The sequence below is a fragment of the Pongo abelii genome, chromosome 15 (genome assembly GCF_028885655.2).
Source record: "Pongo abelii isolate AG06213 chromosome 15, NHGRI_mPonAbe1-v2.0_pri, whole genome shotgun sequence".
In the NCBI taxonomy this organism is placed as follows: Eukaryota; Metazoa; Chordata; class Mammalia; order Primates; family Hominidae; genus Pongo; species Pongo abelii.
This window is the reverse complement of record NC_072000.2, coordinates 31,559,990-31,632,078: the sequence shown is the minus strand read 5'-3', so window position 1 is coordinate 31,632,078 and position 72,089 is coordinate 31,559,990.

Here is a 72,089-nt window from a genome sequence, read left to right as displayed (position 1 = left end):
TTTCAAAGAACATCTTTATTTCTGCCTTCATTTTGTTATGTACCCAGTAGTCATTCAGGAGCAGGTTGTTCAGTTTCCATGTAGTTGAGTGGTTTTGAGTGAGATTCTTAATCCTGAGTTCTAGTTTGATTGCACTGTGATCTGAGAGATAGTTTGTTATAATTTCTGTTCTTTTACATTTGCTGAGGAGAGCTTTGCTTCCAAGTATGTGGTCAATTTTGGAATAGGTGTGGTGTGGTGCTGAAAAAAATGTATATTCTGTTGATTTGGGGTGGAGAGTTCTGTAGATGTCTATTAGGTCCGCTTGGTGCATAGCTGAGTTCAATTCCTGGGTATCCTTGTTGACTTTCTGTCTCATTGATCTGTCTAATGTTGACAGTGGGGTGTTAAAGTCTCCCATTATTAATGTGTGGGAGTCTAAGTCTCTTTGTACGTCACTGAGGTCTTGCTTTATGAATCTGGGTGCTCCTGTATTGGGTGCATATATATTTAGGATAGTTAGCTCTTCTTGTTGAATTAATCCCTTTACCATTATGTAATGGCCTTCTTTGTCTCTTTTGATCTTTGTTGGTTTAAAGTCTGTTTTATCAGAGACTAGGATTGCAACCCCTGTCTCTTTTTGTTTTCCATTTGCTTGGTAGATCTTCCTCCATCCTTTTATTTTGAGCCTATGTGTGTCTCTGCACGTGAGATGGGTTTCCTGAATACAGCACACTGATGGGTCTTGAGTCTTTATCCAATTTGCCAGTCTGTGTCTTTTAATTGGAGCATTTAGTCCATTTACATTTAAAGTTAATATTGTTATGTGTGAATTTGATCCTGTCATTATGATGTTAGCTGGTTATTTTGCTCGTTAGTTGATGCAGTCTCTTCCTAGTCTCGATGGTCTTTACATTTTGGCATGATTTTGCAGTGGCTGGTACCGGTTGTGCCTTTCCATGTTTAGCGCTTCCTTCAGGAGCTCTTTTAGGGCAGGCCTGGTGGTGACAAAATCTCTCAGCGTTTGCTTGTCTGTAAAGTATTTTATTTCTCCTTCACTTATGAAGCTTAGTTTGGCTGGCTATGAAATTCTGGGTTGAAAATTCTTTTCTTTAAGAATGTTGAATATTGGCCCCCACTCTCTTCTGGCTTGTAGGGTTTCTGCCGAGAGATCCACTGTTAGTCTGATGGGCTTCCCTTTGATGGTAACCCGACCTTTCTCTCTGGCTGCCCTTAACATTTTTTCCTTCATTTCAACTTTGGTGAATCTGACAATTATGTGTCTTGGAGTTGCTCTTCTCGGGGAGTATCTTTGTGGTGTTCTCTGTATTTCCTGAATCTGAATGTTGGCCTGCCTTACTAGATTGGGGAAGTTCTCCTGGATAATATCCTGCAGAGTGTTTTCAACTTGTTTCCAGTCTCCCCGTCACTTTCAGGTACACCAATCAGATGTAGATTTGGTCTTTTCACACAGTCCCACATTTCTTGGAGGCTTTGCTTGTTTCTTTTTATTCTTTTTTCTCTAAACTTCCCTTCTCGCTTCATTTCATTCATTTCATCTTCCAGGGCTGATACCCTTTCTTCCATTTGATCGCATTGGCTCCTGAGGCTTCTGCATTCTTCATGTAGTTCTCGAGCCTTGGTTTTCAGCTCCATCAGCTCCTTTAAGCACTTCTCTGTATTGGTTATTCTAGTTATACATTCTTCTAAATTTTTTTCAAAGTTTTCAACTTCTTGGCCTTTGGTTTGAACATCCTCCCGTAGCTCGGAGTAATTTGATCGTCTGAAGCCTTCTTCTCTCAGCTCGTCAAAGTCATTCTCCATCCAGCTTTGTTCCGTTGCTGGTGAGGAACTGCATTCCTTTGGAGGAGGAGAGGTACTCTGCTTTTTAGAGTTTCCAGTTTTTCTGCTCTGTTTTTTCCCCATCTTTGTGGTTTTATCTACTTTTGGTCTTTGATGATGGTGATGTACAGATGGGTTTTTGGTGTGGATGTCCTTTCTGTTAGTTTTCCTTCTAACAGACAGGACCCTCAGCTGCAGGTCTGTTGGAGTACCTGGTCGGCCGTGTGAGGTGTCAGTCTGCCCCTGCTGGGGGGTGCCTCCCAGTTAGGCTGCTCAGGGGTCAGGGGTCAGGGACCCACTTGAGGAGGCAGTCTGCCCGTTCTCAGATCTCCAGCTGCGTGCTGTGAGAACCACTGCTCTCCTCAAAGCTGTCAGACAGGGACATTTAAGTCTGCAGAGGTTACTGCTGTATTTTTGTTTGTCTGCGCCCTGCCCCCAGAGGTGGAGCCTACAGAGGCAGGCAGGCCTCCTTGAGCTGTGGTGGGCTCCACCCAGTTCAAGCTTCCCGGCTGCTTTGTTTACCTAAGCGAGCCTGAGCAATGGCGGGCGCCCCTCCCCCAGCCTCGCTGCCGACTTGCTGTTTGATCTCAGACTGCTGTGCTAGCAATCAGCGAGACTCCGTGAGCATAGGACCCTCTGAGCCAGGTGCGGGCTATACTCTCCTGGGGCACCGTTTCCTAAGCCCATCTGAAAAGTACAGTATTCGGGTGGGAATGGCCCGATTTTCCAGGTGCCGTCTGTCACCCCTGGAAAGGGAACTCCCTGACCCCTTGTGCTTCCCGAGTGAGGCAATGCCTCGCCCCAGCTTCGGCTGGCGCACGGTGCACTCACCCACTGACCTGCGCCCACTGTCTGGCACTCCCTAGTGATATGAACACGGTACCTCAGATGGAAATGCAGAAATCACCCGTCTTCTGTGTCGCTCGTGCTGGGAGCTGTAGACTGGAGCTGTTCCTATTCGGCCATCTTGGCTCCTCCGTCAGCCATTCTTAAAGGATCACAGAAAACAGCAGTGTTCGGCAATTGTGAGTAGAAAATTGTTGCCTTTTTTTTCCCAAAATTAATAAAAATAATCGATTTTTAAACTCTTAGATAATGAGCTAGCTGTCCATCATTATAGAATATTGTAACATAATTTGAAAAAAGAATTACACGATTTAGCATAAAAGGAAGCAGCAGAACAAGCACAAAAGTAGGCACTAGGCAGAGAATTCCTGCCTTCAAGAACAGTCTACTCCAAATATTTTATGTTATGGATCAAATTTAACTCTCCTTACCTAAGTTTTCTCATTTTTAAAATAGCAAAATAATAGAACATGAATTATAGATTTGTAGAAATGATTAAGCAAAATAATTAAGATGGATTACGTAGAACAATGTAGAAAGTTTGTGTAACAAAACATTCAGTAAATGTAAGCCATGAGTACAAGCACTGCTACTATCACCACTGCTACCACTATTACCTCTGCTACCACCACTACCACTACTAGTACTACTACAATTTTGAAAAATATTGAATATTTAGCACTCTCCTAGGTTTTTATAGTACTATCCACAGCAAGCAAACTTTTATTCTTTGGCTAGTGGTTCCAATAAGAGAAATGAAAATTATGCTATCCTAAACACACATTTTGTGTAGATTTTGGCAAGTCATGTGACAAATTTTCCCAAGTTATCCTTTTGAAGAAGAATTGTATATGTAGCTTGGATGATAGCATGGCTATTCTGATTTCTAGTATACTGAACGTGCTCATAGGCCAAAGCATGATGACTAATGGATCGATGTCCATTTTGAGACATTGTGTTATATACAGCAAATGCAAGCTTTTTTAATAGGAAGAGTTTCCTTCATAGCATGCATAAGATTCAGTCAGCTGTGTGCTCATAAAAAAAGAATGAATGAAGGAAAGAAAGAATAGAATCAAAGAGAGAAAAAAGCTCCTGATATGTAGAATATTTGGCAATTATTGTTGTAAATACTTTCCCATGGCCACTTTCTTTTTTTTCTTTCCTATAACTTCTATTCAGAAATAATTTTAAGCTTACAGAAAAGTTACAAAAAAAAAAGCAGTACAAAAAACATACAAATACCGTTTACCCAATTTCACACATTTAATCTACCAAACTACCAACATGACCTCATGTTGTGAAGAGATTAGCTCTCGTGAACCAATATGAGATAATAATAGCACACCAGTAGATTCAGCCTTCCACAATAAAATTTATAATGTTTTATTACTAGCATTTATGGGAAACTTACTTTATGCCAGGCACCTTGTACTATCTCATCTAATGCTCCTAACAACAAAAGGAAGTATAAGCTATTCACATCCTCATTTTACTAACAGGGAAACTTTTGATGTCCAGATTGGGTAACTTGCCACAGGTTACAGCTAGTCAAAGGAAGAGTCAACAGCTTTTACATTCAGGCCCAGGCTTTTGAGACTACCCCTGCAGTTTCTCCATGCTTATCACAATTTGGAGTAGTCAGAACTAATGAGATACTAATACGGTGTACTATATGATGAAGTGGTCTTTACAGGCACAATTGTAACCCTTCAAAAGATAAATGTTAAGAGTTAGAAGGCTGAGGCAAACACAGATTCCAAATAAAAATCATACAAATGGGATAGGAGGAAGATATCAGAATCTTTAAGAAACTTAAACCAATTAACAAGCAAAAGCAAACAACCCATAAAAAGGTAGGCAAAGGACATGAACAGACACTTTTCAAAAGAAGATATACATGAAACCAACAAGCATATGAAAAAATGCTGAACAGCACTGGTCATTAAAGAAATGCAAATCAAAACCACAATGAGATATCATCTAAAAAGTAAAAAAATAACAGATTTGCAGGTAAGGCTGCAGATAAAAGGAACACTTATGCACTGCTAGTGGGAATGTAAATTAGTTCAGTCACTGTGGAATGCAGTCTGGTGATTTCTCAAAGAACTCAAGCAGAATTAGCATTCGACCAGCAATGCCATTACTGGATATATACTCAAAGGAATATAAATCATTCTACCATAAAGAAAGATGCATGCATATGTTCATCGCAGTAGTATTTACAATAGCAAAGACGTACAATTAACCTAAATGCCATCAGTGGAGGATTGGGTAAAGAAAACGTGGTTCGCATACCCCATGAAATAGTACACAGCCATAAAAAGAACAAGATTATGTTCTTTGCAGCAACGTGGATGGAGCTGGAGCTCATTATCCTAAACGAAATAATGCAAGAAAAGAAAAACAAATACCACATGTTTTTATTTATAAGAGGGAGCTGAATATTGAATACATATGGAAACAAAGAAGAGAACAATAGACACCAGGGCCTACTTGAGGGTGGAGAGCGAGAGGAGGGTGACAAGCAAAAAACTACCCATTGGATACTATGCTGATTACCTGGGTGGCAAAGTAATCTGTATAGCAAACCCTGGTGACATGAAGTTTACCTGTACAATAAACCTGCGCATGTACCCCTGAATTTAACATAAAAGTTAAAAAAAAAAGCCTTATTATGCTGGGGTAGAACATCAAGAAACACAGAATAGCACTAATTACCTACCCCAATGATGTACTTTTGCATATTTATCAAATATTTATTTCTAAAGAGGCAAAATCAATGCTATTGTGTGAAGAAGAAATTAAGATGAGTTAAGAGATTGACATGGTTTGTCTCTGTGTTCCAACTGAAATCTCATCTCAAATTGTAATCCCAGTGGGTCCAAGGAGGGACATGTAATCCCCTCATGTTGAGGGAGGGAGGTGATTGGATCATGGGCACAGTTTCCCTCATGCTGTTCTCGAGATAGTGAGTGAGTTCTCATGAAATCTGATAGTTTTTTAAGTGTTTGACAGTTCCTTCTTCACATCTTTCTCTCTCACCTGCCTCCATGTAAGATGGTGCCTGCTACCCCCTTTGCCAGGATTGTAAGTTTCCTGAGGCCTTCCCAGCCATGCGGAACTGTGAGTCAAGTAAACCTCTTTCCTTTATAAAGTACCCAGATTCAGGTATGTGTCTATGGCAGTGTAAAAACAGACTAATACAGAGATGCAGGAAAAGATTTCCCAAACTGTAAAATAATGTCATTTCTCACACTTAAATATTTACAAGTGACTACAAATTGCATTTTTATTAGGCACACACTTCAAAATGGTGACTTAAACTGTTGACAGCAACAATCACATAATAGCTGTCATTATGACGGTATGGAAATCAGTTTGAATTTTTTGTAAAATATGACATTCATATGCCATATTTTGCAATGATGCTATTAAACCTCTGTTAAACACTTGTAAGTTTGCACTGTACTTTTATTCACACTATCTCTTTTAACACTGTTCTATGAGAGGGGGATTTGAGCCATCTCCAGACAGGAAGCAGATACTGAGAGGGGTCACTGGACTTTCCCAACTACACACACAATGTCAGTGGTAGAGCCAGAGTGAGTGGTAGACCCTATTTAGGCCACCTACCTTCCAGGGAAGGCTCTCAGAAAGCATCTTTGGGTGGGAGGATGAAAAAGACTAGAGATCATATGGATGTTAACTCAAGGCTTAATTCCAACACCTGACAGGTGATTTTGCAAGCTTTGCTACAAGTGTTGTAAAGCTTTTTAAAAGTTCTTTGCTGTAGAGTTTCTGTGAGGCTAAAATGAGCTAATGTTTATGAAATTACTTTGTTAGTATTAAAACTATATCGAAATATTAAGAGTTGTGATGCTTTTGCTAAAGGGAAAGTGTTCTGATATTTGGAATGGCCTTATGGATATGTTTTCAATGGGGAAGAAATTGCCTATGAAACTGTCCCAATCATGAATGCAAAGCCTGCTGGCAAATGTGGCAGAGCCTGGAAAAGACACATTCAGATACTGTCTCTTTATCTCGCCAATGTCTCTGTGGCTAGAGGAGTGTAGTAGCTGCTGCTATTACTATCACTGCCATAAATATTACTTCTAAGTTATTGATGGGAAAACCAAGAAGATAATGTGAGTGTGAGTGTGTGTGTGTGGTGTGTTTGATATATGTTTTTGTGTTTGTATAAGTTTTTGTTTGATGACGGGCACATAGGAAACACTCATTAAACCATTTTATTATTGCTGCTACTATTTTTTATGCTACTTTAGTCAAAGAAAGTAAATTTTAGCATCTATTATTCCAAGATAATCTCTGGGTCTGAATAGATTCTTTTGATATCAAGGGGTCATATGAAAGATAAGTCTTTGATTTAATTTGGCAATGAGATTCGTTGAGTAGGTAGAATTAACCAAGAGTAATGTGATAATGAGACAGTAACAGTATTTTTAAATGTTGAATGTGATTTTTGATGCTGGAAAATTTAGTTCATGATGAAAACTAGAGGTTTGCAAAGGAGCAATGATTATAATAATTAATATTAGTTGAGGCCTTACTTTGTGTGCCAGGCATTATTGATGTTCTTTGTGCATATTATCTCATGGGAATCTAAAAAAACCCAAAAAGTTCACATCATATGCATTAATGGATGACAAAACCAGGCATATAGCTGGCAAGTGGTTGAGTCTGGCTATGAGTCCAGGTAACTTTCATTCCAAGTTGACGTGCTTGAAACACCATACTGTTTTCCCTCTCAAAATACTATTGAAGTGTAAACTGAATTAATATGACTGTATTGTACAAGGAAGGAAAATTAATGGGTCCTCTTTTACACTTTGCTTATCAAAACGCTCACTAGATGCTAGAGCAGACAATAAAAATTAAAAATAAATATTGCCTTAGAATGGGACAACCAGGATGATGAGGCTGCTTAAGTCCATGTTATCTGAGAGCATTTGAGATAATACTTGTGCAATCCATCAATACGAATGATTCATCTTCAAATTTTAAAAAATCTGTTACATATATACTATGGAATACTATGCAGCCATAAAAAGGAATGAGATCATGTCCTTTGCAGCAAGATGGATGGAGCTGAAGGCCATGATTCTAGGTGAACTAATGCAGCAACAGAAAACTACATATTGCATGTTTGCACTTAGAATTTGGAGCTAAACATTGAGTACACATGGACACAAAGAAGGAACAATAGACACCAGGGCCTATACAAGGATGGAGGGTGAGAGGGGGTAGAGGACTGAAAAACTACCTATCAGGTACTATGTTTATTAACTAGGTAATGAAATAATCTGTACACCAAATCATTGTGACATGCTATTTACCTATATAACAAACCTGCACATGTACCACTGAACCTAAAATAGAAGTTAAGAAGAAAATAAAAAAAAGAACTTTCAAGATGGCAACAGCAGGACATTTAAAGAATTGATGCAACAAATTAAATTTATTTATTTATTTATTTATTTATTTATTATTATTATACTTTAGGTTTTATGGTACATGTGTGCAATGTGCAAGTTAGTTACATATGTATACATGTGCCATGCTGGTGCACTGCACCCACCAACTCGTCATCTAGCATTAGGTATATCTCCCAATGCTATCCCTCCCCCCTCCCTCCACCCCACGTGGCGATTCCTCGGGGATCTAGAACTAGAAATTCCATTTGACCCAGCCATCCCATTACTGGGTATATACCCAAAGGACTATAAATTATGCTGCTATAAAGACACATGCACACGTATTTTTATTGCGGCATTATTCACAATAGCAAAGACTTGGAACCAACCCAAATGTCCAACAATGATAGACTGGATTAAGAAAATGTGGCACATATACACTATGGAATACTATGCAGCCATAAAAAATGATGAGTTCATGTCCTTTGTAGGGACATGGATGAAATTGGAAATCATCATTCTCAGTAAACTATCGCAAGAACAAATTAAATTTTTATTCAACTCAATATGATTAGACAATTTAATATAATCATAGCATAGCATTTTGACAAAGGAGATATTTGCTATTCATTATACTTAGAATGCCTTGGGGCCATTATGGTATATTTTGTTAGCCATATTTTAATAATTTAAAAAGTGCAACAAAAATAGGTAATCAGGAAGGGTGGTGGTCAGAATACTTGTGCAATGTAGAGCACAGCTGAAGAAACTGAGGATTTCCATTATGGATGGATGTATCTGTGTCTATATCTATCTATCTGTCTATCTATCTATCTACCTATCTATTAGTATGGGAAAGGTGTTTTAGGCTTAACTTAATAAGGAGTTGAATATATACATTTGTCCAAAAAACAAAAGGAATTTTCTTGGGGATAACTAAATTAACCATCCCTTCCTGGTTTCAAATAAAAGCTGAAATCAACACACTGAATTATTTATTGTTGCAATGGATAGTGGGTTGGAATATGTGATATCTATGATGCTCCCAGTGATTAGTAGAATTGGTATATTTTGAATGGGTTATTAGTAAATGTATAAATGACTCTGAAATGGATAAATGTGGTGGCTGTATATTTAATGAACCAAGGAAATATGACCCACTCATGCTTAGAAGGGTCAGATGTGACCATTCAGGCAGAAATTGGTGGCATCTGTTGCCAGTTTGGAATCTCACAAGTGCTGAATATTATCATTTATGTGGCACATTAAATGAATGTGCAATGCTTACTGGTCAAAGTGATAACTGTTCTATATCAAATTTCTCCCTCTGTTAAGCCATAAGATACAGTCAATGCTCAGTTGATCATTAGGATTCTCTTCATGTGACACTAAAATTTTACTTTCATAGACTGAGACCAGCACTGTATAGTTGATTTATTAATTATTTTATATATATAAAGGATGAACAAGCCTTATGTGTAATAATAATTTGTGGCAGAAAAATCTGTGTTTCAATCTGATTAAAAGCAGGTAATTTTAAAGTTTTACTTCTCAGAAACAGAAAAATATGCAAAGGTTCTCTAGTTATTACTTGAACAACAATCTTGTTTGTTGTACTTTATCATGCTTCTGCAGCACACAAAAATCTATAATGGTAGCATTCAGTAACACCAAGGAATGATTACGAAAATTTGGATTCAAACAGATTATAAGCAGAATAATTGCTGTGGAGTATGAGGTAGGCATAACTTGGGATCTTACACTGTTTTCTAAAATGTTGAGTAGAGGAATAATTATATTTTAAAATAATATTGAAAATAGCTCTTTACTAAGAATGGTGATTCTCTTTCAAGTGGCAGAATTATTGAGTTTTGCCACATTCTCTTCTCAGAAATAGTCATCAAAGAAGACGAAAAAACAAACAAACAAACAAAACAGATAAAAACCCACCTTTGAGGAAACCACATCTGTTGTCTCAAATCAAAATATTTATAAGCTGCCAAATACAGAGAAAATCAAATGAGTGTGGGAAGATGCCAAGAAAGTATGATTGCAGCTGATTTCAGCTACAGATGGCAGAGCACAATCCCCCAAAGTAAGCAATACATCCTGAGGGTCAAAACAATCACAGTGTGCATGGCTGGAGGTGGTTGCTTCCCTGAACCCTGTTGAGCACGACTGAGTAATAGGGAAGGTGGTGCTGAGTGAGTAAACACAAGGCTACATTTTTCTAGGATGCAGCACATCAGTAAGGCCGTACTGAGTTGATAGGCTGAACTGTAAACAGCCCTACAAATCTGATTATTTAGGTGGCAAAAAAAAAAAAGGATTAAAATGACTCCTTTCCTACACACACACACACACACACACACACACACACACACACACACACAATTTTTTCTTCTTTTTCATAGGGAAAGTAGTGTAGTGGTGTGCAGTGTGAACTAGTATGAATTTTTGGCAGCTGTATTAATAAAAATTCTCTTCATTCAAAGATATAAGATAAACTGAGCAAAGATTTAGGAAAAAGGAAAAACAGACACAGGACACTAATCAGAAGAAAACACTACCACTGAGCAAATAGAAAGCATATACAAGCATGTCACCATAAACAAGGTGATCAATGAAACCACCAAAAAATTTAAAACATGGAGGGAAGAATTAATGAAGATATGGGCTTAGGAAACATACAAAAACATAACGTGAGCTAGCTGAATCAGGAAGGACGTAGAAAAGAAAACAGAAATAAAGCCACATTGGAAGCAACACAATGGACATAGATCATCTGAAACCACAGTTAAAATAGGAAAGAACAATCCGAAAAAAGAAAATTAAGTAAAACAAACTATTAAAACAATAACTGAGAGAATATTATAAAATAAATGGAAAACATTTCTGAAAAACAAATAAGAACTATTGAAAAACAATCTTTCCTGAAGAAGGGAATGAAAAAATAAACAGTAACACACAAATTCAAAATATTTCTCAAGAAAAACTTCTAGTTATTAAAGAAAATGGAATCTACTGATTGAAAGCTGACAGAGTATTTTACTCTGAGACAAAATACTCTAAATACTCTTAGACCAATTCTGGACTTCACCAGACTTGGCAAAAAAATGTCCAAGTCATCTATTTAAGCATAACATTAGGTTGGCAGCATTCATAATTTGAGATTGTAAAACTATCATTATAAAGTCCTCAGGCTTTGAAATTGTGCCTCGAAAAATTTATATCCAGCTAACCTCTTATCCAGAAATAAAGTCAAAATTATTGAAAGACAAACATTAGAAAACAAAAATATAGATCAAAATGATAGTAAAAGATTAGCAGCAATCATTGATACTACTTTAATTATAAAACTAAAGTAAATATAAGAATTATGATTACAGATCATAGTGTAAGTGTTCTAAATTATGCTAAAGCAGAGATACTATAATAAATAAAAAGTCTGGTGTTAAAACAACTGGATATGTTTGGAGGAAAAAGTAAACCCTGACCATTGCTTCATATTACACACACATAGTAGATTTGTATGACACTTGCTTATAATTAGAAATATCTGTGAAAAAAAAACACAAGTAGACCCAAATAAATGGAAAAATTCAACATACAAAAAAAGCATTGCACTTTTTAAGGAAAATATGGACTATTTAATCAATAGTATAAGAAAATAGGCCAACAGACAGATTATAGATTACATAGAGATAGATGATAGATAGACGATAGATAGATGATAGATAGATAGATAGATAGATAGATAGATAAAGGTGTGTACTCCTTTAATCAAACCAGTTCCCAAACAGCAAAGCTTTTCACCTAAGTAATGATATAAAACTCTAGCACATAAAAACTGAGAATTAAAAGAAAATTGTATTTGGGACTAGCTGGGATATCTGGGATGCAAAACCCAAAACAGGCTCAAGACATTGGTGAATTTATTTAAATAAAATAAAAAGAAATATTCGGTTAAAAAGAAAACAACATAATTCAAGTGAAAATAGAAAAAGCCTTTCAAAATAATATACAGAGGTTTACTAATAGACAATAAAAGGAAAATTAAGAAGCAATCAAAGGATATTAATGCATAAAATTAGTGCAGAAAAAGGTAAATGAAAATGACAAAATTTATAAAGCATCATTTGTGATAAGAGATATGCATATTAAAATCTGATGAGCTCTTATATTTCATTTATTATACTGGCAGGTATCATACGATTTATGTAATATTATTTATTGGTAAAGATGTAGGTTAAGAAACATTCTAGCACATTGTTGCCCTATGCATAAGCAGGCACGACATATAACACATGTAAAACATCTTGGTCATATTCATCAAAATTACAATTGCACATTCTTTCTAACAAAGAAATTTCCATTTCAGGTTTTTTTTTAATTACAAATTTACTAGCCTGAAAAATATTTATTTTTAAGAAAATTTTAAATTGTGGTAAAATATACATAGTAGAAAATTTACCATCTTAGTTATTTTTAAGTCTATAGTTTAGTGGTATTAGGCACATTTGCTTGTTGGGCAACCATCAACCATCACCATCATCCATCTCCAAGAAAACATCCAGCTGTTTTCTTGCATAGCTAAAACTCTGTATCCATTGTAGAATGACTCTTCATTCCCCTTTCACCAAGTACCTGGCAGACACCTTTCTACTTTCTCAGTGAATTTGACTACTCTAAGTACATCATATAAGTGGAATAATACAGTATTTGTCTTTTCGTGAATATCTTATTTCACTTAATAGAATGTTTTAAAAGTTCATCCATGTTGTAACACACAGCAAACCTTTCTATTTAAGTCTGAATAATATGGCACTGTATGTATGTATTACATTTGTTTACCCATTCATCTGTCGAATGACATTTGGGGTGCTTCCACCTTTTGTCCATAGTGAATAATGCTACCGTGAATATGGATGTAAAAATATCTCCTCAAGATATATTCTTTTGGGTACATACTGAGAAGTGAAATTGCTGGACCATAATTACTTTGTTGAGGAACTGCTTTTGTGGTTTCCATAGTGACAGTGCCATTTTACAATCCTAACAACAGTTCATGTGTTCCAACATTTTTACAACCTCTTCAACACTTGTTATTTTCTGTTGTTTTTTGTTTTGTTTCATATTGCTTTGTTGTTTGATAATAATCATGCTAATGGATGTGAGGTGGTTGTCCCACTGTGGTTTGGGTTTGCATTTATCTGATGATTAGTGATATTGAAAATCTTTCCATGTGCTTATTGACCATTTGTATATCTTTGGAGCAATGTATGGTTAAGCTGTTTTGTTGATTGTTTATCAAGTTTTTGTTGTTATTGTTGAGTTGTAAGAGTTCTTTATATATTCTGGATATGAAGCCTTTATCAGATATGTGATTTGTAAATATTTTCTTCCATTTCTTGGATTGCCTTTCACTTTGTTGATTGTGTCTCCAGATGCACAAAGGTTTTTAATTTTCATACAGTCCTATTTATTCATTTTTTTTTCTTTTGGTGGCTATGCTTTTTGTATCCTTTCCAAAAAATAATCCCCAAATCCAATGTCATAATCTTTTTCTAACTTGTGTTCTAAGAATTTTATAATTTTAGCTCACATTTAGTTCTTTGATCCATTTGGAGTTAATTTCTGTGTATGGTAAAATGTACAGCTTCTTATTCTGCTTCACCAATAACATTTTTTGAAAAGACTCTTTCTCCATTGAACTTTTGTCGAAAATCATTTGATCGTATATGTGAAAATTTATTTCTGAGATCTCTATTCTAGTCCATTGGTCTATCCCTTTCTCCTTATACTAGTATCATACTGTTTTTATTACTGTAGCTTTGTTGTAAGTTCTGAAATCATGAAGTGTGAGACCTTCAACTATGTCCTTTTCTTTTAAATTATGCTTTAAGTTCTGGGATACATGTGCAGAATGTACAGGTTTGTTACATAGGTATACACATGCCATGGTGGTTTGCTGCACCCATCATCTACATTAGGTATTTCTCCTAATGCGATTCCTCCCCTAACCCCCCACACCCCAACAGGCCCCAGTGTGTGAGTGTTCCCCTCCCTGTGTTCATGTGTTCTCATTGTTCAACTCCCACTTGTGAGTGAGAACATGTGGTGTCTGGTTTTCTGTTCCTGTGTTAGTTTGCTGAGAATGATAGTTTCCAGCTTCATGCATGTCCCTGCAAAGAACATGAACTCATCCTTTTTTATGGCTGCTTAGTATTCCAGGGTGTATATGTGCCACATTTTCTTTATCCAGTCTGTCACAGATAGGCCTTTGGGTTGGTTTCAAGTCTCTGCTCTTGTGAATAGTGCTGCAATAAACATACGTGTGCATGTGTCTTTATAGTAGAATGATTTATAATCCTTTGGGTATATACCCAGTAATAGGATTGCTGTGTCAAATGGTACTTCTTGTTCTAGATCCTTGAGGAATCACCACACTGTCTTCCACAATGGTTGAATTAATTTACACTGCCACCAACAGTGTACAAGCATTCCTATTTCTCCACATCCTCTCCAGCAACTGTTGTTTCTGACTATTTAATGATTGCCATTCTAACTGGCGTGAGATGGTATCTCATTGTGGTTTTGATTTGCATTTCTCTAATGATCAGCAATGATGAGCTTTTTTGCATATGTGTCTCGGCCACATAAATGTCTTCTTTTGAGAAGTGCCTGTTCATATGCTTTGCCCACTTTTTGATGGGGTTATTTTTTTTCTTGTAAATTTGTTTAAGTTCCTTGTGGGTTCTGGATATTAGCCCTTTGTCAGATGGATAGGTTGCAAAAATTTTCTCCCATTCTATAGGTTGCCTGTTCACTCTGATGATAGTTTAGTTTTCTATGCGGAATCTCTTTAGTTTAACTAGATCCCATTTATCAATTTTGGCTTTTGTTGCCATTGCTTTTGGTGTTCTAGTCATGAAAAGCCAAATCATGAGTGAATTCCCATTCACAATTGCTACAAAGAGAATAAAATACTTAGGAATACAACTTAAAAGGGATGTGAAGGACCTCTTCAAGGAGAACTACTAACAACTGCTCAAGGAAATAAAAGAGGACACAAACAAATGGAAAAACATTCCATGCTCATGGATAGGAAGAATCAATATTGTGAAAATGACCATACTGCCCAAAGTAATTTATAGATTCAATGCTATCCTCATCAAACTACCATTGACTTTCTTCACAGAATTGGAAAAAAACTACTTTAAATTTCATATAGAACCAAAAAGAGCCCATATAGCCAAGGCAATTCTAAGGAAAAAGAACACAGCTGGAGGCATCGCTCTACCTGACTTCAAACTGTACTACAAGTCTATAGTAACCAAAACAGCATGGTACTGGTACCAAAACAGATATATAGACCAATGGAACAGAACAGAGGCCTCAGAAATAACGCCACACATCTACAACCATCTGATCTTTGACAAACCTGACAAAAACAAGCAATGGGGAAAGGATTCCCTATTTAATAAGTGGTGCTGGGAAAACTTCGTTCTTTTTTAAGATAATTTTAGCTACTTGAGATTCCTTGAGGTTCTTGCAAATTTCAGGATGAATTTTTCTATTTCTGCAAAAAACATTGGTATATTGAAAAAGTTTGCATTGGATAATATCAACAATTTAACAATATTAAAGCTTCCAATCCATGTACATGATTCCATTTATTCGTCTTCTTTAATTCCTTTCAGTAATGTTTTCTGGTTTTCATGGTACAAATATTTGACTCTTTGGTTAAGTGTATTCTTAGGTATTATATTCTTTTTAACACGATTTAAATGGATTTGTGTTTTCTAATTTTATCTTCAAAATTGCCCACAGTTAATGTACAGAAACATGATTTATTTCTATTGATTTCTTATCTTACAGTTTTGCTGAATTCATTCTAACTTTTTGGTGGAATCTTTAGAGTTTTCTACATATAAGAAGATCATGTCTTCTTGTAACAGAGATAATTTTACTTCTTCCTTTCCTATTTGTATGTTTGTTTTTTTTTTTAATTTCACCTAGTTGTTCTGTCTAGGACTTCCAGTACTATGTTGAATAGAAGTGTCAAAAGTGGGCTGTCCCTGATCTTAGAGAAAAAGTTTTCAATCTCTGAAATAATACTTTTTTAAGTAGTATAGTCTTTGGTGAAATATAATCATCTGAGTCTATGATAATAAACAAACTGAATTAGGATAGTAGTTAGCATACAGATGAAGAAGTCATTAGCCCCATGGGACCAAGGTCTCTCAAAACTTAAGGATTGCAGTTAAGCAAATTTCAGATAGCTGTTATATAAGCATCTGGCATCGTGCCTTAGAATACATTTTCTAAATGCCTATCTTCATAGTTTATTTGGCATTATACGAGTTACGTACAAATTAGAAATAGTTCTCAGTGTAAAAGACACACTTCAGTAAAACATAGTAAAGTAGTAAACGTAGCATCCCAGCCTCACAGTGTACACATATTGCACTTGCTGAGCCATCCTTGGGCACGATGAAATTCATCTTAGTTCCTGAGGACAGATTTATACTTTAGAGGAAAGCATTTTTCAACTTTGTTAAAATCTCTGTGAATCTGGATAGATAATACACCAACTGGAGGGTAACCATAATGTAATACTATGGAAACCCACACCTAATCACTGTTGTCAACATGATTTCTTAGTTTCATATTTTCACAAACTTTAGTTTGTGTGTGTACAAACTAAACACACACCTCATAATACCTGTGCATGTACACATAATACCTCAGCATCACCATCAGTGACATAACTTTCAGGATAAATCAAGCAATTTAGAATGGTAATTATTTTTTAAAATGTTCTTTGAGGAATGAGGAATAAATTTAAATATGATGTAATTAAATGTTTAGATTTGAATGAAAAGGAGGTTCTTTGAGTTAGCAAATAATGTTAAATAATAATCTGTCTTAGCATATTATAAGTGCCAGCTGACCTTATTAACACACTTGAAAACAGTACTTTATTATTCTCAGAAGGATGCCTGTCTTGCAATAATGTTTCACCAGGTGAAGACTATTTCAAAGTATTAGAATTTTGCTCTGTTGGAATACTTTATGAGAGGCCCCTTGTTCACATCATGTGGTTATCTGAAGAAAAAAAAATATCATGTTTCTTCTTATTTATTTATAGAGTCTTTGCGCAAAATAATTCATTTTAGATACTATTTTCTCAGCTGACTTAGACAATTAAGTATCTTGCTTAAAGATTTATCAAATTTACCTATGGAGTCAGTTTACCCTAAAGAGAAAGTAACAGAAAAGCTCTTGTTGAAATATCTGAAATCTTACCATGAAAGATAATGCTACTATTTGTTTAAGCTGAATTCAACACATATTTGTTAAGCACCAACAATATTTTAGCCACTGGACACACTGACACAGAAATAATAACACTAATTAGGTAATAAATGCTCTCAGAATCAATAGTAGAGAAATTATATAATGCACACACACACAAAAGTGTTTCTGTGAACAAATTAACATTGTGAGAGAGGAGCAAAAGTGCCCTTTTACCAAAACACCATGAAACAGACCAACCGCTTAGGAATTTACATGAGGTAAAATTGAACTATCAGAGAAGACATTGGGCTTTGCGGTCAATACTGTATCCACCTGCTGGTTACAACAGGGGCAAGCACGTAGATAAAATATTTGTCGATGGTAAATCATTTACAAAGGTGGTCTCATAATCATGGTTATTATTATGATACTCATATTAATGAATGCATGTCATACTTTTCTGAAACACAGCAAGGAAATAAAAGCCAACCTTTCTCAATTTCTTGAACGCAGCGCCTAGATCACTCGGCCATCTTGACTGCTTAAATTTTCTCAATTTCTTAATGACCCATGGGATATTATTTTTTAAATAAAAGACAGTAATAATCTGGAATTTTATTTTCCTATGTGCAAAATGTAGGGCAATGATATTTATTCAATTACAAAGAAAGAAACATCATGAGTGATGTTACATCAGCCTTCTGTCAACACTCTCACCTCTAAAATAATTTTTTAATTTCCTTTTTTTCTATTTTGATTTCTCAAGATAAGTTCCTCAGTATTGTGGATTCTGTAACAAGGCAGGTTAAAAAGGGTCTTGATGAAAAATTATAAAATAATGTAAACTGTTACTCATGGCACACAACAGTTGTAAGAAACAATCTATTAAGTGCAAAAACTGTGCTGATCAAGGAAAAATCAGCTATGAGAATAAGGCCTAGTACAGGCTTGCAGATTGAAGAGACATGACGTATCAAAATGCCATTGATGTATCCTATTGTGAGAAAGAACTTGGTCTGACAAATTGATGAAAATGTACACATGATCATACATAACTAGTCCAGTATTAAGCACTGAGTCTATACCTCTATTTTACGTTAATATGCTAAATATTTGAGATGTGTATTTTTTTGTCTTGTCCACATTCTCAGATCTCTATGAGGCTATTCTTTTACAACATATGTTGTTCTTTATTTGCATGCTTTTACCATTCCTTATGAAGTCAAAATATTTTTTCACTTTTTCTCCTCCTTCTTTGAAGTATTGATTTTATGCCTTTTTTTCCTTCGTAGGCTATGATCACAGCCATATCACATGCAGTCCATGCTAAACTAGTGTTCACAACTACTAAAAATAAATGCAAAAATATAAGGATATGAAACGGATATACTCATTTCACCCTGAAAATTTCTATTGTCTATAGCAACTTACTGAAATTTGTAGAGAAAATAACAACAAACAACAAATAAATTGAGAAATCAATTAAATAGATGTTTATGTTCTTCATCTTCACAAATATTATTGCCATGGTGTAGAACAAGATGGTAAGTGTTATTTTTATTTTAAAAATTAGGTTAAACACATTTAAAAAGCCACAAAGATTGACTTTTATAGCCCGGAGAGCAAAACCTCTGAAGTTGCCATTTACATAGGATTTTGCCCTGTAAGTTTTCATCCTGATCTTACTCATATAGATTCTATAAAATCTGTGTCTTACACAGATTCAGTTGATTTTGATCACATGAATTAGACCTTGAGAGGCATGGTCTGTATATTATGTCTGACACCTTGAATTTCAGTTCAATAGAAACAAATCTGCATACTATCTTTTACAAGATAGAGAGCCATTTTTTTCCAAAGAGGTACATTGCCTCAAACAAACTTCTCTGTACCACAAAATTTTGCACTGGGAAATATATGTGAACCACATGGGAAATATATGGGAAACATATATGTGAGCCAGTAATTTTTTCTCCATTTTGAAAATTGCTGCTACACTTTAGGATACGTGGCCTCACATAATATGATCACATAATCACAGCAATGTAAAAACCTTGAATTTCAAAATTTTTTTTCCTTTAACTTTTAAATTCTGGGGTAATTGTGCAGGATGTGCAGGTTTATTATATAGGCAAACATGTGCCACAATGGTTTGTTGCACAAATCCACCCATTACCTAGGTATTAAACCCAGCATCAATTAGCTATTCTTCCTGATGCTCTTCCTCCCACCTGCTCCCACTGAGATAGGCCCTAGTCAGTGTTGTTCCTCTCAGTGTGCCCATGTGTTCCCGTCAATCAGCTTCCACTTATAAGTGAGACTATGCAGTGCTTTGTTTTCTGTTCTTATGTTAGTTCGCTGAAAATAATGGCTTCCAGCTACATCCATGTCCCAACAAAGGACATAATCTTGTTCCTTTTTATGGCTACATAGGTATGTATGTACCACATTTTCTTTATTCAGTCTATCATTGATGGGTATTTGGGTTGATTCCATAATCTTTGCTATTGTGAATGGTGCTGCAATGAACACACATGTGCATGTATCTTTATAATAGAATGATTTATGTTCCTTTGGACATATACTCAATTCCATAGAACTTGGGTTGTTGTGTGGAATGGTATTACTGTCTTTAGGTCTTTGATCTTCCACAATGGTTGAACTAATTTACACTCCCATCAACAGTGTAAAATGTTCCTTTTTCTCTGCAACCTTGCCAGTATCCGTTATTTTTTGACCTTTTAATAATTGCCATTCTGATTGGTGTGAGATGGTATCTCATTATGGTTTTGATTTGCATTTCTCTAATGATCAGTGATGTTGAGCTTTTTTTCATTTGTTTGTTGGCTGCATGAATAACTTCTTTTGAGAAGTGTCTGTTCCTGCCTTTTGCCCACTTTTTAAAGGTTTTATTTTTCTTGTAGATTTTTTTAAGTTTCTTATAGATTCTGAATATTAGACCTTTGTCAGATGGATAGATTACAAAAATTTTCTCCCATTCCATAGATTGTCTGTTCACTCTGATGACAGTTTCTTTTTTGGTGTGCAGAAGCTCTTTAGTTTAATTAGTTCTAATTTGTCAATTTTTGCCTTTGTTGCTATTGTTTTTGGCATTTTTGTCATGAAATCTTTGCTTGTGCCTATGTCCTGAATGGTATTGTCTAGATTTTCTTCTGGGATTTTTATAGTTTTGGGTTTTACATTTAAGTCTTTAATCCATCTTTAGTGGATTTTTGTCTAAGATATAAGAAAGGGGTCCAGTTTCAATTTTCTGCATATGGCTAGCCAGTTTTCCCAGCACCATTTATTAAATAGGGAATCCTTTCCCCTTCCTAGTTTTTGTCAAGTTTGTTGAATATCAAATGGTTGTAGGTTTGCAGTCTTATTTCTAAGTTCTCTATTCTATTCCATTTGTCCATGTGTCTGTTTTTGTACAAGTATCATGCTGTTTTGGTTATTGTAACCTTGCAGTATAGTTTGAAGTCAGGTAGGATGATGGCTCCAGCTTTGTTCTTTTTGCTTAGGATTGTCTTGGCTATTCAAACTCTTTTTGGTTACATATGGATTTTAAAATAGTTTCTTTTAATTCTGCAAAGAATGTCAATGGTAGTTTAGTGGGAATAGTATTGAACCTATAAATTACTTTGGGCAGAATGGCCATTTTCATGATATTGATTCTGCCTATTCTGCCTATTCATGAGCATGGGATGTTTGTCCATTTGTTTGTGCCCTCTCTAATTTCTTGGAGTAGTGGTTTGTAGTTCTCCTTGAAGAGGTCCTTCACTTGCCTTGTTAGCTGTATTCCTAGGTATTTTATTCTCTCTGTAGCAATTGTGAATTGGAGTTCATTCGTGATTTGGTTCTCTGCTTGCCTGTTTTTGGTGTATAAGAATGCTAGCATTTTTTGCACATTGATTTTGCATTCTGAGACTTTGCTGAAATTGCTTACCAGCTTAAGAAGGTTCTGGGCTGAGGCGATGGGGTTTTCTAGATATGGGATCATATAATCTGCAAACAAATTTGACTTCCTCTCTTCCTATTTGAATACCTTTATTTTCTTCTGTTGCCGGATTGCCCTGGCCAGAACTTCCAATACTATGTTGAATAAGAATGGTGAAAGAGGGCATCCCTGTCTTGTGCTGGTTTTCGAGGGGAATGTTTCCAGCTTTTGCCCATTCAGTATGATATTGGCTGTGGGTTTGTTATACATGGCTCTTATTATTTTGAGGTAGGTTTCATTAATACCTAGTACCTAGTTTATTGAGAGTTTTTAACATAAAGGGATGTTGAATTTTATCGAATGAATTTTGTCTGTCTATTGAGATAATAATGTGATTTTTTTTCGTTCTGTTTATGTGATGAATTTACATTTACTGATTTGCATATGTTGAATAAATTGAGCTCTGGCTCAAGTGGACCTGATAGATACAGAAGTGTCCACCCAAAAATATAATATACATTCTTCTCATCACCACATGGTATTTACTCTAAAACGGATCACATAATTGGAAGTAAAACACTCCTCAGCAAATGCAAAAGAACTGAAATCACAACAAACAGTCTCTCAGACAACAGCACAGTCAAATTAGAACTGAAGATTTAAAAACTCACTCAAAACCACACCAGAACTTGGAAATTGAACAACCTGCTCCTGAACGATTCCTGGGTAAATAATAAAATTAAGACAGAAATAAAGACGTTATTTGAAACTAACGCAAACAAAGAGACAATGTATCAGAATCTCTGGGACGCAGCTAAAATAGTGTTAAGAGGGAAATTTATAGCATTAAATGCTCACATCAAAAAGCTATAAAGATTTCAAATCAATAGCCTGACATTACGGCTAAAAGAACTAGAGAACCAAAAGCAAACAAATCCCAAAGCTAGCAGAAGGCAAGAAATAACCAAGATCAGAGTGCACCTAAAGGAGATAGATAAATGAAAAAAACAAAAAATCAACGAATCTAGGAGCTGGTTTTTTGAAAAAATATTACTAAATTACATAGACCACTAGCTAGACTAGTAAAGAAAAAAAGAGAGAAGAACCAAATAGACACAATCAGAAAAGATAAGGGGGGTATCACCACTGACTCCACAGAAATACAAACAACCTTCAGAGAATATATTAACAGGTCTATATACATAAACTAGAAAATCTAGAATAAATGTGTAAATTCCTGGGTACATGCATCCTCCAAAGACTGAACTGAGAAGAAATTCAATCCCTGAATAGACCAATAACAAGTTCTGAAATTTAGGCAGTAATATATAGCCTACCAACCAAAAAAAGCCCAGGACCAGATGGATTTACAACTAAATTTTACCAGAGGTAAAAGAGGAACCAGTACCATTTCTTCTGAAACTATTCCAAGCAATTGAAAAGGAGGGAGCCCTTCCTAACTCATTTAACTAAGTCAGCATCATCCTGATACCAAAACCTGGCAGAGATACAACAAAAGAAGAAAACTTCAGGCCAATATCCCTGATAAACATCAGTGCAAAAATCCTCAATAAAGTACTGGCAAACTGAATCCAGCAGCACATTAAAAAGTTGATCCACCACTATCAAGTTGGCTTCATCCCCAGGATACAATGTTAGTTAGTTCAACATGCAAAATTTTATGTTTTTTAACCATTAGGAATAATTATCACTTTTGATATTTGATGGAAAATCTTAAGAAGAGTTTATTTTAGTAAATTTTGTTTTCAGCTTTACAAAAAATTACAAGCTATTAGGTAATTTTTGAAGCACTACCAACAAGAAATCTCAAAGCCTTCTTTATTTTTTAATTTTTATTTTTTTGAGATGAGGTCTTGTTCTTTGGAGGGTTCTAATGAACCCCATGGGTTTTCTTTAAGAAATTCACCATTTGAAAATGCTGGGTATTCGTGACTACAATATTTACTTCAGAAAACATAACTCGACTTCATGGATACACAGACTTAACTAATTCCTTGTTTCATTTAATCTTCCCCAAGTATGGCAGACATAAGCATTCCAGTGTTTCTTCTTTCTTTTTGAAACTCAAAGCCCATTTAAATACTTGCATTAAAGTGGAGTACATTGGTACAATTAGGGCTCATTGCAGCCTAGAGCTCTTGGGATCAAGGGATCCTCCTACCTTAGTATCCCACGTAAGTAGAATGACATGCATGCAACACCATGCCTGCCTAATCAAAGGTATCTTTAGACAATAGTTTGTAACTTCTTGTGTGTTTCCAAAATAATTGTCTTTATTCTTCCACAGTGGCTGAATAACCGAAACCCTAGTCGTTAGGTTATTTCTTTATCATTTTCCACGAGTGTTAAGATCCTGATGCAATCTTATAATTCATTAACATTTGGTTTATTTAGTTTCACTTAGATAACTAAAGAATTGTCCCACAACTTAAGCTGAGGAGAACAAAATACACTTTTCAGTTTAGATTTGGTTGGTAGCACAGAGTACCAGATCAGTGGGAGCTCTTGAGACCAACCAGATTAATTGGAGCATGGCTAGACTTGCTAGGCACCATGTAACCAGACGTTGCAGTGTATGTGCTGTGGCAGAGCACAACTGATAATATAAATTCACTCCAAAATGACAGGAATTCAGAGGTTAGATTCCATCTTTGGAAGGAGTCAGATCATAATCCGGCTGTTGGACGAAAGGAGAGATGAGATGGTATGGCCTTTTTAATTTGACTTTCTTTTTAAAAAATCATTTAGTATCTAGGGAACAAACATAATTTTGTGTTGAAAACTATTCAGAAATAGATTGGGATAATATTTGCATGTATGTCGGGAAAACAGCTAACTGATTGCTTTATATGTCTGTCAGTACTTGAAAATATGAGCATGTATCTAAAATATTGAGCTATTGTTCTTTACAATTAATTGAGCAAAGTGTTTATTTAGACACTGTATCAAAATTATGTCATATTAACAATTCCAAGCCAGTAATTGTTCCTATACAAATTATCTTAAATCCTTAAAGATGTGAATTTAATCATGTATGTTGAGAATGCAACACTTAAAAATAAGAAATTCATGGAAAGACGAATTGAGCGATATTAATTTTTAATATTTTTTAAAATAGAAAATTTGCCTCAATTTTATTTAAAGAGATCTAGATTCATGAAAGTAAATGAGTATTTCTGAAGAATAATTAATTTAGCCACTGATGTGTAATTGATAAGTAAACTATTATTATTCCAGTTTATATTGTTATATAAAATTAAAATATAATCTAAATATAGTGGAATTCTCTGCTCTGTAATTGGGCTTAATAAAACATTTTCATATAAAATAGGCTTAACATTGGCCAGAAAATAAAAGGAAATTAAAATGCTCTTGGAATTGTACTTTTGTGTTACATAAACTTGAGCAAGTTGTTTAGTAGAACTCACCCCTACAATAGTTCCAATCATTTAACACTGCTGTCCACGGAGAATTCTACCAAAATTGGCTGGGAGATGCTTCCGTGATAGGGATATCAACTGGTTATTAATTAGCTAATGGAGGAAGGAAGATGAAATTTTGCTGACATCCTGTTAGTGTTTTGTACTGCATTGGGTGGCCAACAGCTTTAGATTGCTGTCATGGGAGTTTCTGTTTTGTTGCTCTTGTTGTTTTAAGAGGATACTATCTCTTTCTAAATTTGGGGTACTTGAGTTATATGCATATAGCTATACTATTCCTTTCCATTTTAAAATAGGTAGTTTTTGGGAACCTTGGGTGAAGTTAGCTGTTCAGCATTGGTACACTAAGGTTTGGGTTTTTTTTTGTTTGTTTTGGTTTTTTTTTAACAAATGAACACTTTGGATTCTCTTTAAGAAATTCACCTTTTGCAAATGCTGAGTATTCAGGATTAAAATATTTACTTAAGAAAAACATAAATTGACTTCATGGATATTCAGACTTAGCTGATGCCCTGTTTTATTTCATGTTCCTCAGCATGGCAGGCATACACATTCCAGTGTTGCTTCTTTGTTTTTAAAATTCAAAGCCCATTCAAACACTTGTGTTAAAAATGTCAAGCAAGACGAAGTCACTGAATAGATTAAATTTTTGTTTCTGTTAAACAATAAAGAGGTCTTGGTTTTTGCTATAGTGGGCAAATACTTTCAAAGATATTAAAATTAAATGCATTCACTTTTCCAGATATTCAAGAGAAGACTATTATAGTCTTCTCTCGTGGGATATATATACATATTTTTTTCAATGAAGATTGTGCTATACTGGACTGCTCCTAGTTCACACTCTCTTCATTCTCAGAAATATTTCTTCACTATTTTATTCAGTGAATTGAGATCAGTAAGCATGAACTTCCTGGTTTTTGCCTCTTGAAGCATTTTGCCTTCTCTCTCATACTTACCTTCATTGTGTCACAGCTTTAGAGTATGACAAGCTTCTATATCTGTTCAAGACCAGCCCTGGAACTAAATTTCTTGCTTGTTTTCCCTCCACCCCTCTGGAACTCCTTAGCTCTCAGTTCCCCTCTTTTCCTATCTGAGACCTCTTCCGTACTGGTTCTCTAAAAAAGGACATGACCCACCATTTTAAAACTAATAGACAAACAAAACCCAACAAAACTCACACTCTTAAACTCTCTATTCCCTATCACTTTATGGTTGTTATTCAAGTATCTTCAAAATTATTTACGCATACAAGTCTTTGAGGGGAAAATGCAAATAGAATGTTTATTTACAGTTCTTTTTGTCTTTAGCCTTGAAAAATCCACACAAAACAGATGTGTTCCAAAGTTGATCAGTCAGCTCTATTATCCCACACAGCTTCTTCACTATGGTTCTTTAATTCATTTGTAATACAAGTAGATTCTTTTGTCCCAGTCCACATTCTCTCTCGCATTCCCCTAACGTCCTTGCTGATTTTTAAAAATCTCATTACCATAAAACTCATGGTATTCAATGCTCAGAGATTTGACATATGTTAGAGTCATGTATAGGCCACCACAGTAATATACAGAACAATTCCAGAAATCCAGTTTTCCCCATGCTAGGTCTTTGTAGACAACCCCTCCTCCACTCTATACCCCTGCAACACAACCTTTGATTTGATTTCCATTCTCATATTTTTGCTTTTCTAGAATGCCACACAGGTGGAATCACATAATACATACCCTTTATGCTTGAGTCATTTAGCTCAGCAAAATGCATTTAAGAGTCATTTATGTTGTCATATTAAACAATAGTCTGTTCTTTTTTATTAATAAGTGGTATTCCATTGCATGGACATAACATGGTTTGTTTATCCATTTACCCACCCCCCACCCCCCCCATGAATGAAATCTAGGTTGTTTCTGTTTGTTGGCAATAATCAATAAAGTGGTCACACAAATGTGTACAACTTTTTATGTGAATATATGTATTGACTTTACTGTGTAAATATCTTTAAGTAAAATTCTTAGATACTATAGTAAATGTGTGTTTAACTTTAAAGAAACAGACAAGCTGTTTTTTAGAGGGGCCGTCCCATTTTGCATTCTCATGAGCAATGTATAACAACTCTAGTTGGACCACATCTTCTCTAGCACTTGGAATTGTTTATTTCCTATTCATTCCAATAAGTATGGCTTTTCATTCCATGTTCCCAATGTCTAATGATATGTAGTTCTTCGTGGGTGTATATGTCATCTGTATATCTTCTTTTGTAGAATGTGTTTTCTAAATATAATTCTAGGCTGGGTGCAATGGCTCATGCCTATAATCCCAGCACTTTGGGAGACCGAGGTGGGTGGAACACCTGAGATCTGTAGTTTGAGACCAGCCTGGCCAACATGGTAAAACCCTGTCTCTACTAAAAATGCAAAATAAGCCAGGCGTGGTGGTGCATGCCTGTAATCTCAGCTATTTCGGAGGCTGAGGCAGGAGAATCCCTTCAGCCCAGGAGGCGGAGGTTGTGGTGAACTGAGATTGCGCCGCTGCACTCCAGCTTGGGCAGCAGAGCGAGACTCTGTCTCAAGAAAAACAAAACAAAACAAAACAGAAAAGATAATTATATGGTAATTCTTTGTTTCTTCAATGTAGTGTGTCTTATTTATTTATTTATTTATTTTCTAATCTTGAGTGCCTTTAAGGTTTTTTTTTTGTGGTGGTGTTTGTTTTGTTTATTTTTTGTTTGTTTGTTTCCTGTTCTTTTTTTTTTTTTAATTTTGGTTTGAGTATAATATGCCAGGATAAGTTTAAATCCTTTTTTGGCTTTCTGTGTTTTGGGAACTATATTTGCATAACAACACATCTATATTTGGATTGGTCATTATTTTTGGAAAATTCTCATTGTTTCTTCAAGTATTTAATCTTCCCTATTTTTTCCCTCATCAAATGAGACATCATTTGATATTGTCCCAGAAGCTTTGGATCTACTTCCTCCACCTCTCTCTTTTTCTCTCTCTCTCAATATGTTTCTGTTCATATAATTTCTACAGACTTAATTTCATTGACTTTCCTCTGCTGAGTCAAATGATGTCTTCAAATGTATCCTTCATCTCTGATCTATGTTATTATGATTTTCATTTACTGTCTTATCATTTATTTTATATAGTTTGCTTCTGTCTGCTGAAATTGCCTATATGATCTTTCATGTTGTCCACATTCCGTTTAAAACCTTCAACATATTAATCACAGTTATTTAAAATTCCCTATAAATTAGTTCTAATATGTTTGCCAATCTGAGTCCAGTTCTGTTAATTGTTTTGTCTCTTGAGATTGTTTTTGAGTGCTTTGCCATTTTTTTTGTTGAAAGATGAGCATCTTGTATAGAATGGCAGAGACTGAGGCAAACAATTTTTATGACTGGAAATGGGCACACTTTATCTTCTGCTAGGCCTTTAGTGTGAGATGTTAGAGTTAATCTTATTAGGAGTTGAAGTTGTTACTATGTTTACCGTCATTATACGACATGTTTTAAATTCATTTAGCTATACCAGGTATGGTAGGATCTGATTTGTCTAATTTTATTTCCCCAAGTGTCTGCTATACTGTTAGCTTGAGATCTTTCTTTGTGCTACATACCAGAGAGATCTCTGGCAAGATATCTTGTGCTATGTGATTTTCAGCTTGAAGATGAGTGTGGGGTTGGACAGTGTATTCTCTGTTGTTTTTATCACATCCCTGTTGTAGGCAGGAACCATATTCCCTGATTTTGAGGGTTGGCATTCTCAGTACTCCTACCACACCCCTGCCATAGTTCTTAGCCCACAGTGGAACACAAATTTTGGTATTTGTACCTTCTCATCAGCTGCAGTGGGATTTCATTCATGTCCTAAATGGTAAAAGTATTTGTGGCCCTTACCTCCACAGATTAAGGCTTTTGTTCCACAAGTGAGAGTGGAGATAGTGGTGACTAATCTGAAGTGAAGCTTCTTGACACTCTCCCTAGTCCCTTCACAGAAGCTGTTCCCCTCATCAGACACTGCGTTAGAAAAGAGGCTTTCTCAGTATGCTCTTGTCTTCATAGACACATACGTATAACATAATATATTAATAATATGTTGATAATGTATAATCATATAATATTTAATTCATGTATTCATTTATTTTATTAGCTTATATGTGGATATTACTGTTGTTATTATTATTTGTGGTAGGGTTCATGGAACCTGGAAGAGGCCATGGAAAAGAAATCACATCACCTATATTTGCCATCACCACGATCTCCTCCATCTCTTTCATTTCACAGTTGGTTGCCCTCCACCGATTTGCTAATCACTTTACCTGAGCTCCTGTCACTGGTGTCTGGCTGTGTCTTTCATAGGTAACTCAGTGCTTATGTCTAGTTTCTCCCTGTAGGATCTTGTATCTCCTTAGATTTGGGGTTAATTATTTTATGACCCCAGAACTCTGTGATGGGTTTGAGAAAGTTGTGCACTAGGTGTTTGTCTTCCTCCTACTCCTCTTCCTCTTCCTTTTCCCTCCTATTCTCTCTCCTTCTTCCTTCTCTCTTCTGTTTTCCTTCTTTTATTATTATTAGGCTGCAAGCAAAACTCTTTACAGTTTTCTTCCTCTCCAAGCTGAAGGCAACTTCTTGATTTTAAGACTTTTTTTGTTTCTTGATTTGAGGATGCTGTCATAGAACTGGTCCCTCCTTGGCCGGGCGCAGTGGCTCACGCCTGTAATCCCAGCACTTTGGGAGGCCGAGGTAGGCAGATCACGAGGTCAAGGGATTGAGACCATCCTGGCTAACACGGTGAAACCCCGTCTCTAAAAAATACAAAAAAATTAGCCAGGAGTGGTGGCAGGCGCCTGTAATCCCAGCTACTCAGGATGCTGAGGCAGGAGAATGGCGTGAACCCAGGAGGCGGCGAGATCCCAGGAGTGGTTGAGATCGCGCCACTGCACTCCAGCCTGGGCGACAGAGCAAGACTCTGTCTCAAAAAATAAATAAATAAATAAATAAATAAATACATAAATAAATAAATAAAAAAGAAAGAAAGAAAGAACTGGTCCTTCCTTATCACAATGACTTCACATCCAGTTTGCCTGGGTTTCTGGCAAGTCTCCGCTATTTACCAACTGCGACCATAGTCAGGTCACTTAATGTCACTGGGTCTTAGTTTCCTGAAGTGAAAAGATGGTATTATAATAGTTCTTCTGACATAGAAATGTTATGAGCATTAAATAAATATAAGTGAAGCACTTTGAGTAGTAAAGGCTGTATAAATGTTAGCTATTATTACTTACTATATTTTAATGTAATTGCCTATTCATATACGTTAGGTAGAATGCATATTTTTTAACTTTTATTTTATTGCCTTCCTTTCACATGAATGCATACTTTTTAAGAACAGATATTTTGTTTGTATTGCCAGTGCCTAGCACAATAACAGGATTATAGGAGGTGATTGATAAATATTTCATTAACATATTAATATTATGTTATCTCAAACTGTTATTCCATTGATGTGGTATATTCAGATTATAAAAGCTGAAATTGGCTGTCCACATTTCTATCTTGGCTCTATTCCTTACCACTATGTGACCTTGGGAAAGTTTTATAACTTCTTTGCAACTCAATTTTTATCATTAAAATGAAGATAATTATAGTGCCTATCACACAGGATTGGTTGAAGGTTAGATGCATAATACATGTAAAATACGTTGTAGCATAGTCCTGGTATGTAAGTGGTCCATTAATATAATAAAATATAATAATCATTGTTATTAATATGTAGTATTAATATAGGTATATTTGTTATAATATGTTAATTATATATTTACAGTAATTTCACCAATAATAATCATCATCCTTCTTCATTTTGGTTCTAATGTTCTGCTCCCTGCAGCATCAAAGTTAGCTGAAATATATTACTTTTCACTCTTGAAACGTCAAGTTAGTGTTATTTCCTCTCCTTTCTCCCAAGACAAAATTGATTACATCTGGGTTCCCAAAAACTCTATCTAATTTTCAAAAATCCATTTATCATATCCATTAGCTACAAGTTTTCTCTTTCATTATGCAGCACAGTCCTGGGAGATGGGCTGGTCATTCAACGATGTCTATTGTATTATATAGAATATTGGGATACACAATTATTTTTCTGTTTTGTTTTGTTTTGTTTTTGAGACGGGGTCTTGCTCTTTCGCCCAGGCTGGAGTGCAGTGGCATGATCTCGGCTCACTGCAACTTCTGCCTCCTGGGTTCAAATGATTCTTTTGCCTCAGCCTCCCAAGTAGCTGGGATTACAGGCATATGGCACCACGCCCAGCTAATTTTTGTATTTTTGGTAGAGCCAGGGTTTTGCCGTGTTGGCCAGGCTCATCTTGAATTCCTGACCTTAGGTGATCCACCTACTTCAGCCTCCCAAAGAGCTAGGATTACAGGCGTGAGCCACCACTGCGCCCAGCCCATATTTTTTCTTTTACTAATTAATTAACAAAGTGCCTTAGATTAGTGTCTTTCAACAATTTTTAAATAGAATACAATTTGGTATTGTTCACACCCTCTTTTCGTATAGAGCTGCTAGAGTTTAGCTAAGGCCGATGGCTCATATCCACACCTAATTATCACTGGACCCTGCAGCAGTACTTGTACTTCTGCAGAACCTGGAAAGCTCTGTACAACTATGCAATAGGAAAAAGTTTTTCTCTAAGACACAATTCTCCATATTTAGAAGATCAAAATTTATTTTACTATACATAGAAAGTTTTCCCTGGCTTTTTAAAACTTGGTGAGGAAATGAACAAAACAACAAACCACATCAAAATCGAGCATTTGACATTTTGTACTGCTTCATCATACAGAACTACAATTGCAAACCATCTATTTTACCACTGTTTGTTGCAAATGTTTATATCTTTATGACTGTTTGTTAAAATATCTTCCATTTCTTTAAAATTGTGGAAAACTTTATATTCTACCTCATTCAAAAAATGACTTGTGGCAACTTGTATCTCTTTTCGCCAGTCTCTTTAGCCACACACACTCATTTTAATATTCATGATAACTTGCTTAGATAAGTACTATTACCCTCTAGACATTTTTCCCTGGATAAATTCCCCTGAAAAGAGAATAATAATCTTATACAATTGCAGAATTATTCCATAGGCTCACACTATTGATAATTACAACACAATTATATTAACTATTATGCACTAAAATGCCACTGAACGATCATTTTTTGCGTCCTACTATCTCATTAGATCATAAATGTCCTGTAACTATGGAGTTTCAGAAGGAGCGGTCCAGAGTTACACTTTTTAGTACCCTAGATTCGAAACTATTACTCCTGGCCTGTTACTTTAGGGTTAAATTTTTGTGGGATAAAAATGGAGTTATAGAAAAACAAATGAAGAGTTTTTATAGACAAGAATTATGAACATTTCCCAGGAATAACATTAAACATTATCCCACACTGTCAAATGTCACCATTTTGACAGCATGAGAAAAAGCATTAAGCATTTTCCACCCCATCGAAATTTTGACATTTTTCAAAAGACATATTCACTAAGGACACTAGCTTTGCCCATGGAAAGAAACTGTGTACACTATATACTAAGGTAGGTTTTAGTCAGAAAGACTGAAAATAGGAGAAAGAGATGACACCTGATATCATCACAGAGAGTTACAGAGTACAAGTAGTACACAGAATGTGACAATTTAGAGATTGTGTGACAATTTTATGTTAGTAATTTATATGAGATGTGTAATCAGCTCTCAATCAACTGTGGTAACAAAAAGTGAAAACAGAAAAAAGGACTTCAAAATTAAATCCTATTTTCTTACTTTTATAAAGAGTTTTAATTGTATCAGTTACTATATACAAAAAAAGAGCCAATACTAATTTTGAGGGTTCCTTTTTTCATTTTTGTGTATCCTAATAACTTTAACACAAAAGATAAATAAGTGGTAGGGAGAATATGAATAACAATAATCAGCCTCCACATCATCAAGTGTTATGCCTCTTTTTTTTCTTCATTTTGAACCAATTAAATCTATAATACTAAAATAGTATTTTTTAGACAATGGTAATATTCAATCTTTCTTTACTGGTAAATATTCGGTAGCTTTCTAGCAAACTAATAGTACAAAATAACTGAATAAAACTTTTCAAAAGTTGTTGTTATGAGTGTTTATGCACAGAAAAATCATTTGGAAGTAAATATTTTTCTAATACAGAGCTATTAACAGTGCCTAAAACTATTTTCAGATTTGCAAAGAAAGCTAAATTAAAACTGTCATTTTAGGTTCCAAATGACTCATCACAATAGTTTGTTACAGACAAAGTATGTTTTATTCAACCTCTGTAATACACAGCAAGAATATACAAATATAAATATTAAAGTAAATATATCTAAATTTCAATTTTAATTTTAATTAAACATCTAACTGATGCCTTCCTCTTCTACTATCTTATTTGTTCCTATATTATTTTAATACAACATGGCAATGTTTTATAATAAATTAATATTCTCTTCTGCATATAAAATACTTCGAGATATATTTATTTGTACATTCACCAAGGCAAGAATATTTCATATCCATTAGCTTTGAATTATAATTAAACATTCAAGTAAATTATTCAAACTTAACTACTTTGAGTTGTAGAGGAAATTGAACATGAGAATTAACAAGTAAAATTTCATTCAAAAGAGGTATTAAATAGCTTTGATTATAAAGAAACAAAAGATCATATTTTAACTCATGTTATTCTTTGTAGAGGGGGGAATGCTTTTCATATTTGTGCAGTTTAAAATAGATTTTTAAAATGTAACAGTTTAAATGAGAGAAAACCTTAAGAGTAGAGAATGTATTATTTCAAATCCAGAGCAAAATAAAATGGAAAGATACTTAAGAAATCTCGATAGACAGTGAATTTAGTTTAATTATAGGAGAAAACTTTCTAATAAACTCCTGAGAGAAACTGTAAAATACCCTTCTTTAGAAGCCCTTAAAATGTTAATTTAATTTGCAAGGTTGAGATTGTCCACAGGTAAGAGATTTGGATAAAAGACATCTTGTTCTATCTGTACTGATGTTGTCTGGTTTGCAGGTGAATATAATAGTAAATATAGCATTAGACACTTACTGGTAGATGCTTTTATTCTTATCTCAACACATAGTGCTAATGATCCAGATAATGCTCATGCCACACAACTGCTAAGACTGTTTCTGCTGTTATCTAAATCCCTGCTCAGACACACGCCAAACACGTCTATCTGTTGCTTCCTGAAATCAAGTAACATAGTTTCCTGAAATTTCTTCACACTTACATCAATTTATATATGGCCTAAGGAAAAAAAAAGGGAAAAGAAAATAAACAAATATTAAAAAGCTCTATCAGGTAGAAAAGAGTTATCAAAGCTGAAAACAAAGAAAATGGACTGTGAAAGATGAAATCCTTTCTCATTTTAGATATAAAAAATTTTCATGTTATAAATGATATAATTATCAACATCAACAACAAAATATGCCACATTCCCTTTGTAGCTTTTAAAAGAAAAGAGAATCAGTAGAAAGATTTTCAGAAAAGGATAATTGTAGAAATGGATTAGATTCATTCTTCATGGTTTTTTATTACTCCTGAGTTTCCCTAATAGTGATCATCATCATGCTTGGTAAAAATAAATATTTTGTTTATTAATTTTTCATTGAAATTATTTACTGCTTATGGCAATAAAACTGGAAATGTTTTTCAGAGGTTAATTGGTAAGTTAGGTCACAATACATTTAATCTGCATGTCACTTAACCTTGCAATTTTATTTTTAGAAATTCACCCTAATAAAATTATCTGAGGTCTATGAAAATAATAAACTATAAGTATGCACATTATATTATTTATAATAGCAAAGTTAATTAGAAAAATATAAATGTTCTAAATAGATGGCTATGTATGTCATATGGATATAATAGAAAACTATGCAACCTTGAAAATTATGGTCTAAGTCACGAATCACTTCTGACAAACAGAAGACAGAATTACAGTCATGATCGTTCTGAAATATTGGCACTATGGAAATTAATTTTAAAAGTACATTTAAATTTCTTTTATTATGTCTCTTTTCACTTGCATCTATAAAATTTTATTTTGAATTGTTCCACTCTCTTTGCTGTTAGACATGTGGGTGATTGTTATTTGCTTTGTTTTAAAAAATAAATATATGTAAATAAATACATAAACTTAACTTCTTTATAATTTTGTTTTGTTTTGTTTTTGTTTTTGTTTTTTGAGATGGAGTCTCACTCTGTCGCCCAGGCGGGAGTGCAATGGCACAATCTCGGTTCACTGCAACCTCCGCCTCCCGTGTTCTAGTAATTCTCCTGCTTCAGCCTCCCAAGTAACTAGGATTACAGGAGCACGCTGCCACGCCCAGCTAATTTTTTGTATTTTAGTAGAGATGGGGTTTCATCGATTTGCCCAGGCTGGTCTGCGAACTCCTGAGCTCAGGGAATCCACCTGCCTCAGCCTCCCAAAGTGCTAGAATTACAGGAGTGAGCCACCACGCCCTACCAACTATTGATTTAAAGAAAGGTTTCCTTAGTTCTCAGAATTATAGATACAAACTACCATTTTTGAAATAAACTTGTTCAACTATTAATAAGTACTAAGAAATCATCAAAGAAAAATTTAAAGTTATAGAAACAATTGAATTTATGAAATTATTATATAACAAATGGAAATAAGAGAAAATTAGAAATCGGGAAATTGTCAGATGTTGGAGCTCTAATTCTGATGAGAAGAGGAAAATAATAATTTTTTTCTGGGTTATAAATAGGAAGATATAGAAGTATAGAAAAACAAGAGGGTTACTGATGTAAAATGAGTTGCATTTCTAATGTCTTTGGAGAAATCAGAGACTTTGAGTACATAGAAGCAGCAATCACTAACTGGCATATGCATTCTATGAAGATGGAAATAGAACACAGTCCAATACAGTTAAGATATAGAAACAGAGGCAGTGTTGAGAGGAGTTGATGACAACTTTTTGAGAAGAAGGCTGTGTATGTTTTTCTCGCTGATGAATGCTTGTCGGGGCTAAAAGGAGGGAAGGAAAAGCTACATAGACCACTGAAGCTACCTTGAGGACAGCTTGAAGATGGATGATGAGCTGTATATGAAAATGATGGCTGGGACAAGCTGCAAGTATATGACTCAGACAGGAAAGGCAGTGCAGCACAAGCTTCACATGTGCACCAAGGAAGTGATCAAATATTCGCTATAAGTGAGAGTGAGGGACATGATATGACTATTGATGATATTTACAAATTCACAGTTCTATGGGCTTGTATAATAATAATGTTTGATGTATGTTGCCTATTGTTTTAGGTTACCTAGAACTTCCAAACTATTGAAGGTTAATTAATTGATGTGCTTCACTTAAAAGAAATGATATATATCAACCATACAAAATTTGGGAACTTTGTAAATTAAATACAATCATTATCATACCACCTTTCCTCAGAAATTTCAGAATGATCATGAATGCTTCATTATTACACCATGGTCTGAAAAATCTATAAATCCTTGTTGTCACTTTGTCCTTTCAGCACACTTGCCTGGCAAAACCCTAGAGTGCTGGATGAATCCAATTAACTGCCTTCTCTTAGCTTGCACCTGGATAGTTAAACCCAGCTGCCACTATAAATTTATGGTTCAACATCAACCAGGTTTCCAAAACTTTCTGGCAGTGCTATCTCTTGTAGTTAGTTGCTTCTCACATTCTTTAAAATAAATATTTCAAAACTCTCCTACATTCTTCAACCCTCCACCTCCTCTCCTATTCGAATAATGACATTACTTCTCACTTCAAAGAGAAAAAAGAAGCCAAAAAGTATGCTGAGGACTCATAGCATTTCATGCCCATATTTGCAAGTCAGCCTACTTCTGCCCTCATCCTATCCTCTTGTATCTTTCTCTTGCCATGCCCACATCTGGGCTATCCCTTGACCTTCTGACTGGCCATCCTTAACATTTACACATGCTTAATTCTCTCAACTCAGAAATAATACGTACATACATTTTCCTCAAGTTCACACCTTTTCCTTCTACTCTTTTCTTGCATTTACAGTCAAATGTATTGAAGCGTGCCTTTACCCCAAATTTCCATTGTTTACTTCTCTGCACTCCTCCAAAGACAAATCATAACACAATACAAATCACCACCATTCCACAAAAAATCTCTCCTGCTAAGATGTCATTAATTCTAAGGTACACTTTTGTATCTATGGTCTTCCATTAAGTTTTTTACATATGGAAAGCCTTTGGCATGCTGGATCACTTTTCACCTCACTTTTTTTTTTCTTTTTTGATTCTGTGGAACTCCATCGTCCTGGTTTTCTTCCACTCCATGAAGTCTCTCTCAATTTATTTTGTTACCCTAATCAATTTTTCATTGTTAGCATTTCTTCAGGCTCCTTCTGAGGCGCTCTTCTTATGCATGGCATGCAACACTGTTTAAGGCATGTATATATATAAATGTTTACCATTTCCTTTTACATTTCAATTCCAAATATCTGTCTGTCCAATCATTTACAGGTAGATGTCTCTCAGACACTTAAACTCAATTACTGAGAAGAAGTCCATGTTCTTTACCCATCAAAACTATTTTCCATCCAGCTCTGGCCCCCATCTAAATCCACAGCATTAAAGTTCACTCAAATGTTTGTGTAGAAAATATGAAAATCTTTCCTGATGCTCCATCTCTCTTTCTCCTAAAATCCAATCAATCTTCATACTTTGGGGGTTCTTTATCTATCTTTTCAATCATCAAGTTTTATTTGTTTCCACTACTCTTTTCATCTACCGCAAGTCACTTTATCATTTCTCTGAACACGTGCAATAGTAACCTTTCCAAAAGCATGTGACGCATGCCTAAAGCTTTTTGATATCTTTTTTATTTCTCTTAAAGGTAAAGACAAGTCCTAAACAGGGTATACAAGCCCTTGAAGATCAAGCTTCAGTTTGCTTTGTGGCAGACCCACAACTCATTCCAGAATAATTTTTCTTTTTTGGAAAATCTACTCATTTTATTAGCCTCTCTTGCAACTGGGAAGCTTTTCAACATATACATTTGTTTACACACATAGGTTGTAAGGTGAAACAACTTACCAAGGTAGCTTATACTCTTTGTGGGGGTGGATTTTTTAAAATGTATTTTTTTCTGAATAAAAAGTCACTCCCTTCTTTTTGCCTTGAATGTGAAAATAATAGTTGGTGCTACAGTGGCCATCCTGAGACTATGAAGTGTAAAAAGGAAACCAAAAGTCAAACATTAAGAACAGCCACATCAGAAAGACAGAAATAGTCTGGGTACCACATTACATAGTTAAACAGATGAACGAATCAGAGTAATTTCTTTTCATGTGAAAAAAGAGCTTTTTTTAAAAAAATATATTTATCAACTTTCATTTTAAGTTCTGGGGTACATGTGCAGGAAGTGCAGCTTTGTTACATAGGTAAATGTGTGCCATGGTGGTTTGCTGCACAGATCAACTCCTCACTTAGTCCTTCTGTTATAAAGATACAGGCACATATATGTTCATTGCAGCATTACTCACAATCACAAAGACACGGAATCAACTCAAATGCCCATCAATGACAGATTTGATAAAGAAAATGTAGTACATATACTCTATGGAATACTATGCAGTCATAAAAAGGAATGAGATCATGTCCTTCGCAGGGGCATGGATGGAGCTGGAAGAGCCTCTTTTAATAAAAGACTTTAAATGTTATTTGCTATAAAAACATTCCCAACAGTATGTTGTTAAACCTCATTTTATGGCACTTTCTCCTTGCCTTTCAGCTTCAGACATATAATCTTTATTTTAAAAATATGAACTTGTAAATTTGATTTTATTTAATTTTTTAAAATTCTAAAATGCAGTATTTTCTCTTGCCTGTGGGTCTTCATGCATGAGCTTATTCTTGACTAGGACACTCTCCCAACCTCATTACTCACACTTTCATTAACTCCTTCACGTATTGATTTAGACAAATCACCACAAAAAGACCTTATTGACCCCAAAATGAGGCTAGGCTTACCTAAAATGCATTATTAGTGGACCTCATACTTTCTCTTTCTACATCATTCTCACACTTATAACTCTCAGTCTCACTGTAGTATCTTGACGATGTGATTTCTGATCCAGAGACTAGTTTCTCTTGTTCCATATTTGATGCTCATCATCTATTATGACACCTAGTATACCATAGGCCCTCAGTACCTACTGGTTAAATACATTACTCAATTTAGTGCTTTAATTAATAATATTGTTATATGGTCATGATCTTATTATCCCCTAGATAACTGATAACTTGGATATAGCATTACGCTTTTTCAGATTTTTTTTTTATCCAATTGAGGCAAAATTTACACAGGGTAACAGGCACAAACACTACATACACCATGTGGCCTGTGATCCATAGTCACTTTGGTCTGCCCAAACTTCCAACTATACTCTCAACTGAGGGACAGCCTTCAGCTCTACCTGGGTTCCTGGTAATTTCACTGTATAAAATTTATAAAAATTTTTATATATTTCATATATATATGTAAAGTTTATATATTTTGTCTATTTTTAGTTGTTTCCGCTGTGAAAGTACATCCAGTTCCTGTGGCTACATATTGCCCAGAAATGGAGGTCCCATTTAACACAATAAGACTACCATCTTTCTATTTGATTCCTAATTGTCTTATTAGTTTTTTATTTCCTCCCTTAGCATGATAGGGATAGTGAGTTTCCCTGATCTTAGGTTGGGCAATTGGCAGATATTTTATTTTATTTTGTTTTGTTTTGTTTTATTTTGTTTCCTTTTTTGAGACAGAGTCCTGCTCTGTCACCCAGGCTAGAGTGCAGTAGTATGATCTTGGCTCACTGCGACCTCCCCATCTCGGGTTCAAGGGATTCTCCTGCCTCAGCCTCCTAGGTAGCTGGGATTACAGGCTCCCACCACCACACCCGGCTAATTTTTTGTATTTTTAGTAGAGACAGGGTTTTACCATATTGTCCAGGCTGTTTTCAGACTCCTGACCTCAGTTGATCTGCCAGCCTCGGCCTCCCAAAGTGCTAGGATTACAGGCTTGAGCCACCATGCCTGGCCTGGCAGACATTTATACAGTAAAATAATAAGCTACTACTAGGTGTGTCTTGGGGCTGTGCCTCCTGTGACTGGAACACCCTTGCATATTGCAGATAAGAGAATATAAAGTCTGTTGACTATTTTCTTCTCGCCTAAATTAAGGTATCATGAGATTGATAAACTCAAATACTCACTGGCTCACGTGTATGAGCAGGGAGGAAATAATGGAATAATTTTAACTTTGTCAAAGAACATGTTTTCTTTTGTGGTATAAGATTTGACACAAATTCATGAGAAACAAATCATCATATATTAGACCAGATTTCCTTATAAACTCTAGTTAGTGTATAACAACCAAACTGTCAGCTGATGGCCACTTGGCCATCAGATTAGCCAAAATATTGTGGATTAGCTAAAATTTTCAGTGAAATCTGATTGGTCCCCATGCATCAACTATTGCTATTCTCATAATTTTGGAACGATGTGTACCTTTGTAAAGTTAAAATCAAATCTAATGCACGCAAGAGGGTCTGAGTTAACATTATGGAGCATGTTAACCTAAAAATGCTGCACTTTAGCAGACATAAATGTTCAGTTATGCCTGGAGAGAGTGACCACTGGAAACTTAGATTAAGTGGGTACAGCCCTAATGAGGTGTTAAGAAACAAAACAGAAAATCAGTGTGATTCTACAAGATTTTCAATTTTGTTTTTCACTCAGAATTGTCAAAAACGAAAATTATAGGCAACTGAGTTTTACAGGAGTTATAATGTAAAATAAATAAATATATAAAAATCAGTCCTGGTAAATAGGCTACTTCTGTTAACATAAATAATTCCTGGGAAAGGAATTCTGATCTGAATGGCCCTTGCTTTAGTTCATCTTGAAGCCTAGCTTCATCCCTACCCTTTCAAAAATCTTGTTTATTTTTGTAATTTTCTATGAGATACTCCAGTATCAGCAATTAAATTCACTTGTTTTCCTTTAAAAGTGTTGAAGACAGATTTTCTTCTTCTTCTACTAAAGAAGCCTTAATGTACCCTATTAATAATTTTTATTTGAGTGTTGTTTCTTTATTAAATGTATGTTCACTAGAATTTTGCCTATTATATTAGATTTCCTTAAAGTGGCTCTCAGATTTATCAATTCTAATTCTTCCCTCTATTTTTGTCCTGTACTGTAATTTAAAAAATATATTTGTGTTGTATTTTTCTCTATACATTTATTCTTTTCTAATTACTAAAGCTTAAATTTTACTCTTTTTTAAAAAATAAACTAAAGCTTATAAGATTGTGATATTACTTCTTAGTGCAACTTAGATTGTGAAACTTAATTTTGATATAATTGTTTCTTTTCAAAATATCTTTTATTGCATACTTGATTGCTTGATACGTTCAGAAAGGCATTTTTTAATTTATAAGCTTGACATTTTTTGAGTTTGTACAATTATTTTCATACTGTTTTCAAAATTTGTGAATCGTATGCATTTGTTTTTGTTTGTAATTGATTTTAATCTAAGAACATGCACATGTTCAAAATAAAGCTATGACTTCTTGAAAAGAGCTCTATTCTTAATCCATGGAATAATTTATTTAATATATAATCAATCCCTTCTATAAATTATGTTTTTTTATGGCTACTATTTCTCTTTTGTAAGTTTGTCTACTTAAGATTCCATAGACTAATACTGGTATACTGATATTTTTTCCAATGATTTATTTCCTGTCAGTTCACTTTGAATTTTGTTTCACTTGTCTTTCATGTAAGTGACATCCTGTAGCAAAATAATCTCCCTTCTGCTCTGATGTCTCTTACATCAGGCTTTAAAGTTGATATTTTAGGTCATAATTCATAATATTACTTGACATCGCCTAATCTTATTTTACGCGTATACATATGGTTCTTTGTTAGTTCTTTTTCATTCTTTTGAAGTGTGGATTTTTTTTCTTCTTTCCATTGAATGGACTATACCGGACTTCTATAGTTTTCACGTTTTATATTTCAAACTTCATTTTGAGTACTTCTGTTCTTTTTTTCTAAGACTTCATAATTTTCTCTGTTATATTGTTGAACACTGAAAAATTATACTTTAAAAGGGTTTGTTTTCATTCTAATAGAAATTAATGTTTTTCTTCTATCCTTATAGTAACATGCCTCTTTATGTTGTAGAGCCATATTTAGTAAAGCCATATATTCCTTTTTTCCCCCTCAGTTTTTACTCTGCCTTGATTGAAAAGCGATGTTTCTAGGCCTTGTTTTGGGCAGCAATCAAATTTAGAGATTGTATTATTTTCTCCTCATTGCCCTACTTCCTAATGATAGACTCTTTTTTTCAGATGTTGATTATGTGGCTAAGGGGATATGCGCAACCCAAACCAAATTTTTGGTTCAACTGGCAATGACAGATCCAGGCTTTCTGGAGTGAAGCTCATATAATTCTAGGGGTTCTGTTTAAGAAAAAGAGTTTGAAATTGGGAATATAGAATTAGCAACAAAATTGATATACAGAGTATTTAGAATGAATAAGTAAATCCATACAAATGACTTGCATCTTAGAAATCTGAGTCTATAGAGAAACTATAATTCCTTTACCAGAAATATTACATAGAAGTACTTTCTTTTTTTTTCTTTTATTATTATTATTATTATTATTATACTTTAGGTTTTATGGTACATGTGCGCAATGTGCAGGTAAGTTACATATGTATACATGTGCCATGCTGGTGCGCTGCACCCACCAACTCGTCATCTAGCATTAGGTATATCTCCCAGTGCTATCCCTCCCCCCTCCCCCCACCCCACAACAGTCCCCGAAGTGTGATGTTCCCCTTCCTGTGTCCATGTGTTCTCATTGTTCAATTCCCACACTATGCAGCCATAAAAAATGATGAGTTCATGTCCTTTGTAGGGACATGGATGAAATTGGAAATCATCATTCTCAGTAAACTATCGCAAGAACAAAAAACCAAACACCGCATAGAAGTACTTTCTGATTACGATTTGATATCTCTCCCGCTCCCATTCGTTTACCGTTAACCTCCTAAAACCTCCCTGCTACTCAAAGTAGGGTCCATGGATCAAAAGCATAGGAGGTTGTTAAAAATGCAAAATCTTAGGTCCCAGCTATGACCTACTAAATCCAAATCTGCAGATTTTGGCAAGGTCCTCAGGTGACTTATGTGCACATGAAAGGTTGGTGAACACTGCATAACTCCACCTACTTACAGCACCTAAATAGACTCTGCGAGTGAGGGGCCTGAAATCTAATGAAGCGGGCTTTTTTTGAAATCAGCTTTGCAGTAAGGATAGAATAAGTTGGCTCACTTAGTAATGAACAACATTTAGATGTTCTGCACTGGTTCTATGCAATACAGGAAAGCATTCACACATATTCATACGCTTTATTGAGGGTCCTTCTAGACTCTGTCTTAATAGTCGCTTATTTCACATTCCAGGATGCAGTGATAATGACATAAAACTGTTTTCTTAGCAGCAGATTCCCCCTAGACAGCTAGAGTAGTTCATTAAATGAATGATTAGATAAGGCTATACTAAATTGGGCCTGCAGGGCCTGGGAGTCCTCAAACAGCTCAAGTTAGAAGGAAGAAAGCTGGGAGGGTAGTTTCCAGTGGGAAAGACTCTGGAAAGAAAGACAGGGGCCTAATGGCCACTAGCAAAAGAGGAATGTGGGGAAAAATAATGTGAGACTCTGGGTTAGGTTGTTTACTTTCTACTGTGACATAAATCCTCTTTTCTGTGTCCCCACAGAATCTTCTGTAAAATTTACTTTGCTCCCCATGCTTTTTTGGAGTGGATTTTCTTTTTCAGGAGAAAAAGTGCTGGGCTCTGCTGTGAAGTTGGCAAAAAGCAAAACCACAGGCTGCCCACTGGAGGGCAGCTTTGCCTGTGGGCTACTTCATGCACTGTGGCCTTGCTCTTCACCCTGCCTTTGTGAGATGACTGAGTGGCACATTGCAGTAGAATGCACAAAGAGATTGGGTGGGTGGAGCTCTCACCATGTTAAAAGGCTCTCTTTCTCAGTGGAACGAGGTAGAGACACTGAAGTTTTTATTTGTGTTTCAGTGGTGGAAACCTCTTCCGTTTAGTCTTACTTGCCCTGGATTTAGTATTTCAGGGATTAAAACAATAGTGTGAACCCAGAAAATCTGAGACAGGTCTCAGTTAATTTAGAAAGTTTATTTTGTCAAGGTTGAGGACGCGCCTGTGACACAGCCTCTGGAAGTCCCGACGACATGTGCCCAGGGTGGTCAGGGCAAAGCTTTATTTTATACATTTAGGGAGACATGAGACATCAATCGGTACATTAGTTCGGTCTGGAAATGTGGGACAACTTGAAGCAAAGGCAGGAAGACTCGAAGCTGGGAGGGAGCTTCCAGAAGCTGGACTAAGCATTCTTTGTGTTCCTGTTCATCTTTGTATCTTTGAGGTCTTTGTGGTTATTCCAATGAATAATTGGGATAGGATAATCAGACACTATTAATTAGACTATTTTCATTAAACTTTTTGACACAATTATATGTCAGAAAAACTTACCTGGTATTACACACATTTTCTAGAATTTTTGTAATGAGAAATATGTTAACATAATATTTTCTGAAACTAGGGCAATTTCATATAGAAAAATTGGTTCTGATAGAAGTGGCAAAAAAAAATTTTTTTTAAAGGAGAATAAGGCCGGGCGCGGTGGCTCATGCATGTAATCCCAGCACTTTGGGAGGCCGAGGAGGGCAGATCACGAGGTCAGGAGATCGAGACCAATCCTGGCAAACACGGTGAAACCTCGTCTCTACTAAAAATACAAAAAGTTAACCGGGCATGGTGGCGGGCGCCTGTAGTCCCAGCTACTTGGGAGGTTGAGGCAGGAGAATGGCGTGAACCAGGGAGGCAGAGCCTGCATTGAGCCGAGATCACACCACTGCACTCCAGCCTGGGAGACAGAGCAAGACTCCGTCTCCAAAAAAAAAAAAAAAAAAAAAAAGAGTAACAAATTTTACTTGTTTCAATCATGCATTGGGCTACAAAGGGCATATTCTCATCTATCTGAAAAATCTACCTGGTTCATTCGTTCTTTTGATTTGATGGATTATTTCTTATACCTTCCTTCTTGCCTCTTTCTCTTCTCTTGCTGTTCTAGCAGTGCCAACTTTCTAAAAAAAAAAAAGGATGGCAAACAAGATAGATGGCCATTCTCTAGCTCTCTCACACTTTCCAATGGTTCCCGCAACACAGACAGCATCATGGTACAGAAAACCTCTGCCTCATACCAGGAAAGTTTATAATGCTCTATCAGATGATAGCAGAAGAACGTCTTATAAGTTCACTGATTAGACAGAGAAAACAAATCATAGAAATACATACTTCTGAAGTTGTTTCCTAGAAAAAGTTTTATTTCAGCACAATTGCTGGGTCTGTTTTTTCTCCTGGACCTGATAACCTAATTTTTTTAAAAGATAAGTGTAAATCCGTTTTTAATATTGAATATATTCCTTTACATATGAAGTTTTACTTTTTCTCACCTACACTGTTTTAGATGGAGTTATATCTGCTACCAAAAAAACATAATAATGTTTAGTTGTTATTTTATATATACTTTTTATTAAAACATAAAATATAAATATTTTATCTGTGTTAACACTAATGGGGAGAAAACAGCTCTCCAATTGTTATGTCTTTTCTCCATAGTGCATAATAAAGAGAAGAAAATTGCATTTTATAATCAAGACAAGAGTTCTGAGTGAGATCTTTTGAATGCTATTTGTATAAAGTCTGGATAGTATCTTTTCAAAATTTATTTTCATATAGCACATAGCAGTGATTCTAAATAGCATGGCATGGGTTTTAGCAGCAGATTACAAAATAATGTCCATTTAAATAAACAATATTTTTAACGCTATGAGAAAATGTTTCCTTATTCTTTGAGTGCAGATGCTTACCCTTCCCTCATGTCTTTTACTTTATATTTATTTTGAAAATTTTATCCTGAAAAAATTTTAAATATCCAAAACATGAGAGAAAACAGTATAATGAAACCCAATATACTCATAACATGCTTCCAATAAATATAACATTTTGCCAATTTTATTTTATCAATGTTTTCTATATCAGTGTTATAGCTTGATGTTTTAAAGCAAATCTAATACAACCATTCTTTTACTTTCACTCTTAAGTATTTTTATAGCAACTTTAAAAAATACAACCCCAGTGCTATTATTACACGTCACAATTAATTTCTTAATGCCTAGACTCCATTCAGTTCTTCAAGATTGACTTCTAAATGCCTCTTTATGGTTGATTTGTTTAAATTAGCATCAGACAAGGTACATATATAACGTCTTACTTGTAGTTTTGTAAATCTTCTTTATTCCTTAACAACCCTCCATGGTTCATGCCATGTCTTTCTTCAAGATGTGTTTTTAAACAACTCAATTTAAATATCATTTGGACTTAATGTCCATATTCTGAATTTGACTGAATGGTTGCTTCTTGTGTTGTCTAAATTGTCCCTTTATACCTCAAGCACTGTATCATTGAAGGGGTGGTGAGGATGAAGTTCTTTTTTCTGCTTTATTCTTTAAACTAAGACTACTACACAGACATTGCTATGTATTTTCTATTCCACCATGTCACAAGGCAGGTTATGTCTAGCCATAACATTGATTGATTATTAGGTTTGGATGTTGTCAGCCTCCTCTCCCTTTTATCTTTCATATTGGCTTTTACAAAATACTATCACAGCAACCAGAACATTAAATTGCATTTGGTTGTATGTGTGCGTCTCATAAACTGACTGCAAAGTTCTTAAAGTCAAGAATAGCAACAAATTAAAAGAACAAAAAACTATTGCTAAGTTATATTTATTATAAACATGAAAGAATAATTCAATTTAAAAACTATTAATATAGAATGCACAAGTTTTTAAAAATGACTAGATCTTCTTTTGTTAGATGCAAAAAAGACATTTGATAAAATTTACTGCTTACCTACTTAAAAGTATCTTCAAGAATAAAATGAATGGCTTATGATTTAACATGATGAGAAAATATAGGATATCTGAAATCCCAGTATTTTAAATTCTTAGTAAATTCAATTTCAATAAGAATGTTGGATGATTTACAAAGGGATTTTTTCTACTTATTTATATAATATACCTATATTACTTTCAAAAACAAATGCAAATTAAAATTCCTATTTTGAAATTAGCCCCATAGCATAATCAATAAAGATTCACATGTTCTAATATAAGTAAATGTGTGATTCCTCGACCAGCAGAAAGAAGCCATAAACCCTTATTAAAACTAGCTTTTAGTTTCTCTAAATGTTATTTCCATAGCTTAGTAAACATTAAAAAAGTTTTTTTGTATAAATAATGTACTCTCCACTCAAAGGGAGGCAATTTGTCTGAAGTGTATTTATTTTTAACATAGCATATAATTTCTTCTTATTAAGATATAGTATATTCTCTCATAGACTTACTGAAACATGAAGTTCAACATAAAAGTTTCCCTTGTTTATATTTTGTTTTTATTGATACATAATAAATGTGGATATTTTGGAGGGGCGCATGTAATATTTTGATATGTTTGTATAATGTGCAATAATCAAATGATGCTAATTTAAATATTCATCACCTTAAATGTTTATCTTTCCTTTATGCTACAAACATTGAAATTAATCTCTACTAGCTATTTTAAAATAGTCAATAAATTATTGTTTACTGTAGTCATACTACTGATTTACCAAACATAAAAATGAAAATTTAAGGGCTCTTCCCTGGCTTTCCAAGTATAAATATTATTAATAATATTATTCTATACATGCAAGCTAATGGTTTAGAAATTTATATTTAGTACAGGAAATAATGCAAAATTACCTATTTTGAATGCGAGGAAATTGCTTAATATGCCCACTAAGATCAAAGGCAACTTTATGCTTTATCCAAACAATATTGCTTGTGTTTTGTGGAGTTGATGAAATTAGACTCTGCTTTTGTCCTTGTTTTAAATCTGGCAGAGGTTTCTTGTCTTTGGCCAAAACATGCAAATTAGATCATTGAATAAAATCGTGTGAATTTCCAGAATTTGAAATTGGTCATAATTAATAGCAAATTATTTACTTTGTTCCAAAGTAAAAATGGCAGAAATACATTTGCAGATATAGAAAGAGTATTTCCATAGGATTTTCTGTCTCAGAAGCATTCTAATTAGTAAGTCTATCATGAATAAGGAATAGTTTTCTCCTATAAAACTTAAGACAGAATTTGTCAAGCCACTTTAAATCATTTTGAATGGTCCAATTATCCAAACTGTGTTTTGAATGTAATCATGCAAAATGCATGAGATTTCTATCCAGCTTCTGGTGAGACTGATCATTAAGCTCATAGAATTGTGTTTTAAAAATGAAAAGTATTCTTTCACTTACCTAAATAAATTTAGTAGTTTATGACTTTAACAGGGGATATGGATTTTTTTAATACAGAGGAAATTAGTGCAGATTCTAAGACATTTAGATTGTTTTCTTAACGTGATTCATCTGCCTCTACCAATATTACTGAAAAATAGCAATGGATTTGTGAATATTTATTGTCCCTAATCTACTCCTCTTCAGTGTTCATCATTTCTCATTTTGAATGTAATTTGCTCCATTGTCTCCTTTTCTTAAGTTTGGAATGAGAAATCTGACTTCACTGTGATGCTTATTTCTTTGCAGGGTTTCCTATTTTTCTCTCCAGGCATTTCTGTTAATCTTAGTTTTCTGAAATTTCACTACAATGGCATAAGTGTATTTTTTCTTTTACTTTCTTATTCATTTTGCTTTGCATTCAGTGAGTCATCTTAGTCTAAATATTTATATCTTCCATAAGTCAACTAAAATGGTTTCCCAATTATTTTTTATAAATACTTTCTGGCTTCTACTTGCTGTGTTTTCTCCCGCTGGAATGCCTATACCTAAAAGAGAATAATCAGAAATTCTAAATCATACTTCTTACCATGGTGGGTTTTTTTTTTCTTAATTTCCTCCCTTTATAGGTTTGTGATCCATTCTAAAATATTTTCAGCTCTATCTTTCTGCTTGCTAATCCCATCTTCAGCTATGCCTATACTGCACGGCAATTCTTCCCATCTGCTAAATGTATCATTTTGAAAAGTCTACATATATGGTCAGGTACCCACACACACGTACAATTTCTAGAATTTCTTCTTGATAATCATTTCATAATAATCTCTTCCTCCTTCACATCTGAATGCTTTTAAAGGTGATATCTCTATTTTTCTGAACATACTGATATAATTACTTCTGAATCCTGTTTGTTCTAAAGGATTTAATTCTTCTGGTGCAAGTTCTTTACTTTTCTACTTTCACTTTTTCTTCTAGTGCATTACTTCTTAGATATTTTGTATTCTCTATTGGGTGCTTATCATAATAGGTGAGATTAATTGTCAGATGTCCCCTGCTTCTTTTTGTACTGGGGTGGGAAGGAAAATTATCACAGGGCTTGATTTTTTTTTTTTTAATTTCATGTGATCTCTTTCTCCCTTCCTCTCTTCCTTCGTTTCCTTCTTTTCGGTGAGAAAAGGAGAAGTATGGGTCAATCTACTAGACAGGGTACCTCAGCAACAGGTGTTCTGGGGTGGACCAGTGTCCACCCTTTCTTGGTGTTCTCCATGACTCCTAGCATTTCCCAAGTTCCTACATTCTGGAACATGAATCCTGGCTTGTCCAGAATGTAGGACATGGAACACGGGAATCTCGTTTTGGATACAAGGCACATATGAGGTGACAGTTGGACAAAGGTCAACTCGCTGTCTTCTCCCACTGCAGAATCGACTCACTTTGTTCATTACCCTAAAGTCTGCTCCAGATTCTGGAATCCTATTCCCGTATATTTCTGTTTTGCAAAACACTTGGAAATGAGGATGAGTTAATATATTATGCATAATATATTATAACCTCGCTCAAAAAACCATGCTCTTATCCTTTTAAATTATCTTTAGTAATATATTACTTCAAATATACAGGAATAGAAACATAATGAACAACAGTTACTCCTGAACAAACTTTAACAAATCATAGAATTTTACCATATTTGCATAATGTACTTATATTTAAAAAAGTATGGATATATTTGAGGATGCTGAATAATCCTACTTAATGCCATTTTTCTTCTCCCTAAGGTGGTTATACAAAATTTGCCTAAATCATTTTTTACGCATCTTATAGAATATACATGTTTCTGTAGGTAATATATCTGAAAGTGAAATTGCTAGGTTTTAAGATATATATTTCAACCTAACTCTATTTTCCAAATTGCTTTTCAATGTAAGAATTTCATTCTAAAATGTTATCAAATATATATTCAAGAGAGAAGAGCCTAGATGGCTGAATACATGAGGACAGAAAGAACTTCTCCCACCATGACACCACATCATCAAGAGAACCAGCACACTCGAAACATGTCTTTGGAAAGATGGCATTGAAAGTGGACAGAAGGAAGGTGCAGACCCCAGGCTGAAAGGAGAGGAAGCTGGGAACCCTGTATGGGGTTGTTGAGCACCAGAATGTATTCCTGGCCCTGAACACATCCTAGGGAAGGGGTGAGTAAAGGAGGTATAGAGTGGTCCACTCTTGCCACAGACCTCTGGAATCATAGCTGCAGGAGACCTCATGATCCCCACAGGCATTTGAGCAGGTAGGGAGAACTTCCCGGAGAGTTTGCAGACAGAACGCCAGCCTGCATGGAGCCTACAGGGTTGGGTGTAGGAGTGGCTGCCGTGGAGCATGGCCATGGGTGTCCATTCTTGAAGGCTCACAATTCTCTAGGTGGCTTTAGCATTTGTTGGCTGATGGACATGGACAGAGCCAGGCAATCTTGCCTGTAGAACAGGGCCAGTCTGATCTGAACACCCCACCATGTCCTCGCCGGTCCCAGGCTCCCTTCCTAGCCACACCTGCTTGTAGCACAGCCTTGGCTGACCAGCCAAGGTCTTTGCCAATGGCCACTGCCATAGCCCTTTCACCAGAAGACCCTGGCTAAAAGTCAAAGAGCTTCTGCAGGTAGGCCTTTGCTGGCATGCACTCACTAGTAGGCTCCCCCAACCCCCAGGCCACAGCTTCACTGGTATGCATGTGCATGCTCACCCCACCACCACCCTGCCACTGGTGCACACATATGAAAACACAGGACACATCCGTGCCTTGATGTCAGTATGCACATGTGTGGGAGGGAACCCCAGTCATCCTGCCACTGCCCTGCTGAAGCACATGTGTGGGAACCCCATATCAGACATATCAGGATGCTGTTACCAGTGGACTGGGAACACCTCAGCCCCTCCAGTACAACAGGTGCTTAACCTCAAAGAACCAGAAAACAAAGCCACATGCGTGGTTCCAGCCCCATAGGGTTAAGGCATGCAGCCCGGGAGTGCTGAGCTAAGCCTTGGCCTCCTGAATCATCCAGAAACAAAGCCAATTGACCAAACCCAACTTACACCACAGTCAAGTCCTCAAGGGCATCAAAGAGTATAAAAGCAAAAAGCCTCATCCAAAGGACAGTAACTTCAAACATTAAAGGAACATTAGCTCACACAGATGAGAAAGAACCAGCACAAGAACTCTGTCAATTCTAAAAGCTAGAATGGCTGCTTACCTCCAAATGATCACACTAGCTCCCCAACAATGGTTTTAAACCAGACTGAAATAGGTGAAATGACAGATATTGAATTCATAATCTGGATGGAAATGAAGATCACTGAGATTCAAGAGAAAGTAGAAACACAATCCACAGAACCCAAGGAATTCTATAAAATGATATAAGAACTAAAAGATGAAATAGCCATTTTAGGAAAGAACCAAAATGATTTCTAGAGCTGAAAAACTCACTACAAGAATACCAAAATGCAATCAGAAGTATCAAAACGAGAAGAGTCTAAGCTGAGAAGAGAATCTTACAGCTCAAAGACCAGTTCTTCATAGTAACTTAGTAAGACAAAAATTTAAAGAGGAGAATTTTAACAAATGAACAAATCTTCTAAGAAATATGGAATTATGTAAAGCGACCAAGCCTAAAACACATTGGCATCCCAGAAAGAGAGGGAGAGAGAACAAGCAAGATACATAGGCATCAGATTTTCCAAGGGCAACAAAAAAGAAAAAATAGTAATGGTAGTAGACAGAATGGGCAGGTCTCATATCAAGAGAACTTCATCAGGCAAACAGTGGACCTTTCAGCAGAAATTTTACAAGCTAGAAGAGATTGAGGACCTATATTCAGCATCCTTAAAGAAAAGAAATCCCAAACAAGAATTTCATATTCAGCCAAATTGATCTTCATAAGCAAGGGAGAAATAAAATACTTTTTTCATAAGCAAACATTGGGGGAATTAATTATCATGAGACCTGCCTCATAAGAAGTCCTTAAGGGAGTGCTAAACATTGAAATGAAAAACCATTACCTACCACCACAAAAACACACTTAAGTGCATAGCCCACTGTCACTGTAAAGCATAATCTAGTCTACATAACCAAGTAACAACATGATAACAGGATCGAAAGCTTGCATATCAATAAATAACCTTAAAGGTAAATGGGCTAAATGCCTTGCTTAAAAGACACAGTGGCAAGTTGGATAAAGAAGCAAGACCCAACTGTAATGCTGTCTTCAACAGATCCATCTCACATGAAAGGATACCTACAGGCTCAAAGTAAAAGGATAGAAAAACATCTATCAAGCAAATGGAAAACAAAAAAGAACAGTGGTAGCTATTCTTATTTCAGAAAAAAAGATACTTTAAAACAACAATGACCAAAAAGGACAAAAAAGGGCATTACATAATGACAGAAGGTTTAATGCAACAAGAAGACTTAACTATTGTAAATATATATGCACCCAACACTGGAGCACCCAAGTTCTTAAACAAGTTCTTAGAGACTCATGAAGAGACATGTATAACCACACAATAATAGTGGACGATTTCAACACTACACTGACAATTTTAGACAGATCATCAAGGCAGAAAACTAACAAAGATATTCAGTACCTAAACTTGACACTTGTCCAAATGGACCTAATAGACATTTACAGAACACTACACTCAACAATAGAGCACACATTCTTCTCATCTGCACATACCACATACTCTAAGATCAACCTCATGTTTGGCCCTAAAGCAATTCTAAAATAATAATAATAATAATAAAAACAGAACCACATCAATCACACTCATAGCAAAATAATGACAGAACTCAATTCTAAGATTTCTCAAAACCATACAATTATATGGAAATTACACAACCTGATCCTGAATGACTTTTGGGTAAAGAATGAAATGAAGGCAGAAATCATGAAATTTTTTAAACTAATGAAAACAAAGACACAACATTCCTGAATCTCTGAGACACAGCTAAAGCAGTGTTAATAGGAAAGTTTACAGTGCTAAATATCTACATCAAAAAATTAGAAAAAATAAACAACCTAACATCACACTGAGAAGAACAGGAAAAAGAAGAGCAAACTAACGCCTAAGCTAGAAAAGAAAAGATAACACAAAACCAGAGCTGAACTGAAAGAACTTGAGATGTGAAAATCTATACAAAACATCAGCAAAAATAACATTTGGTTCTTTGAAAGAATAAATAAAATTTATAGACCACTAGCTAGACAAATAAGGAAAAAATGAGAGAAGTTCCAAATAAACACAATCAGAAATGACAAAGCTGACATTACTGCCAATCCGACAGGGAAAACAAAAGAAAACAAAACACCTCAGAGATGATTACAAACACCTCTATGTACACAAACTAGAAAACTTAGAAGAAATAAATAAGTTCCTGGAAACATAACCTCCCAAAATTGAACCAGGAAGACACTGAATGCATAAACAGATCAATAATAAGTTCCAAAATTGAATCAGTAATAAAAAGCCTACCAAACATAAAAAGTCCTGGACCAGACAGATTCATTACTGAATTCTACCAGACAAATAAAGGATAGCTGGTACCAACATACTAAAAAATATTTCAAAAAGTCAAGAAGGAGGGACTCTTCCCTAACTCATTCTATGAGGCCAGTATCATTCTGATATCAAAATCTGGTAGAGACACAACTTCAGGCTAATATCACTGATGAACATAGAGGCAACAATCAATCCTCTACAAAATGCTAGCTATTAATAAAGCAAACAGGCAACCTACAGAATGGGAAAAAATATTTGTGAACTGTGCAAGGTTTAATATCCAGAATCTAGAATGTACTTAAATCAACAGGCAAAAACAAACAACCCTATTAAAAAATGGGCAAAGCCGTCAATGAAAGACTGGATAAAGAAAATGTGGCACATATGCACCATGAAATACTATGCAGCCATAAAAAGAATGAGTTCATGTCCTTTACAGGTACATGGATGAAGCCGGAAACCATCATCCTCAGCAAACTAACACAGTAACAGAAAACCAAACATTGCGTGTTCTTACTCATAAGTGGAAGCTGAACAATGAAAACACATGGACACAGGGAGATGAACATCACAAACTGGGGCCTGATGGGGAGTTGGGGGAAAGGGGAAAGCATTAGGACAAATACCTAATGCATGTGGAGCTTAAAACCTAGATGATGGGTTGATAGGTGCAAAAAACCACCATGGCACATGTACACCTATGTAACAAACCTGCAGGTTCAGCACATGTATCCCAGATCTTAAAGTAAAATTTAAAAAAAATTTAAAAAATGGGCAAAGGACATGAACAGGCACTTCTCAGAAGAAGATATGCACTCAAACCATAAGATACACCTTCCCACTCTTTCCTCCCCTTTCCACAGGCAGAGGACCCTAGCCCCGTTGACCACCACCACCACCACAGGCCCATGGGAAGTAACACCAGGCTATCATGGCCATTGATTTAAGGCCCAAGTGCTCTTCAGTCAGTTTGCGGTAAATGCTACCTGGCCTGGAACTCACCCTTCAGGGCAGTGGGTTCCCCTCTGCCCAGGGAAGGTCCAGAAATGCTGTCCAAGGGCCAACGCCTAGAACTGGGCAAGCCAAGAGCCCACTTTGTGCTCTACCTGCACTTAAGGTATAAGCAAAGTCCCCTTTACTTTTTGCCCCACTTTTCTCAAGCAGAAGGAGTCTCTCACCATAGCCACCACAGCTGGAAATATGCTAAGTCTTGCCTGAAGCCAGAGCATCTCTGAATCTAACACAAGGCCCACAGCTTATTCCCTGGATATTGCTGCTGATTATACAGGACCCAAGGGCCCTTAAGTCAGCAGGTAATGGGTCCTGTCCCAACTGGATCTTTCCCTTCAAAGTAGCCATCTCTTTCCTGAACCAGGGTGTGACTACAAATGTCATCTGGCAGCTAAAGCCTGCAGCGGGGAACCTTACAAGCCTACCTACTGCCCTATCTTACTGTCGCTGAGCTATTATCCAAGATGCAAAAGGAATTACTCTTTACTTTTTCCTCTTCTCTCCTCAAGTGGAATGGAAGAAGTCTCTTTTGAAGCCAAGAGCTGTACTGCTTGGGATTTGCAGACAGGTGGCACAGACACTCCCTTAGCCACCCAGACTGCTGTCTCAATAAGTCAGGTGCCCCCCAGGTGCACTGACTCTGAGCCCAGCTCAACACTAGGGCTTGTCTAGGACTTGCAGTCCTCGTGGCCTACATGGTCTTTCAAGTTTATTTAGAACCCCAGAGCCTTTAGCCATGGTGGCAAGGCATGCTAGAACTCAAGTTCCAACCACTGGCGTGGGCAATTCTCCTCTGTTTAGGGCTGGTCTAAACGTTCTCTCCACAGGCAGGCATCAGTTGAGTTAGCCCAGTTTTGCTTTTTACTGTCACAGGGCAGCACTGAGTTTAATGCAAAGTCTCACAGTCACCATGCTCTTCTCCTCCCAAGAGCACAGATTTTCTGTGTTATGTGGCTGCTGTTGTGGCTTGGAGGAGGGGTGGCATCAGCAGTTCAAGACTCTTTCCTACCTTCTCTGGTGTCTATTCAGTGAAGTGAAGTTAAAACCAGGTGCTGTGGGTGCTCATCTGATTTTTGGTCTTATGAATGTGCTTATAGTGTGTGTACATAGTTGTTAAATCTGGTGTTCCAGAAAAAAGTTAGAGACAAGACTTTCTGTTCAAGCACACATAGATCATTTATTTTTTTAAAAGTCCATATATAAAAGAAACGAAATGAGACAGTAATATTTTAATAGCTTTAAAACAGAAGCCTACAAACAAACAGGACAAAATAGAAATTTTTTTACTTTACAAACTGCATACTATTATTTCCATCTCCCCAACAAAAGAGCCAAACACACACACACACGCACACACACACGTATGCACACCCCTACCCTATACCTTTTGAAACAATTCTAAATAACACTGGCCAAAGAAAAATTATGTAGAAATAGCAAATACATATTACTAAATGACAAATACACACAATGTATCAAACTAGTGGTTTGTGGTTTAAGTGATTTAGGTAAATATATAGATTTGTGTATATGTGGACATATATTAGAATTATCTAAATAAGGAAGTTAGGGGCCAGGTGCAGTGGCTCACGCCTGTAATCCCAGCACTTTGGGAGGCCAAGCCAAGTGGATCACCTGAGGTCAGGAGTTTGCGACCAGGCTGACCAACATGGTAAAACCCCGTCTCTACTAAAAATACAAAAAATTAGCCAGACGTGGTGGCGGGCACCTGTGATCTCAGCTACTTGGGAGGCTGAGGCAGGAGAATCGCTTGTACCCGGGAGGGGGATGTTGCAGTGAGCTGACATCGCACCATTGCACTCCAGCCTGGGGAACAAGAGTGAAACTCTATCTCAAAAAAAAAAAAAAAAAAAAAAAAAGAAGTTAGGACAATTACAATTGAATAAACCCAATAACACATAAGCAAATAAGCAACATAAAAGCTTAAAAAAATGGGAAGTGAGGAAACAATAGTGCTGATCAAATAAGTAGACCCTTAACAATATTTATCATACAAAATAAAGAAAAAGCTTAAGGCTATAGTAATTAGAATATAGAACCGTACCTCTAGTTACAACAGGCTTTTGAAATGTCACCTCATTTTTTTGGTAAACATACAGCTTAAATTTCTAAGACATCTATGAAAATATAAGTTATGAAAAATGAATATAACCAAACATAACTTGAAACCTAAAAAGATAGACAGAAATCGGGAACAAGATGGCCAAATAGAAGGCTCTGCTGGTTGTTACGGCCAAAGGAACACCACTTAATATTTCCAGACTGCAGGTAACTGAAACTGCAGAAAGTAAAACCATGGATAAGGGGGGATTACTGTGCTTTCTAATAGATGTACCTTAGATTAATCTTATCAAGGATTTACTAATCCTTATCAAAGATTAATCTTATGAAGGACTCTTTTCATCTCAAACTAAGCATATAAACTAATGTCTATTATTAGTAATCATATTGATTATCTCCAAGTTTTTTCTCATTATATTTTCCTAATATATTTTTTCTATCCATGTATGATCAACTCTTCTGTGTTAATATGTTTGGGGTATATTAACTATAAACATATTGGCCTTGTATTTTTTTTGTTGTCAGTTAATCTTGATATTTGAAATTAAGATGTTAATTCATTTACAGTTAATGGAATTATGGAACTGATTGTGTTTATTTCTACATTTTTTTGTTTTTCTCATTTATAAATTACTTTCTTATTGATTTTGTTTTTCTGTGTTGTTTTCTGAACTCCAACTGAATTTATTACATTTTCTTAACCTTACATCCCAATGACTCATTTGGAAGGTTTACATTATTAGTTTTTTTCCTTTTATCAAGTGAAACTAAGCTTAAAACTTACAAGTATATAAAGAAAAAATCCGCATGCTAATGATTCTAAATGCTTTTAAAATTTCTCTCTCCCAAATCATAATGACATTTTACATCATTATAATTCTTCCTATATTTTTACCCTCAAATTTTATTGCAAATATTTATATTTAGTGCCTATTTTAATTTACTCCATATAAGTAACAATTAATTTGCTCATTATTGATTCTTTTATCTCAATTCTTCCCTCTGGACTTATCATCTTTCTTACAAAAGCATAGTATTGAGTAACTCTTTCAGCCATAGTCTATGAATGGTAAACATTTTATTGATTTACTCTTCAGCTCTGGTAATACTGTCCTCAAAATGCCCCTGCACTTCTCAAAGCTTATTGTTTCCGTTTCCATCATAACCTTTCTTTTTGCATTCCTAGATTTATCTCTGCCGTATTCCTGATAACTTTCTGCCCCTAGTAACAGAAATTATCTTAGTCTTTCTGACTTCTTTTATATAACTTCTGTGTTAAAACAAATTATCTTACTGTAAACAAGAGTAAAAGCAAAAGTTATGCTGCACCACTTATCTTACCTATTAGACATTGTGTCTAATCATTTTCACCATATAAATATTTCAGCACACTGTCATTTTATGTAATTAAGAATCTGGTATATCAAATCCATATTTCACATCAATATGATTTTTGCTGTCGGTTTCAGCTTCTTTTTTAACCCAGCACTTCTACTAATGAACATAAAAATAGGCTGATTATTTCTCCTCTCCTTTTTTTTTTTTTTTAATCTTCTTGAAGGAATCAAATGACTTTTAAACTCCCTAAGGTTGGGATGAGAGTTAGAATCTGGGTAATCCACAAACTGGATAATCTTTTGCCCAACCTCTCACTCCTCAAATGACAGAGCCTTACTAACTTGAAGCCAGTCATTTATTCTCACTAGATACCTGATAAGCAGCATCAAATCCCCCCATAACAGATTTGTGGTTCCTAGGAGGCCTCATCAGCAATCATGAGTGTTCCTGCCCGCATCTGCCTGACTTTGCCTTAGGACTCCTGCTGCTGACTGTGAAGATTAGTTAAGGCACTATGAGTGCCAGGGTGGAGAGGAGAAATTCTTTAACATCACCAGAGCAAGTTTTAAACAACAGAACAAAGAAGTAACTCATTCCACATATTTTTAAAAAGAATGATGCAAACTTCTATTCTAATTACTGGTTACTAAGATATGCTAAGTGGGACAGTTATGCTGTGTATTTTTTTTCTATTATCCAAGTTCCTTTTCGGACCTCCCTTTTAGCATCAGCATGATTTTGCTTTGAAATAGGCATATCCTTATATCCCTGTTTTGCATGCTTTTCTCCAGTGTACTAACATGACTGAAAATATACATAAAATTATGTTATGAAAATAGTGAATTATAAAAAGCGTGACTATAGGTTAATTTAAAATATTAAATGGTACAGTGACCAGAAAATTTCTTGAGAAGCTGGTTCAATATTAGAGACCGGATGTATTTAAATGAGAGGTGTTTTCTGATTTATCAGGTGGATCAGGTAGTTTTATTAATGAACATTGTAGAAATAAAAGGCAGAAACTAGAGAAGGTATGGCCACTTACATCATTTTTATATCTTACATGTAGGCAGAACTCTTAAAATGACTGTTGCTAGTTTTCTAAACCTGTCTCTTCTTGGGGTTTTCATTACTACCATCATCTTGATAGTAAAACATATAGGAGGGAAAAACCTCATTTCCTATCATGTAATCCCTAAATTCAATTATTGATATATCTTGCAAAGCATATGTTCCAAGCAAAGAACTCACTGTGGCAGAAAGATAAAATCATTTGAAACTGTTCTGCACCACCCAATAGCTATATGGCTGGAGCTAGCTAACACCTCTGAGCCTTAGTCAACACAAATGAAAAGTAGAAGGAATCACATCTGCCTTTTGAACATGTGGATTAAACAGATAAACCAGCTATCATAGGGCCTGGCTAATAGTAAATCTTAAAACAAAGCAACCATTCCCTTTTATTTTCCCTTCTGCTTTACTCTGGATTATTTTGAGCAGCTGATGAAGATACGATATGTGACGCTGCTTAGCTAACCGCCAGTTCTGTTTGAACTTTGAAAGAGTGGCACTTCAGTGGAGAGGAAGCCTGAAATTGAGAAGATAATCAATCAATAAAAATTCACATCTCTCCAATCACCACGACTTTTTCTTCAGAGCTCAATTTGGCCAAAATATAAATAATTAGTCAATGATGTTTGTGATTAAAAATTGAACCAACCAAACAGTATTCATCATGATTTATATTTTTCCAGAAACAAACAAAAATGACAGTTAACAAATTCGTACTTATTTATCTATCTCCAATTTCCTATTTGGGTATTTCCACAACCATGTACTTTTTGACAGTTTTATTTATATATATATATATAGCATACTCTTTCTTTTTGTACATTATCTGCACTCTCTCTTCCTTATATATAAAGAGTGTCAATGAAAGGAGAAATAGGAATTTAATGTAGTTTGGAGTTACTCATTTAGAAATTAATCTCATGAGTTATTTTAATAATTTTCCTTCATATCGTTACTCAGGTTAATTCAAAACCCAAATACAAAAACTTGGCATGATATGCTTCAGATTTTTCATGAAAATAAGTTTAGAAAGAAAGCATTTGCTTTCACAATTTCTTTTTTTTATTTTTTTTACATCTTTACCCATAAATGAGCCTTAGTAGGGTGAATGTAGAAAGGACTTGGCTGAATTGGGACTGAAATTCTATTTCTGAGACCTTCTCCACTGTTTAGAAAAAAAAAAAAAGGCATTGCTAAAAATGAATAAAACAGCTTTGGTTTAGATTGCTTGGAAATCCTCCCCTCTGCTGCAATTACCGGACGAAATAGACATTAAGCTCAGAGGAGTTCTTCACTCAGTCTCTTTTGCTTCTTGCCTCTCTGAGGGACTGTTTTTCTGATGCCATTATTGGCAGATCGCCACATTGCACCTGCTGATCCACCTGCCTCTCACTGGCGTGCAGTATTTAAAATGTTACGCAATTAAAGTAAATGAGTTTAAAGGACTGGATTTGCACTACACCTCCTGGGGAGCTGTTGTTCATCCTTAAAAGTGCCTGATGACAGTTTGGGAAGCACTGCTGTTGGCCTGGCCCTGGGGTGCTGAATTGCTCCCCTTTGAAGAACTCTGCGGTGAATCTCCTCATAAGGATGCTAAATGGTGAGGAAGCATAAAGAGAGACATTTTGTACCCCAGGTATTTGGTCTTTATAGATTGAGACTAGGCAGCAAAAGAAAGACTGCAAAGTAACTAGAACCATCTAACTGTTTCTTGATAAAATACAACTCTGTATCCATCTATTTTAATTTGTATTTATGAATTTCATTTTGATTATTTTCTGCAAACCTGTGTGCAAAATTCTAAGTAAAGACATCTCAAAATGGAAAAGTTATTTGCTTATCAGGACACACTTAATTGTCTCATCATTTTTGTGGTAGTCATTAATTATTCTTTATTACCTATCTTACTATTAGGCATGATGTGAAGTAAATTAAAATGAGGTGGTTTTTTATAGTGCATTCTGTGCTTTTACACAGAAAGTCTGAGCATATCTAGGGACATTGAGTGAGTCCACAAAGCTATGCTTTTAAAAGTAAGTCGAATTCTTTATTCACTGAGAATATCTTTATATACTAGGCACTTCCATATTAAGGATACAAAAAATGCTCCTATCTCAAGGAATTTAACATGAATTTAGTGATTAGCAGCCACAGATAACTTATTTTTTCATCCTATGTACATTTTATGACTTTATGGTCCTTCAAAGGTAACAATGCCATGTGTTATAAACAGTTATAAGAGAAGCACATAAAAGGATACATACAGAATTCTGGCTACTGGCCTGACATGTAAGGAGTTTGGAAGTCATCATTCCCATCCTCACAATGAGAAAAAAGCTAAACTGAAAATCAACAACTCATCTTTGACCCAATAGAAAATTAAGGTCACAGGCCAAACTGCTGCTCCCAAAATTAGAGAGATAGAAAGGCAGATACAGTGACATACAACTTACTGAAGTACATACCTCTCCAGGGTCAAGCACTGGGATAGAAAAACATAAATAGTAACTAACAGATGACTGGAGACTTTATGTGGACAAGTTTGAGGTTAAACATTCTGGAAGGGCTCAGGAGGACTCAATATATTGGAAACAGCAAAAGAAAAAAATCAGTGAATTTGAAGAAATGTCAGTAGAAACTCCCAAAAATGTAAATGCAAAATAATAATAACAATAATAATAAAACAAGAAAGACAGAACAGAATTTCCAAAAAATGAGATAATAAAGGTATAACATAAACGTAATTGGAATACCAGGAAGGAGAAGAGAAAAAGGAACAAAATAAATATTTGGAGCCATAATCACTGAAAATTTTCCAAAATTAATGACACCAAGCAACCGACTCAGAAATCTCAGAGAACACCAAGCAGAGTAAACACACAAAACAAGTCTATCTGTAGGCATATCTCATTCAAACTTAAGAAAGATAAATATAAAATCTTAAAGAAGCTAGGGTGGTGTTGGGAGACCCTTACCTAAAGAGGACTGAGGTTAAGAATTATATTTAACTTCTGTTAGAAACTATATAAGCAAGAATATGAAGTAAAATATTAAATGTGTTGAAAGAAAAAAGTCCCATTAAACTAGAATTCTGTATCCAGCCAAATTAAGCTTCAACAGTCAAGGACAAATAAAGATTTTCTCAGACAAACAAAAATTGCAGAAACTTGTCACCAGTAGATCTGTGTGGCAAGAAATATTAAAAGAAATTCTTCAGAAATAAAAAAAATGATATGGATCAGAAACTCAGATCTACTTAAAGAAAGGAAGAACATTAGAGAAGGAATGAATTCAAGTACAATGAAATATTTTGTTTTCTTAACGTATCAGTTTATTCATAGAAATAATAATAGCAACAATATATTTGGTAATTACAACTTTTGAGTAAGTGAAATATGTGACAATAATGATATAAGTAATGAAAGAAAGAGATTAGGAATGTTCTGTTGTAAGTTACTCACACTACTTGTGAAGCATATAGTATAACTTGAAAGAAGACTTGAATTATTTGTAAATGTGTATTGCAAACTCAATAGCAACTGTTAAAAAATGTAAAAGAAGAATAATACATGCTGAGAGGAGAGACACTGATGGAATCATTTAAAATGCCTACTTAAAACCAGAGAAGGCAGACAAAGAATGTAAGACACATAAAAAAAGCAATAAATAGAGAACAGTAGAAGAATATGGTAGGTATTAATCCAACTATAGTAATGATCATTTTAAATATCGAAGTTTTAAAATCATTAATTAACAGAGGCAGAGTGGATGAAAAACAGAAGATCCAACCATATTCTGTCTATAAGAAATCTACTTTAACTATAAAGACACAAATAGATTAAAAGTAAGGGGCCAGAAAAAAATATACCATGCTAACTTTAAAGAAAAAAAAAACTGGAGTGACTATGTTAACTTCAAACAAAGTAGAATTCAGAGTAAAGAAAGTCATCAGAGATAAAGAGGGGCATTTTAAAATGATAGAAGGGTCAGTTCTACAAAAGAATAAGCAATCCTTAATGTGTATGCATCCGACAACAGAGCATAAAAATATGTGGTGAAAAACTGATGAAACTATAAGGAAAAATAGATTAACCAATCAGTTTAGTTGCAGACTTCAGCACCTTCTATCAGTAAGAGATCTGGCCATAGAAAGTCAGTAAGACAAGGTAGAGTTCGACTAGACAACACATCAATCAACTGAATCCAAACATCTATAAAATAATTCCTCTGAAAACAGCAGAATAGACATTCTTTTCAAGCTCGCACTAGACATTCAGCAATATAGTCTACAGTCTGAGCCAAAGATACACTTTAAGATATTTTAAAAAATAGAAATAATACAAAGTATGCTTAGAGACCACAATGGAATTAAATTAGGAGTAATAGACAGATAGCTAGGTAACTCTAAAAATACTTGAAGATTAAACAAAACAACAATGTGAAAATTCAGAGAAAATTTTCAAGAGACATTTAAAAATATTTTAAAGTAAATTAAAATAATACAGCTTATCAAAATCTGTGGAAAAAATTGTAGAAAAAGCAGTGCTTACAGGAAAATTAACAACCACAAATACATCTGCTAGGAAAGTTGAAAGATATAAAAATCATGTAAGCTTTCACCTTAGGAAAACTGTAAGAAAAGGCAAATAAATCCAAAATAGGCAGAATAAGGAAAAGTGGAACAGAAACAAATAAAACTGAAAATAAAAAGAAAAATAGAGAAAAATCAATAAAACCAAAAGCTGGCACTTAGGAAAAAATCAATAAAATTGGTAATAATCTAGCTAGGTTGTCTATGAAAAGAGAGAAGACACAAATTACTAACTTCAAAGAAATGAAGATGAGCCATTACTTCTAATACCATAGACAATAAAAAGATAATAAAGGAATAGAGTAAACAACTCTATCTCTACAATTTTGATATCCCAGATGAAATAGACCAAGCTATTGAAAGATACAGTCTAACAAAACTCACACAACAATTACAAAATCTGAATAGGCCTATCTTCTAAAGCAAATGAGTAAATAATGATCTTTTGAAAGGTTATTTGTAAGCCGGGCATGGTGGCTCATGCCTGTAATCCCAGCACTTGGGAGGCCGAAGCGGGTGGATCATCTCAGGTCAGGAGTTTGAGACCAGCCTGGCCAATGTGGTGAAACTCCGTCTCTACTAAATATACAAAAATAACTCGGACATGATGGTGGGACACTTTAATTCCAGCTACTCGGGAGGCTGAGGGAGGAGAATCACTTGAATCTGGGAGGTGGAAGTTGCAGTGAGCTGAGATCATGCCACTGCACTCCAGCTTGGGCAGCAAGAGTGAAACTCCATCAAAAAAAATTATTTGTAAAGACTTTATTAAGAAAGATACTGTTAAGGGACTGAAGAAACAAGCCACAAACTGGAAGAAAAATATTTGCAAGCACATATCTGATAAAAGACAGGTATCTAAAATACATGGAGAACTCTTAAAACTCATCAATAAGAAAACAAACCAATTAAAAAATGAACAAAATATATGAATGAATAACTCATGCAAGAAGGTATGCAGATGGCAAACAAGCATATGAGAATATGCTCAAGATCATATGTCATTAGGGAATTGAGAATTGAAGTATCAATGAGGTGACAACTACATACATATTAGAATGGCTAAGATCCAAATCCCTGACAACACCAAATGTTGGTGAGGATGTGAAACAACAGAAACTCTCATTTATTGTTGGTGGAAATGCAAAACGGTACAGCCACTTTGGAAGACAATTTGGCAATTTTTTACAAAACTAAACATAATCTTACCATATGGTCCAACATTACATTCCTTGGAATTTACCCAAATTAGTTGGGAATTTATGTCTGCACAAAAACATTTGCAGAAATATTTATTACAGCATTATTCATAATGGAAGCAATCAAAATGTCTTTCAACAGATGAATGGATAAACAAACGGTGAGATATTCATACAATGGAATATTATTCAGCACTAAAAATAAATGAGCTATCAAACCTCGAAAAGGCATGAAGAAAGCCTAAATATATACTGTTAAATGAAAGAAGCCAATATAAAAAAAGGTACCTACTACATGATTCCAAATGCATGACATTCTGGAAAAGACAAAACTATGGACACAGTGAAAAGCTAAGTGGTTGCCAGATGTTTATAGAGAGGGAGGTAAAGTGAATTCATAGAGCATAGGTGATTTTTAGAGCAGTGATATTATTCTGCATAATACTGTGGATACATATCATTATACATTTGTCAAAACCCACAGAATGTACAAAGAGTGAGCCCTAGTGTAAATTATAGTCTTTTAAAAATTAATAATGTATCAATATTGGCTCATCAATTGTAAAAAAATGTGCCATAGCAATGTAAGATATTAATAACAGGAGAATCTGGGAAGGGGGAATGAGGTGGTAGATGGGAACTCTACTTTTTACCCAACTCTTTTGGTAAACCTAAAACGGTTAAAATAGAGTCTATTAACTAAGTAAAAATGATGCATGCACGATATTTTGACTAGTGAAATGTTAGTAACATATACTGGACATCATGGGAGCAGAGGAAATAGCAAACACAGATGAGACATTAACAAATGTCTCCAGAGGAGATGGTATCTGAATTTATTCGCAACAACAAAATGAGTTTATCCGTGGAAAGGACATTCCAGATAGGGTGAACAGTATGAGCAAGGATAGATAGATAAAATTATTCCAATGATTAGTTTTACTGAAGTGTGGCATGAAGCAGAGTGGTGAGAACTACGCTTGGATACGTTGACAGAGACCACCATCTGAAGAACTTACTTGCCTTGGAGAAGCCTAAGCTCCTGTAGATAGATACTGGAGGCTATGGCTGAGTTTGTTCAGTGAGGTGGCATGGTATATTGAATGCATTGAGTTAATGTCAGCCCATACCAGGATTGCTGGAGAATTCTTAGGTTAATATTTTTTAAATGTGAGCACAGGTATAAGGAAGACAGTAATGAGGTAAGGAATTTCTAGGGATCTGCACTACCAAATATAAAGTACAGAATCTTTTGAGGGCTACATACTGGATTTTTGTTGAATGCATTTCTGCATTGCTTTTGTTCTGCTGCATTCTAAAGTAGTATAGAATATGATACTATGAAAAGGTTTGAATTTTCATAAATTAAAATTTGTAATAGAAATAATAGATAATCAGAGAAAGACATTTCCTAATACTCATGAATAGTAGCATAAATATCAATGTGGATTTTGCCATTACGTTCAATGGCAAAAACCGCAATTACTTTTTCACCAAACAAATATGTTAACAAACCTATGACTATAAATATTATGTATACATCTACATAGAAAAAATATTTCTCCATATAGCAATTAGAGCTTACCCCCTCCTGAATTTTGTTTCTGTAAGCTAGTTGTACAGTATATAACGCACAATTTGTTTCACAGCTTGTAGAAAAACAGAACAAATATCAATTAGCATTTTACTCTTTACTCTTTCAGGAAAAATAATATAGACTAATTAAAGTTTCCTCCTGGGTTTGTCTATGTGCATTCTAATGAACTGGCACACACAAAACATTGAACTGATATTAGAAAAATGTACACTTTATACATAAATTATTACCCTTGGGTGTGAAAATAAAGATATTTTTAGCTAATTATAAAGAAATATGTCAAATGAAGGGTCTACATAGTTTCTAATTTTAACACTTTATTTTAATGCCAATTTTAAAGCTGAGTTGTATTTTAAGCTTTAATATATCTCAATAGAAAAGGCCTCATTAAGAAAAACTCTATATTTTATCTGCTTCTTAAATTGTGTATATTTGGTAAAATCTTATTAAATGATCTTTTATGTCATAGTGGATAAATAGAAATTTCAGTGACTTGAAATTGATTTTAACTCAGGAAGCTGAGAAAAAAGTTCATATATTTTTATGATAAACACAATTATTGTTAAGTTGTGTATTTACTTTGGGGTATCACTTACATGAAAACTATTTTCATCAAGGTCTTAGAAATAATTTAAAATAATTCAAAAACTTTCCCAAATAATGCTATATACTAACTTAATATCCTCCCCAATTTATTTAACACAATTTGGGGGTAGAGTTTATAGCATTATTTTTATTATTATTTTGAGTATCGTATGAAAACTAAAGCAGCTTCACTTTAAGAAGTATTACTTTCTGTAGACTTATTAATTCAGATCAATCTTAGCTCAAGTCAAACTAGAGATATTAATAATTATAATTACTACATTTTTAAGCATATATACAACCGTATTGCAAAGGTGTACATTTTTCTTTCTAGCAACAATTTTAGTATTTTGTAAAAAATTTCTCTTCAAGCTCACTGAAGTGTTATTTGCCAATTTATCAACATATATATATATACATATATATACATATATATATACATATATATATACATGTATATATACATATATATATACATGTATATATATATGTATATATATAGTGTTAATTGCCTTTAGAAATTGTCTCCACAAATCCTCAATTTACTATTGGAGAGTAAATCTCAACTGCTAATCTTGAATCTTTCACAGAGTTGCTCAAGTTATGTGATTTCTTTCCACTAACACAAAGAAAGACTAAATTTATCATTCGGTTCAGAAACTAAATCTGTCTAGTGCTTGATGAGGTGTATCTTCTTATTTATCCTCTTAAGATTAAGGAAACAGACAGTTAGCTGAAGGTGAATGACTTTCCAAACGTTAAACTTGCTGAATGACTGTAGGTAAATCATAAGTCCTCTGAGTGAATGATAGAAAATAAAGTATTGATAACTTTTCCTGAAATTCTCACTGAGATACACCTCTAAGAGCTGTGCTTTCTACAGTATTTCCATTTCCATCCACAATCTTGATTCAGGTCCATATTCCCAAATGTTTTTGCTGTAACAAGTTTCTTTTTAAAGTTTTTCTGAATATTTACTCTCTTCCTTCAATATCTTGTATACTACCTTTGGTAACATCTTCTTTGGTATGTACTTTTAATTTCTTTTCAAAGGTATAGAGTTGTTCAAAATCATTTACCATAATGTGTCTTCCCCAATTGCAGTATATGTTAACACTGAATTAAAAGACCTGCAAATTGCTCTTGATGATTTAATTTTTTACATCCTACATCCATATCATTGGGCACTGTTGATTTACCTATAAGATCTATCATCAGTCTATCTAGTTTTTCTTAAACATTGCCAGGGCTTGTGACCAGCTCATTTGCATCATTTCCCAGGAATATAGCACTGCCCTTCAAGCTGACACCATTTCCACTCTTTCCTACATTTCTCAAATTTATTCAGTAGCTAAAGTAAATTTTTTGAAATGTAAATAAGATCATGTGAATGATCTTCAAACTTGCTTAATACTCTCCAGTACCTTTCTATTGCACTTACAATGGCACCTCAAATCTTATCATGCCTATAATTCTGCTTGATTTCTCCCTTGATTTTCTCTCCAAAACTTTCTTCTGCTCCCAATTTTTCTTCCTCATTCTTCTCTGGCTATATTACTATGTGATGTCACGAATCACTCCCAAGCCCTTTTTCTTTAGTCTGATTTATAGATCAGCTTCGATTCATTCTTCAAAGTGACTCATTCAGGACTCCCATGTAACATTTAAGGTTTTCATTAATTCGGTGAAATTTTCAAGGTGAATAAATGAACCAAGATATTTTACTCCAAGTAAACAAAAGGGTGATTATGTTTGTTTCCTAGTTGCTTATGCCAGCTTGTATGGCAGCAAATGAGATGTGACTTCTCATTTGCTTTTCTGTGTGCCACACTCATTCAGAGCCCTATGCTTTCTTCAGCTCTTATATTTGGTTCCACTTGCATTTCACTTTTACTTGTCTAAATTTTCCTGTTGGACCTGATTTTGTTTTCTTTATCTTAAGGCTTTTTCTGAGTATCAATAATCTTTCTGTAAACTCTATTTCCTCTTCTAGTAAATTCTACTCAATGTAGCACTTAATTATTTTAAGTGGATTTCCATAAATTAGTTTACTTTCCCCCCCAAAAAGTGCTTTGATAGCAATTATTTATTTTCATCTCTACACAATCCAAAGAACATATTCATTCTGTCATTCTCCAAATCTTAAATATTTATCTGGTCTTAATACAGATATACATTTCCAATATGCTTAAACACTCCCTCTATATTATTTTCATGATTTAATAAAATTATATTGTTATAATTTCTCCTGTTATGTTTGCATCCATTACATTATGCTTTCTTAATATTTAATACATTATTCTCAAACTAAGTTTTTATCTTTCTTAAAAGTAATGCAGACCTTAAAAGTATTACTTAAAAGTAATGCAGTTATTACTTTTTATGACATTAAATGTGCTTATTATGTAAAATTTGAAAAATATAATATTTTAAAAATTACCATGTATGCTTTTCTAATCTAAGGAAAAAGCATTTGACTCTCATGTGCATATTACCATGTCATATACCTAATTGTATAAGGCTTCTCAGAATAATCATCCTTAGGTACAAATCTGAAAATATCACACCCACTCCTAAAGCCATTAATGCACTTCTTTTCCAAAGAAATTAAACATAAACTATGTGGCTTGCCATCAAGGCTGCCGTGATTTGGCCAAGCAGTATTCTCCTTGTCCTAAGGCCCACTGCAGTATTTAATGCAACATTCACAATAGTCAAGTTTCCCTAAGTACACCCTTGAGATAACAAAACAAAGCAAAAACTGCTGTGGTCAAATTAGTCCTTGGATATTCACAGTCTTAACCATTTTCAGATGTAATTTAGTAAAGAAACCTGTTTAATGAATAACCCAGCATTTCTGAAGTTTATTTATTTGTTTGACCCTTTTGACCCTTCTTTATGTTACATCCAAGAAACAAATTCTGCAAAACCACATGCATTTTCTGTTTTTCCATTCTTTGGTGTAAAAATATAAAAGAAAAAAAATCATACTAAGAATCCTGCTATCCAGCTCAGATATCTCAGTCATATCAATTTTTTAAAATTAAAGTTTGTAAGATCATATTCAAATGGGAGGCACAGTCAAGAAGGGAGGTAGCAAGGCAATCATTATATAGTGAACCTACCATTTACAGTGTTGACCCTTAAGATTGATCAGAAACCTGAAGTCATATGTAGACCAACAGGAAGGTATTTCCCAATGGCATATATCCATTAGTCTTGCTGATAAGAGTAATTTATAAAAACATAATTAAATTTATTAATTGGAACTAATTTATTAATTTTCTGTGATAGCTCTCCTGTGTTCCAGAATATGTGTGAATGTGTGTGATATCATAGCCAGCATATCTCCTTTCTTAGGTAAAATCACTAAAAAAGTCAATAGAGATGCAGAATGCCAGTTTAATAATTTACAAAGATAATGTTGAATATATTTGTAAAAAATATAAATAACCAATCTTAACATACATCTATAAGAAAATCCAAATCATAATAGAAGGAGGGAATGGATTAGTACAAAAGAAACAAGACAAATTAAAATATCTAATACATATTAAGTTGGTGAATTCTTCCTAAAAATGGTAATGATATATTATTCAAAAGTCCTTCTGTTGCAAATTAAAAGTCTCAAACTAGCTTCAGTGTTTTTGTTGTTGTTTTTAAAGAATGTATTGCCTCATGAAAATTAGAAAACTAAGGGATGGAACTAGCTTCAAGAATAGCTTGATCCAGAAATTCTAACAATTTTATCGTGCTGAGAGAGATCACAGAACTCAGTAAATTTAACACAACCAGTCAGCAGGAAAGATGAAAGGCCTCTCCAAGTCATTAGATTTCTTGCTTTGTTCTTTATTTTCAGTACGTCCTTTATTTTATTTTTATTTTTGAGGGATTCCATATTAATAAAAACATATTTACATATGCAATTTTATTAGGACTATAATATGCAGACCACCAAAATACTAATTGTAGTATTTTTATAATCGTATCTGATATTTATATAACATCAGACACCGGAAAGCTATTTTGTCCATCTTTTCTGTGGCAGAAATAACAGTACATTTGAATAGACATTATTTTAAGATGATGGAGTTGATATTTTTTCCACCAAAAATTTTAACTTATTATATCTCTAAACTGTCATAAAACAAAAAATGGTCCCGTCCTATTTCAAGGGTCATAAAACATTGAATAATGAGCACAAAAAGCATTGCCAAAATAAAGGTATGAAAGTCTCAAAAAAAATCAAAGCCAATTAATGTACAAATTGTGGATTTGTTTTCTCTATTACCGACATGAAGATATACAAAATATAGATTGCTCTGTTTCTATACAGTACATACTGAGTCTTTCTGGAGTATTATCTTTTCTTTCAAGGGATGAACGCATAATGATTTTGGTGGGGTGGAGGAACAGGATCACAGTCAGTATTCTTAAAATTGAGTTTAGCCTGTCAAATTCATTGTGATCTGTATGATATCTTGTGTCCAGTGGGATCAAACAAAGTATAGAAAGGTAATATTCATTAAAAGAATTCTGACCTCCACATTCACAACCCTTTTTAGAAAAGGTAATTGTCATTTATAGTTTATTCTATTTTTTGAGTAAATAATACATAAATTGCAATCTGAGCTACAAAGAGAACTATCTCAGTGCTGATTTGAAATTCAGCAAACACACCAGCTTATGCTTTCAGGTGGCAAAAGCTCCAAGGTTCCC